Here is a 64,351-nt window from a genome sequence, read left to right as displayed (position 1 = left end):
ATTCATTTTGTGACACAGCAGGATCTAGGTTCAAGGATGAAGACCACTTAAGCACATAAGGGGATATTAATTTATTTATTAACTTTGGATAGTACGGCGACTATTAGGATGACGATCATTTGATTTTAATTTATTTTATCTTTACAAATTTATCAGGTATATGAATCAGCTTGGCACTTTTCTGTTCATGTGGCTTGTGCTATGGTTTGATGCCGAGACTTGCTAGCGGCGTGCAGATGTATGGACTAAATATGCAATGCATGGCTGGATCGATATATAGGTATATGTGCACATATATATATATGCTGGCTAGTCAATCGATGACGCACTCCAGGCACATGCAAGCTAGTTAGTTCACAAAGTATGGCTGTTCTAATATACATCACATGTACATGTAGACGCTGGTTAGCTACTTATGCAATGCAAAGAAGACAACTGTCTAGAGGACTGCATATACACATATACTGCATATGGGCAGCGCTTTGCATGGAGTTTGCATCTATCTCTGTGTCTTTCCGAGCAAAGGTTCCTGTTGATTTGAACCCATGCACAGATTGACTGCAGAAGATGACGATCTTTGCATGTTTGAGGTTTTAGCTCTTGTTCTAGAGAACAATGCTCTTCCCTGTCCGGTTTGCACGACAAATCCGGCATGGGGTCTTGAGACATCTCATAGCAACTTGCCCGATGGAGCCAAGCCGCATCTGAGGTCTTGATCTTGGAGACGATAGCTCTTGTTCACGAGAACAAGGCTCTTCCCTATCCAGTTTGCATAACAAATCTGGCTTGGGGCCTTGGATCATCTCATGGCAACTTGCTCAAGAGAGCAAGGTTGCGCACGAGGTCTTGATCATGGTGTTGATGAAGTTGTTGCCGGACGCCGCCGTGGAGCCGTGAAGATGAAGACGTGGAAGAGGATCAGCAGAACGCCATGAAACGCCGCTCACCTTCTTCGGGATACCGGCGGACGGACGACGCAGCGGCTTCTTGCGAGGGGCCGACGGACGGACGTAGCAGCTCCTTGCGAAGGGGCCGCTGATGTGTGCTTCGACGACGCCGGAGGGCAGCAGCACGACGGTGAACTTCCGGCGGGCGGTTAGCGCAGCCTGACGGCACTATGTGTTGAGTGATGCAGCGAGGCAGCCTGGAGGCGATATGCAGATGGAGCCAGGCTTCTCTCTACTACTGGCCATGTATTTATAGGCCTAAAGCAAGAGCAGTTCCGTGGTGTTTTGGCGCTCTTTCCTTTGATTAACCGGTGCCGGCGCCAAAGTTTGAATCAACGGGAGCGGAGATCGTGCAGTCGTGCGCGAGCGGTGTCGACCAGACGCAGCCCTGTTTGAACGTGTAAGGCGCGCAACTGTGAACTCTTGAACCCCTTGCCTGACAACTGGTTTTTGGGCCGTTTATTTATTCTTTAATCAAAGTAATTATGGAGAACGTACAGTCGACATCTTCTTGTGTGGGCTGGGCCGCATGCACGTACGTGTGTTACGTATATGTGCTGGCTAGCTAGCTTGTCAATTGTGTACAGATACGTATCGTATATACACACGTACGCTCATGGCCATAATTTAATTAACCCAACGTGTGTGCGTGTCCAAACGCATTTGCTTCTATATATATGTTTTTATTTCCTTGGAATGTAGATAAACAATATACATCTCTCCTCCTTTTGTGAATGAACAATATATGGTATACAAATATATACGACGGGTATATATTTGCATAGGCTTTCATCTTTGTCATGCGTCTCTTTTAGATATATTAATTTCATTCTTTTCAATTATGTTTTATTTTATGATTTCTGTATATGGCATATAACCATCTGAATTATTTATTATTTTATCTCTCATGGCATAAATATTCACATGTATTTAGGTAGGCCAAAATTTGTGCCAACAGTCACTCCTGGGAGCACAGGTTCTCAGGGTGTGCAGCTGCAGCTCCCTAAGGGTCTCAATGACCGCATCGAGACTGATGACCTAAGGCGGTGTGGCGGGGCCATTAGCCCGCGCCAGTTCTCCCTTCGTGGAGACGATGAAGTCTAGGCTCCCGAAACACATGTGCGTGCCTGAGACCCAGCTCGCACCGTGGTTAGCCATCCGCAGCCTAGTGGTGTCGACGTGGTGTGTAAAGGACCCCTACCTGACACGCCAACTGTCGGTGTTTCGAGTAAACACCAACGGGTAAATTTGTATAATGCGCGTCTGACCCAGATGGTGTGCTAAGAGGACACAAGGATGGTTTGGGTTGAATGTCCCTATGTCTAGTTTTAGGCTGCTCGTGTTACTAGTACTGAGTTTATAGTAGGGGGTAAAAGGTCCTAATGGCTAGAGGGGGGTGAATAGCCTACTAAAAATTTCTACAACAACACTTAGCAAACCGGTTAGACAATTATGAGGCGAAGCAAATGTTGGCTAGCCTACTAAAAATGCAAGCCACCTACCATAATTCTAGTTGATATAGTTTCTATCCACACAATAGCTATGTCACTACACTAAGTTAATGTGCTCTCAAAGGCTAACTAAAGAGCCACACTAACCAAACTAACAAGCTCTCACAACTAGCTACACTAAAGAGCTTGACAACTAGTTTACGGTAATATAAAGAGAGTGAGCAAGAAGGTTATACCGCCATGTCGAGAAAGGAGTCAATCAATCATAAAAATGAATAACAATGAAGACCAATCACCTCGAAATTAAATAATGAACACAATGATTTTTTATCGAGGTTCACTTGCTTACCGACAAGCTACTCCTCGTTGTGGCGATTCACTCACTTGGAGGTTCACACGCTAATTGGCATCACACGCTAAATCCTCGATAGGGTGCCGCACAACCAACACAAGATGAGGATCACATAAGCCACAAGCAATCCACTAGAGTACCTTTTGGCTCTCCGCCGAAAAAAGGTCAAGAACCCCTCACAATCACCACGATCAGAGCTGGAGACAATCACCACTCCGCTCGACGATCCTCGCTGCTCCAAGCCATCTAGGTGGAAGCAACCACCAAGAGTAACAAGTGAATCCTGCAGTGAAACACGAACACCAAGTGCCTCTAGATGCAAACACTCAAGCAATGCACTTGATCACCCCTCTTAATAGTACGGCTATCAAACATAAATGTGATCACACTCTCTAAGTGTCTTGATCACCAAAACAAAATAACTCCTACCATTTATACCTTTACCTTGAGCCTTTTGTTTTTCTCTTTCTTCTTTTCAAGTCCAAGCGCTTGATCATCACCATATCATCACCATCCTCATGTCATGGTCTTCATTTGCTTCATCACTTGGAATATGCTACCTATCTCATGATCACTTGATAAACTAGGTTAGCACTTAGGGTTTTATCAATTCACCAAAACCAAACTAGAGCTTTCAGGGGGTTACAAACTAGCGAGAGAGGGAGGAGCTCCCAAGTCTCTGTGGTTTGATTGCTGGATGCTGCTACTGTTCAATCTATCGGTCGATTGAACTCTCTTCTGAATGGTGCCCTGCCTTCCCTTTTATAGACCAAGGGGAGCAAACAGGATACCCGAGACCAAGAGAGAGGAAGAGGGAAATCAGAATGAGAAATAAGGCTTCTAGGGGTGTGTCGTCCTCCTCTTTGAGCGGGTCCCGCCGACCTTGTAGATCGTGGTGGCATCGGCGTCGCACCGAGGTCCTATTGGCCGCTGCATCATATGTGCGGGCGTCGTATGCCATTCTTGTCTCCCATCCTATCCTAGCGGACAAAATGGTCAAAGGGTCCCCTGACAGAGGCCATACGGGGGCTGGCGATATGTGCTAGTCAACTAACGTTGGTTGACTGACGTTGGACGGTGGTCAAGCAGGGAGTTGGCAGCACAGTGTTGGCCTATTGACGCGGTGGGCGACGTGAGTCTCCCAGCATGGCCTGATGCAACCGCCAGTCGCAACGAGACGCGCCTGAGACGTGCTCCCGGGTGTGCGCCTCCACGCCGTAGTGGTTGAAGTGGTTTGGGTCCCACCCTAGGGCCACTGCTTTCGTCCAGTAGCAAATCCGAACCCCAGGGAACGAGCGAGGAGAAAAACTCACCCTAAGGGCTGGGAGAGATGGAATACGACCCTTGGGGGTTGGACGAGGCGGAGCCCTCCCCACGGGACCGGACGAGTCAGAGCCCGTGCCCTGAGGTCGGAGGAGTCGCAGCCCACGCCTTGGGGTTGGACGAGGCAAAAACCTTGTCCTCGGAGGAGTTGCAGCCCACGCCTTGTGGTCGAACAAGGCAAAAACCTCATCCAAGGAGTCGCAACCCATGCCTTGGGGTCGGACGAGGCGAAAACCTCGTCCTCGGAGTCACAACCCACGCCTTGGGGTCAAATGAGGCGGAAACCTCATCCTCGGAGTCGGACGAGGCGTGGCCGGCTCCTAGGGGTCGGACGAGGCCACAGTTGCGTCCTTAACCATCGGATGAGCCGACGTGACGCTCATTAATCCTTTGGCTTGGATTCCTAGGCATAGATATCCGACATTATTATTTAAGTTCCAGACGAAAGTATCCTGACCCTCATTTATGTTAATAAAAGCAACTCTCGCAACTAGACTTTGCCATTCCAACAGCTTGTTCCCAAATATTGCCTTTCTAAAAGACACATTGAGAGGGGTGGAATTAAGTACATCAGCCACCGTTGTTTGTTTCTTCCGCACTATATTAAATAAATTTGGGTATTGGATTTTCAAGGCTTGGGAGGCCAACTATTTATTTTCCCAAAATCTAATTTGAGTTTCATTGTCTAGTTTAAACTTCCCAAGACTTAAGAAAATGTCTTTGACTCCCAGCAAACCATTCCAAAATTACGAAAACCTATTTTTCTTTTCAATTTGACCAAGAGTCTTATTCTTTAGGTACTTGTTCCTTATTAACTCCTGCCAAGTGCCCTCCTCATTGTAAAGTTTAAAAAGCCATTTGCTTAAAAGACCTTATTTTGTAAATCTAGATTTTGAATTCCTAAACCACCTTGCTCTTTTGGTTGGCACAAAATATTCCACTTTCCCAGTCTATATTTCCTTTTGTGCTCATCATTTTGCCAAAAAAACCTTGATCTAAAATATTCAATCTTTTTAGAACACCTGTCGGGACTTCAAAGAAACACATCATGAACATAGGTAAGCTTGACAAATCAGAATTGATTAACACTAATCTACCCCATATGATAAATGTTTTCCTTTCCACCCACTTAACTTCCTTTCAATTCTTTCTTCAATTAATTTCCAATCCTTATTATATAACTTCCTATAATGCATAGGAAGGCCCAAATATCGAAAAGGGTATGATCCCATTTTGCAACCAAATAGATATGAGTATTGCTCCTCAAATTCTTTTGCTTGGCCAAAGCAAAATAATTCGCTTTTATGGAAGTTGATTTTCAAACCTGATAATTGTTCAAAAGTACCAAGCAAAAGTTTCAAATTTTTTGCCTGTTCAATATCATGGTCGAAAAATAGAACCGTGTCATCTGCATATTGCAAGATAGACAAGCCATTTTTGCACTAGGTGTGTAACAACCCCTTTTATTTGGCCTTCCTCCTTGGCTCTAGATAAAATGATAGCTAGCATATCTACAACAATATTAAAAAGGATCGGTGACAGAGGATCACCTTGTCTAAGACCTTTCTTGGTCTGGAAATATGAGCCCATTTGGTCATTAACTTTAATGCCCACATTCCCACCTTGAAAAGAAACTTTGACCCAATCACACCACACCAGATGAAAACCCTTCATTCTTAGTGCTTGTTGTAAGAAATTTCAATTCACCTTATCATATGCCTTTTCAAAATCAATCTTATCATATGCCTTTACAACATTGTCTAGAATTAGTTATCTGATCTTTTCAAAAACAATGTTGTAAAGGCATGTACTACCATTGTTACGTATCAAGAGCTATGGCATTAATATATAGCAATGGATTTAGACTTTGCGATAAAAAAAATGTATGCCAAAACCAGTCAGAATATGCACAGAACAAAGATACAAAATAGTTGCAGAAGATCCACATGAAGAGCACCGTCTGTACCTCTCAGGAACCTACTAAAAGGGCAATGTACCTTGTTGTCCATGATACACAGCTTGCAAGAACCTGAATGAAACGTAAGCATAAGCCTCACTTGCAAACACAAACACTTGGCTCAATGAAATTGACACTGACCCAATCCTTTATGCAGCTTCGCCAATAGACACCTAAATTTTGAATGCATTTGAACTTGATGCATACTTTACAAAATATACCAAATGGTAAGGCAAGGTCTGAGTATGTACTGCCCAGCCTATCAAAATCTGAATTAGATCAAAGCAAAAGCTTTTGTATGAAATTTAAACACCTAACCCAGCAAAATTGATTGTAACCTACTTATTTCTGAGTCTCTTCTTAAGAAGAGATCTAATGACTATGCAAAGTCAGTCATGACATTACACACTGATGTCAGAATATTGTACAACATCCATGCATAGACCGATGTCATGTGCCGTAGCCCAGTAGACAGCACGCTGGCCTGAAACAGAAGGAACACGGAAATGACCGATTGAACTGCTGTACATTGGCAAGCTGAAGGTTGGCATAACCATGCTAGCACGGAGAAAAAAAGAGCACATTAGTCTTTTAAACAGGGAAACATGAAATGCATGTCGGAAAAGTAGAACGGTGGAATGAAACGTTACCAATGCAACTGATGCTATCATCAGCAAAACCTAGCTAAAGTTAGGTCTGCACAACATCACATGAAATTAGCAAGGTATCATTATGTTAAGCTTGCACACCTCAGAAATATTCTACAAATTTGACAAACAATAGGCAGTCATTCAGTAATATATTGAGCATGTGTTTGACAACAAATATTTACTGGTGTCTAATAGAAAATCCAAAACTGAAGTACATGATGATGACCTGAACATTGAGAGAACTGCAAAATTCAGCACCACCATCGACATTGTTGAGGAAACTGCCAAATACCTTGCATCATCTATCAGTATTTATCATGAGCGTTTAGCAAGGAAGAAGGTTGGCTCAAATGACGTGCCTGTCACATGGTGCAGGAGGAGGAGGTAGACACTATTAGCGAGAGGGAGTGGCCCTGCAAATGAATTTTCATGTGCATATCAATATAGCATATGGGAAAATTGAGAAAATAAAAAGAGAAAAAAAAAGGATAGCATACCTGCTGCCCCCATCTCCCCGGGCAACGGCGGAGTACGCTTGGTGCCTCCCTGCCCCGGCGGGCGGCAGGCGTGGCCGTCGCTGCTGCAGGAGTGCGCGAGGACGAAGCGCCGCGAGGGATGTTAGATGATATGATAGGTTAGCCCTGGTGTGACCAGGTTCATTGTATTCTAGATGAGATTCTATTAGTTCGGTATAGATGGCAGGTTAGCCTAAATTGAAGGGATCATTGTTGTAACCATATATTGTTGTACTTGCCACCACGGAGGGGCTATTCCTCTGGTATATAACACGCAACCCAGGAGACCGAGAGGCACCTGGTTCCTCCCAAACTTACATGGTACCAGAGCCATCTTCCTAACGGAGTTCGATCATGGCGTTCGCATCAGCGACGCTCGCCGCCATCTCCCTCGGCCTCCTACCGGTCACCGAGAAGCTAACCAGGAGCAACCACGCCATGTGGCAGGTGCAGGTCCTGTTTGCCCTAAGGGGTGCTCAGGCGGAGCACTTCATTGATCCGGCAAGTCAACCGCCAGAGAAGTTTCTTGCAGCCAAGAGCGAGAAGAAAGTTGAAGGCGAGCCGGCCGTTGTGAACCCGGAGTATGAGAAGTGGGTCGCCAAGGACCAGCAGGTCCTCTCCAACCTCCTCACCTCTCTCTCGCGGGAGATCGGATCTCAGGTCACCACGGTGACCACGGCGGCGTCTGCTTGGGCCGCCATCGAGGCGCTCCATGCGTCACAGTCAAGGGCTCGTGTCATCAGCACCAGGATGGCACTGGCCACTACGTCCAAGGGCGCAGCCTCTGTAAGTGATTATTTCACTAAAATGAAATCTTTGGCGGATGAGATGGCCTCAGCAGGGCAAAAACTGGAGGATGAGGAGCTTGTCTCCTACATACTAACCGGGTTGGATTCTAAATTCGACTCGGTTGTGACGGCGGTGCCGACACGTGTGGAGCCCATCACCGTGAACGAGCTTTACGCTCAACTCGTCGCCCACGAGCAGCGTCTGGAGATCCGCGGCGGCGGACAGCAGTACTCCGCAAACATGGTTGCCAAGGGTGGCCGTGGTGACCGCGGTGACCACGGCAACTACTCCTACAACAGCGGTCGCGGCAGCGGCCGTGGCAACCGCGGTGGCTTCAACCGTGGCGGCCAGAAGGGAGGCCGTGGAGGAGGACGCTTTCAGCCTGGTGTCTTTTGCCAACTGTGTGGCAAGGAAGGGCACCCCGTCGTTCGTTGTTTCAAAAGGTTCGATGCGTCTTTCACAGGACCACCGCAGAAGAGTGCATTTGCAGCAACCAGTTCGTACGGTGTGGATACGAACTGGTACATGGACACGGGCGCCACCGACCATATTACTGGAGAACTAGAAAAGTTGACCGTCCATGACAAGTGTCACGGCGGGGAACAAGTACATGCTGCCAATGGGATAGGTATGGAGATCGCTAATGTTGGTCATAGTCGTTTGCATTCCCCTAATCTCCATCTAAGAAATATCCATCATGTCCCACAAGCACACAAAAATATGTGTTCCGTTAATCGTCTCACTCGAGACAATAATGTGTTTCTTGAATTTCATCCCAATTATTTTGCAATCAAGGAGCAGGTGACGAAGAAGGTCATTCACAAAGGCAGATGTGAAGGAGGGCTGTATCCTTTGCAGTCAGCCCAAAATAAGCAAGCACTCAGTGTCATCAAGCCTTCTGCATCCCTATGGAATCATAGGCTAGGCCATGCATCATCCTGTGTTGTGCAGCAAGTTCTGCACCGTCATAAACTTCCTTTCGTTCATGGGTCAAATAAGACTAGGGTTTGCGATGCATGTCAACAAGGCAAAAGTCACCAATTGCCTTACCCTAAGTCGACTAGTTTGTCAAGTCATCCTCTGGATTTAGTTTTTTTCCGATGTATGGGGGCCTGCCCCAAGTTCTGTTGGACACAAAAACTACTATGTGAGTTTCATTGATGATCACACCAAATATGTTTGGGTTTATTTCTTGCGTCACAAATCAGAGGTCTTCCAGTGTTTTCGTGATTTTCAAAACCTCGTTGAATGACAATTTAGTCAAAAAATTTGTACCATACAAACAGACTGGGGTGGAGAATATCAGGCCCTACACTCCTTTTTTAATCACATAGGCATAGATCATCATGTCTCATGCCCTCATGCACATCAACAAAACGGTTCAGCGGAACGCAAACATAGACACATTGTTGAGATGGGTCTCACACTTCTTGCACACTCATCCATGCCATTGAAATTCTAGGATGAAGCCTTTGACACAGCTATGTTCATCATCAACCGTCTTCCCTCTAAAGTCATCGCCGATCACACTCCTTTTGAGCGTCTGTTTGGGAACCAGCCTGACTACAGCTTCTTTTGCACCTTTGGGTGTGCCGTATGGCCCAACCTTAGACCATACAATTCCAAGAAACTCCAATTTAGATCCAAGCAGTGTGTCTTTCTTGGCTATAGCAATATGCACAAAGGCTTCAAATGTCTTGATCCAAAAGAAGGCCGTGTCTACATCTCTTGTGATGTAGTGTTTGATGAAACTATTTTTCCGTTTGCTTCACTTCACCCAAATGTTGGTGCTAGGCTTCACTTAGAGCTTGCCCTTCTTCCCGACATACTCAAAAACCGCTCCTCGGATTTTAGGGATGCAAATCTACATGATCAACATTTGTTATCTCCTGCCTCTACTAATGAGTTACCCAAGTCTGGTGTTGTTGTTGCTGAAACAGGAATAGGAACGATGCCTGCTGATCATCATTTTATGTGTTCCCCATCAGGGAGCTACCCTCCAAACGAAGCTGATCCGGTGGTGGCTGCGTCAGGGAGTTCAGGCAGATCGGCCTCAGGATCAGGAGACCTGGTCCGGTCAAGCGTGTCGCCTTCCTCGCCTCATGACGCGTGGGGGAGCACCTCCGGAGCCTCTGTGGCACCTTCAGACGGGATTGGCGTGGCCACACCAACCCCAGCGCTGCACAGTGATCCCGCCGACCAGGAGACAGCGCCTGGCCAGCTGCATGGCGACACGACGCCGGATTCGGCTGAGATCCTCTCGCCGGGGTCCTCTATGGTGACTAGATCTGTTTCATCTCCTGCGCCGAGACCTACAACTCGCCTACAACATGGAATTCAGCAGCCTAAAATTCATACTGATGGCATAGTACGCTGGTGCATGAGCTCTCAAACATCTACAGAAGAGCCAACCACAGTTGAGGAAGCACTTGGTGACTGAAATTGGGTAGCTGATATGGATAGTGAGCATCAAGCTTTGTTACGCAACAAGACATGGCACCTCATGCCTCCCCCCAAGGGGAAGAATGTCATAGGCTGCAAATGGGTATATAAGGTCAAACGTAGAGCTGATGGCACAATTGACAGATACAAAGCACGCTTGGTTGCAAAGGGGTTCAAACAACGGTATGGGATTGACTATGAAGACACGTTTAGTCTAGTTGTGAAGGCAGCAACCATACGTCTGATCTTGTCCATTGCAGTCTTAAGGGGTTGGTCTCTTCATCAACTCGATGTATAGAATGCTTTCCTTCATGGCATTCTGGAAGAAGTGTATATGCATCAACCACCAGGCTATGCTGATAAAGCTCATCCCAACTATGTTTGCAAGTTGGACAAGGCACTCTACGGGCTTAAACAAGCACCTCGAGCATGGTATGCAAGGCTGTGCAAGAGATTGGAAAGTCTTGGTTTTGTTCCATCTAGAGCTGATACTTCGTTGTTTTACTACAACCGGGGCAAATACTGCATTTTTGTGTTGGTATATGTAGATGATATTATTGTAGCAAGCTCCTCACAAGATGCAACAGAAGCATTGCTAAAAGATTTGCAAATAGAATTTGCACTGAAGGACCTAGGTGACTTGCATTACTTCTTAGGTATTGAAGTTAAAAAGCTATCAGATGGGTTACTGCTCTCGCAGGGAAGATATGCAGCTGATCTGCTTGCTCGATCTGGAATGAACCGAGCCAAGGCTGTTGACACTCCTCTATCTGTTTCAGAGAAACTCAGCTTAACCGATGGTACAAAGCTTAGAGATGAAGATGCAACACGGTATAGAAGTCTTGTTGGGGCATTACAATATTTAACTCTAACAAGACCAGATATATCCTTCTCTGTCAACAAGGTATATCAATACCTCCACTCGCCTACCACTATACACTGGAGTGCAGTAAAAATAATCTTGCGGTATGTTTGTGGTACTCTGAATTATGGGCTTAAGATCAAGAGATCAAAATCAATGATGATAAGTGCTTTCTCTGATGCTGATTGGGCGGGGTGTCCTGATGACCGCAGATCAACTGGTGGCTTCGCTGTGTTTCTAGGTGAAAATCTAGTGTCATGGACAGCCAGAAAGCAGGCGACCGTGTCACGGTCTAGCACCGAAGCTGAGTATAAGGCCTTGGCAAATGCCACGGCTGAGATGATGTGGGTGCAGAAGTTGTTGAGCGAGCTCAAGATTGATCACCCCAGGGCTGCACGATTGTGGTGTGATAATTTGGGGGCAAAATACTTGTTTGCCAATCCAGTGTTTCATGCTAGAACGAAACACATAGAGATTGATTTCCACTTTGTTAGAGAACAAGTGGCGCAAAAATTGTTGGACATCAGATTCATTAACTCAGGCGATCAGTTGGCCGATGGCTTCACCAAAGCAATTCCCGCTACGAAGCCACGACAGTTTAGAGTCAATCTTAACATTGTAAGTGGCTAAGATTGAGGGGGAGTGTTAGATGATATGATAGGTTAGCCCTGGTGTGACCAGGTTGATTGTATTCTAGATGAGATCCTATTAGTTCGGTATAGATGGCAGGTTAGCCTAGATTGAAGGGATCATTGTTGTAACCATATATTGTTGTACTTGCCACCACGGAGGGGCTATTCCTCTGGTATATACCACGCAACCCAGGAGACCGAGAGGCACCTGGTTCCTCCCAAACTTACAAGGGAGATGGTCGGAGCCGGGCCGGCGCCGCTGTGGGGCCGTAGCGCGCTCTAGAGGCGTTGGTGCGGCGTGGCGCAACGGCGCCCTGCGGGCCGCGCCGTGCGGTCGGGGGAGGGCGCAGGCGGGTGGCGCTTCGGCGGGGTGTCGTCGCAGCTGGCCAGAGATGGGGCGGAGCCCCGCGGCGCCCTGCAGGCCGCGTGGCGGTCGGCGGTGGAGCTCGCAGACAGGGGAGAGGAAGAGCAGGCGGAGGCTGCGAGGCGGCGATGCGCCCGGATACGGTGAGACGGATGTGATTTGACGGGTCCACGGGGAGAGGATAAAGGCTGACGATGGTTGGCGTGGTGGTTTCTGGAACAGGAATGCTATACAACACACGTGTGTTTTAACGGAAAAAAACACATGAATTTTTTAGCACATAGAACACACGGCAAGCGCACGCGGCGGCGCAGCACCAGCACTGCGCTTTCTGCGCCTCGACTGGCTCACTGTCGAGTAGTGCACAGCACCAGCAGTCCGCATAGAGAATCACGCCCTGGCTCACTGTGTCGAGCAGTGCACCAGCAGTTCGCATGGAGAATCGCGCCCGGCCAGGGGAACACGACGTGACGATCCATGATGAACGGTGGAGGCTGTAATTTGTTCTTTCATAGAAAAAAATTGTTTTCTATGATATATGATCTATGATTTGTGGAGCTGTGATTGTTTAAAGATAGAAGAAGACTAGAGGTAGAAGAAGGTGGAGGTGTTGAATCTTAATTTTATGGTGAAAAAAAATTTATGTGTTGAAATTATATAAAACACATGGTTGTCCATCAAACAAACTCTTCTGGAAGCGGGCATGGCGGGCATTCGGTCTGTGCAGACTGGATCGAACGGCTAGGGACGGAGAACTGTGAATGAACAGTGGTCTGGGTGAGGGGATCGGGAGGGTACTGTAGCTAAGTCGCCGGATTAGGCATCTTTATCGAAGATAGATAGATGGTCGGCCAAGTGCCCCACTTTTTTTTTGTTTTTTTTTGCCTTTTTTTTAGTTTTCACAAATATGTATGCTTTTAAAATTGTCTTCGGAGATATATTTATGAAAAACTTTATAAAAAAAGGGTCAAAAAATAAAAAATTCGGGCCGAGTGCCCCTGTGATGAACAGAATGACAGAACGGCATGCATTCTTATTCGGCTATGCATGCTCTCGTGAACTTGTGATGCATAGAATGGTCTGCCGAGTATACATAGAAAAAGATACAGGCGTCAGGCGAGGGGTGGCTGTAAACAGCTAGCTGCAGCTTGGCCTTGGCGCAGACGCCTGTTTGTTCAGGTACTCGATCGCCACGGCGGCGTGGAGCGCGGCTCCGATGGGGAGCGCGGCCTCGTCGATGTCGAGGTGCGGCGAGTGCACGTGGTGGATCTTCCCCGTCTCGGCGTTCCTGACGCCGACGCTGAAGAAGGCCGCCGGGATTCGCTGCGAGTAGAAGCCGAAGTCCTCGGCCGCCATGAACTGGGGGCACAGCCTCACGTTGGCCTCCCCAATCATTCTCTCGGCCACCGCCTTGGCGTGGCCGTACACCGCCTCGTCGTTGACGGTGGCTGGGTATGGCTTCATCTTCTCCTCCATGAAGTTGACGGCTGCCGTGCACCGCCCCACGGCGGCCTGCCCTTCTATCACCTGCCATTGCCAACGTACATTCCAAGGAATTTGACTCGTTTCATTCCAAAATCCTACATAATCTTTGAGCAGCCTGTTTGTCTTGGTTTGGTACCTCTCGGATTCTCTTCATGAGGTAGGACAGGCCTTCGGTTGTCATGCTCCGGCAGGTGCCACCCAGGGTCACAGGCTCCGGAATGACGTTGAAAGCCTCGCCGCCTCTGATGAAGGTCACGGACACCACCTGCAAGCCGCAAGCAAGAAGACGCCATGCATTACAACTCACGAGTCACGCACGACGGCGATCGATCTGCTGCACTGCAGATGACGGAACGTACAGCGCCCTGCAGCGGGTCGGTCTCGCGGGCGACGAGCTGCTGGAGGCTCAGCACGGCGGAGGACGCCGCGACGATCGGGTCGACGACGAGCTGGGGCGCCGCCGCGTGGCCGCCTTTCCCGGTGATGGTCGCTGTGAACCGGGCTGACCCTGCGAGGAACGGGCCCGGCCTGGAGCCGACGGTGCCCATCGGCAGGGCGGTGTCCACGTGCACGGCGAAGATGGCCTGCACGTCGTCCAGGACGCCTTCCTTGAGGACATGGTACCCGCCGGCGTGGCCCTCCTCGGCCGGCTGGAACACGAGCTTCACTGTACCCTAGGGTCAAAATCCACAAATTATGCCAAATGACCATTTTTTATAAGAACCGGGAGTGAATCACATTATCCTTTTTCTTTTTCCTTTTTTTTTTGTGAATTGAGTGATTCACATTATGCCCGAATCCTGATTTACCAGAAGAATTTGCTCATTGTTGCAACAAGCAATTTGTTCTCGTCATCTCACAAGTCATAACACGCTTTAGGCTGTGTTTAGTTGGGTGAAATTTGGGAATTTGGCTACTGTAGCACTTTCGTTTTTTATTTGGCATGTTCAATCATGGACTAATTAGTCTCAAAACGTTCGTCTCGTGATTTCCAACCAAACTGTGCAATTAGTTTTTTTCGTCTACATTTAATGTTCTATGCACGTATCGTAAGATTCGATGTGATGGTTACTGTAGCACTTTTTGGAAAAAGTTTTTGGAACTAAGGGCCTGTTTAGTTCCCAAAAATTTTTGCGCAGTACCCATCACATCGAAAATCGAATCTTGCGGCACATGTATAGAGTACTAAATGTAGACGAAAAAAAAACTAATTACATAGTTAGGTGAGAAATCGCGAGACGAAACTTTCAAACCTAATTAGTCCATAATTAGACACTAATTGTCAAATACAAACGAAAGTACTACCGTAGCCAAAACCTAAATTTTTTTTTGCATCTAAACGCGCCCTAAACATGGGCTTAGTGCCTGTAGGCAGTAGGCTGTAGGGAGGGTGGAGTTGGAGAACGGCTGCTCTCCCATGTGCAAGTACATGGTCGATTCAGCAAACTAAATTCATCGCCTGCTCTCCCATGTGCAAAGTGATCTGAATCTGACACGGAAGCTCTGAATCCAGCATCTTGGCACAGCTAGCTGGAACCGGCTTCAGGAACAATGGACGGACCCCTTAGTTCGCCGTGGGTTTGAAAAGCCAACTTGAATTTTATATCACATTTCCTATATCTCAAATGCCTGGCTTCAGAACGTGAACATATGAAATAAAAAGTGAACAAGTACTCAAGGATCAAGGTAGAAGATGAACAACAACCCTCCAATGTAAATCTAATGGTCCCTCGCATTAAAAAAAAAAACCCTTAAAAAACAGGAGCCTATGCTTTAGCAATTCCCCGAAGAATCGATATTTCAAGGAAGAATCGATATTGCACACGATGCTTCGTTGGAAGTCAAATATCGATTCTTTTTTTTTCTCTTAAAAAACGAGCATGCAGAGTAAAAAAATAAACTTTTTTTTTGTGTGTGAAAAAAAATAAAACTGGTGAACGAGTAGTACTAAGTACCTTGAAAAGGTCCCTCCTAGACTGAAGCAGCCTAGCAGCTCCGAGTAGCATTGCCACGTGAGCATCATGGCCACAGGCGTGCATCTTCCCGTCTTCCTTGCTCTTGAACTCCCACTCTACCAATTCCTGCAAAATGCATGCAAATGGAGGAGCAACCGGGAAAACTGGTCATCGAAATATTCGACCGACCGCATAGGACTCCATGCTCAACCACCATAAAGTACAGTGGCAGTAGTAGTAAGCAGCTGAAGCAAATCATTTTCGTGCTTGAGTTGTTGTTAGCAAAAATATGTCCGTTTGTTTTTCTGTGATACGAATGCGACAGCCGACAGGCAAAGCACGCAGCCAACGTGGGCAGTTTTATATTGAAATCATAGTCCAGTTAGTACAAGAGAGATGCATGATAACAAGGAGATAGCATGAGCACGTGAACTTAGCTAGTAGCGACGACACTGGCAAGAATGGCGTGCGGCGGCATACGATCGATCGAGGCACGTACGTACGTAGAAACAGACAATGCAATGCACTATGCAAAGTGATCCTTGCAAAAAAACACCTGGATGGGGAGCGCGTCCATGTCGGCCCGGAGCGCGAACACGGGGCCCGGGGCGGCGCCGGCGCCGGCGATGGTGGCCACGACGCCCGTCCGCGCGACGGGCCAGGCGTACGGGACGCCGAGCTCGCCCAGCTCCGCGCGCACGAGCGCGCTGGTGCGGTGCTCCTGGAACGCCAGCTCCGGGTGCTGGTGGATCCGGCGCCGCACGCCGAGCTGCCACCCCGCGAACTCCGGCGCGCGCGCCGCGTCCAGGAGCTCCCGCGCCAGCGCTGCCGCTGCCATTGTCGATCGGACGGGACACAGGAGGAGGAAACGGCGGTGTTGACTGAGTGGTGAGCGAGGAGTCCTCGCGGAAGCGGAGCCCTTCCTGCTGGACAGCTGGTTATGCAGTTATATGCTGACGCATGATGCCGCAGGAATAATTTATGGGGAAAAAATAGTTGCTTTTACATTGCTGCATCGTATTGTATGAATGGACGCATTAGTAGTTTCAAAAAATTGTAATAATCCTGTGAAGATGGATACGGAGACTTTTTATCAGAGAAATGGCATACGGGCCAGCAAAAGATGTACAACATCTACCTAGTCAGGAATCAGGATGGCCAACGAAACACATTTCAAGCATGGCTAGAATGAGTCGCTATTTCTACATTCGGTCGTATAGGTTGCACCTACTGAACTGACAACTAAAAATACCTTTTGTTTCTCAGATTATTCAAATCCATCTAACCAAAATGAGAGAGATCAGCCAACTAAACACACCTAACGAGACAATCCGCCTGCCGCTGCTGCCCCTTGGTCTCTCAAATCACATCCAGAAACATATCCTGTCCACGGTTCACCTCCATGCTTCCATGCTTTCGCTTAAAAAAAATAAAGCAAACACATAGACATATAAATGATTCAAGGATGCATGTTGATGCATAATTTGTGATTAGACATTTTTTTGGACAAGAGGAAACAAAAAAAAATGGAGAGAAGATCAGCAAGTGCGGGTCTGAGTGACCTGGTCATGCGAACCCCACGACCTGTTCCTATTGCATGCTGTTTTACTCTTTCGCCTAGTTCGGCTCGCTGAAACTTAACTGAAAAACACTGTTCTAGCTAAATTGTTGTGAGAGAAAAATATTGTTCCAGCTGAAAAAACCAGCTGAATAGTGCGGATTATAAGGTAAGCCGAACGGGGCCTTCGTTTTTCCATGCGAAAACTTTGTTCAACCTCAAATTTTGATTAAACCAGCAAATATTTTTGCATTATATATGTGTCCATACTCCATACATGATTTTGCTTAATTTTTCGTACAATTTTTATGTGTTCTTTTAGTTGTCGGAGCATGGGAGCACCTAGCGGAGCATCGGGCGCCGATGGGGGAATGGCAAATGGGCGGTGGCGCGCTGGCAAATGGTTCCTGGTGCAGCTCCTCACGTTTCGTTTTTTTTTTTACCTTTTTTAATTTAGAAGTTGAAGGTCTCGTTTTGATTTTATTCAACTGAGTTGTTTTGATCGATGCATGGAGTATTGGAATGGCCAGATCACGAGATCATGTTCAGGCTATGGTGTTAGAGGCCTAGCTGGGCGCCTGGGCCTCGCTCGCCGCCTGCGAGACGTGTTTGTTCAGGTACTCCATGGCCACGGCGGCGTGGAACGCGGCTCCGATGGGGAGCGCGCCCTCGTCGATCTGGAGGTGCGGCGAGTGCACATGGTGGACCTTCCCCGTCCCCTCGTCGCGGACGCCGACGCTGAAGAAGGCGGCCGGGATCTTCTGCGCGTAGAAGCCGAAGTCCTCCGCCGCCATGACCTGCGGCCGGACCTTCACGTTGGCCTCGCCCAGCATGCTCTCGGCCACCGCCTTGGCGTGGGCGTACATCGCCTCCTCGTTCACGGTGGCCGGGTACGGCCTCATCTTCTCCTCCATGAAGTCCACCGTTGCTGCGCACCGGCACACAGCGGCTTGTCCTTGTATCACCTGCACCATATATGACATCGGCATCGTCATGCAAGGGAATAATGGGGATTATTAGACCATTGTTCATGTGAGTTTCAGATTTGTCAGTGTGAACTACCTCTCTGATTCTCTTCATGAGATAGGATAGGCCATTGTTCGTCATGCTCCTGAAGGTGCCGCCCATGGTGACGGATTCCGGGATGACATTGAAAGCTTCGCCTCCTTTGATGAAGGTCACTGACACAACCTGCGCAATGCAAGCAGAGGCAGCACGACGACGAAATGCAGTTCATCAACTACTTACACTGCATTGCAGTCTTGCAGACACAAGTTGTACTGGTGTACGTACTGCGCCTTGTAGCGGATCGGTTTCGCGAGCAACGAGCTGCTGGAGGCTGAGGACAGCGGAGGACGCCGCGACGATCGGGTCGACAACGTGCTGTGGCCCCGCCGCGTGCCCACCTTTCCCTGTGATGGTCGCCGTGAACCGAGCCGCTCCGGCGAGGACCGGCCCTGGCCTGGAGCCGACGAGGCCTACCGGCAGTCCCGTGTCCACGTGCACGGCGAAGATGGCCTGCACGTCGTCCAGGACGCCTTCTTTGAGGACGTGGTAGCCGCCGGCGTGGCCCTCCTCGGCCGGCTGGAAGACAAGCTTCACTGTACCCTGTGGATGAAATAGTAATAGCGGTAAATGTGGCGGCTAGATCTTTTAACTCTCTTCTATTGTAAAAACAAGGTAATGCATGGTAGATGCTATATAAAACGAGCTATTATTACTTGGAACGGAGAAAGTATGAAGAGCGTATCCGAGAGTTTCCTAAATCTCTTTCTAATATTTGGTTTTTAGTAAGATGAGAAAAAAATCCTCCAACAACTCCTAATCCATCCTCCTAATATTATAGAATTTGGGAAAAATCAACCTGTTCTACATAAAATTACGCGTTTATGATGTAAAATTATTTTCTATATTTTAGGAGTGGATTATTAGAAACTCTTAAAGATGGTCTTCTTTGTTCCTTTGTTTAGGAGTTGTAAAACTTAATGCTTTTAGAAAGAAAATATTGGGTACTCTTGGACATCTGCAATTTTAGTGTGCCAGTTTTCACAAACCAAATCATCTTGTGAGTGAAGCAATTAGAACCAAATTCAGTTTCAGAACTGTATAGTAGAATGGATTACTGAAATATCTCTGACAAAAGCGAGCCAAAAAATATCGCCGAAAGACTACCTTCAAATCGTGCCTCCGAGACTGAAGCAGCTTAGCTGCTCCGAGAAGCATCGCCACGTGGGCGTCATGGCCACACGCATGCATTTTCCCGTCTTCCTTGCTCTTGAACTCCCATTCTACCATTTCCTGCCAACGGGAAGTCATGGTAAAGCCAAATATTTGTCGATTGCATGCGCATAGTGGATCGGAGTAATTATGATAAGATGTTAGTACACCAGTGCTACTTGTTTTTTCGAATTGTTTTTTTGAGATGTTGACAACATTATGTTGTACAGTGGGCTAGTTTGTAGTATGGTTGTTTAGTCATTCAAAAAACACAGTTAACATCTGCTGGTTTGTAGTATGGTTGTCAATCGCTCTCAAGCTTGATGGACAGCTCAAGGAAGTCTTTTTGGCAGTGCTTGTGTCATACTGAGAAATGGCGATTTTGTCGACGTAGAAACAAACGAAATGATCCAAGCATTTCTTTGCGGATTGCCAAGGAAAAAAAAAAACCCGGCAAATTTGATAATTTTTCCTCTTTATTACAGTACTAAGTTTGCTGCAAATTTAAATTCGGCGCTAAAATAAAGTTCTGATGAAGCCATCGCAAGCATGCACTGGGCCGGTGATGACCTCCGAATCAATCAATCAATCAATCGCGAAACGAATAAAAAAGCGAGAAGCACGGACCTGGATGGGGAGCGCGTCCATGTCGGCGCGGAGCGCGAACACGGGGCCCCCGGCCGCGGCGGGGCCGGTGATGGTGGCCACGACGCCCGTCTGCGCGACGGGCCAGGCGTACGGGACGCCGATCGCGTCGAGCTCGTCGCGCACGAGCGCGCTGGTGCGGTGCTCCTGGAAGGCCAGCTCCGGGTGCTGGTGGATCCGGCGCCGCACGCCGCGCTGCCACTCCACGAACCCCGGCGCCCACGCCGCGTCCAGCAGCTCCCGCGCGAGCGCTGGCGGAGCTGCCATCGACGCCGCGCTCCAACAGAGAGGAGGAGGAGGAGTTGACTGAACCGGCCGGCCGGCCAGCAGAGGTGTCGGGAGTGCCGCTCGGCTTGTCTGTTTCCGCGTGGAGCCCTCGGCGGTTTTGATCCGGCGGAAAGCAGAGGAGCATGCTTCGTGCCGCCCGTGGCAAGTGGGGGTGGGCCCGTCTCCTTCCGACTCGGAAAGCCCGGCCCATCATGACCAGCCCAACAGAGTCAGCAACGGAAGACAGGCCCAGCCAGTGTGACACGGCTGCGCGTGGAAATTTTACTTTCTCCGAACAGAAAAAAAGAAAAAAAATCACCATCAAAAGAAGAAGAAGAAGAAAATCTAAGAACTGAAATCAACAGGGGGAATTTCCCTTTGGAACGTCGCCTTCTCCACGGCTGCTGCGAAACTGCAGCCAGCCGAGGAGTGGAGGAGGAGCCCAAGGGAGGAGGGGTAGCGGCAGTCAAAGCGTGGCGGGCGGGCGGGCAAGCTGGAATCCATTGGATTGGAGCTGTCAAGGAATCGGAAGAGGAACCCGCGGCTCTCCCCTCTCTCTCCACCCCGCGTCCCGCGCCGGTTCCCCCTAATCTGCGTCCGCGGGCGTGAGATGAGACGGTGAGATTTCCTTTCCCCCTCGCCCCTTTCCCGGTGAGTTCCTGGCTCGCTTTTGGTCGTCCGTCGTCGACGTTGCAGTCGGATCTCTGAGTCACTCTCGTTCTCTTGTAGAACCGGTACATTCGTCTCGGTTTGTGTTAGGTTTACTACTGGATGATCTGTCGCGCTGTGAAGTTAGGGTTTCTTATTTATGTATGCTGTTTTCTTCTGGTTTAATTAATGATCTCCCCATTTATGTCGTGCTTGTCTTGTCATCTTGTGGATTTTATTGGTATATATGTAAGTTACGGTGCTGGATTTGTATATGTTAGATCATAACGGGAATTCACAACCTTAATTATGATTACTTGAAGCAGCAGCGCTAATTTACCCCCAATGTGTTGTCACAGAGTTCGGTTGTCTAGTAGTACTTCTCTACCTGTGGGTATTTCAGTAGAAAATCCAACAGGGTATCTTTGTCTAGATTAGACAGCTTTCAAGTCCTCAACTATAGCGCTTGAGTGTCTGACATGGCTTCTCGTGAAGTGTTCACACACACACACAAAGAATTTGGTAAGGCCCCGTTTAGTTTCCAAAAAATTTTGCATAGTAACCGTCACATCAAATCTTGCGGCACATGCATGGAGTACTAAATGTAGACGAAAAAAAAAACTAATTACACAGTTGGTCAAGAAATCGCGAGACGAAACTTTTGAACCTAATTAGTTCATAATTAGACACTAATTACCAAATACAAACAAAATGCTACAGTGAGCCAAAATCCAAAATTTTTTGGATCTAAACGCACCCTAAAGCCTAGTACAATAACAGAAAAGGACTACTCAGTCGGATTGTTTGATGGTGATTGAAATGTTCTGTGATTGCTGATCGGCGTGATGAATTCGAGGCCAATAGTTCTTATCTTCCTCCTGCTCGTGCTCATTATCACATCACAGTTTGAGTGGAAGCAGCAGATTGGTGAGGCTGAGGCGAATCCAACAGCTACACGGAGGAGGCAACAGGCGCTTGAAAGGGAAGATGCTGTTAAAGAGAAAGTGAGCACCTGCATTCTTATTTAGCTTTTCTTCACTTTTAGTTGAGTTTGGGCATTTCCAGTTTCCCGCTTGGACATGAGTTGCCATTTTTCTAGCAGAAGCCCAATAATTTATCCACAACATTGTTGCATTGATGTTATTTTGTTTATCCGTTTATCATGTTCTGACTTCTGAATAAATTGATTTAGTTGTATTGTACCTGCACACTGTTAGAGCTGTGAGCACAGATATTAAAACCATCATCAAGTGTAGTTTTCAGAGGTTGATTAAAATCTCTGGCTTTTTAGGTATGCTGGCTTTGTTTGTCAGGCAGTTGATTTAACAGACTTAGCTTTTCTGAAATGGTTACTGCATCACTCCTTTATGAATCTTTTTTGCTTACAGCTTTTCTTCTTGTGTAAATCCTAACTGTATAGATCTAAATTTGTGAAGGGCGGGCCTGGTGCAAGCGGCAGAGTCTTACCACTGTGACCGGAAGGTCCCGAGTTCGAGTCGCGGTCTCCTCGCGTTGCACTGGCGAGGGTAAGGCTTGCCACTAACACCCTTCCCCAGACCCCGTACAGAGCGGGAGCTCTCTGCACTCGGTACGCCCTTTATAGATCTAAATTTGTAACTGACTGAAGTTTTTGCCGAAGGCTGAACATCTTTTAGTTGGAGCAATTGTAGGGTATGACATGACATTTATGTGTCATGAAAATACTCTTAAGTGCTTGTGGCTCAGAATCCTTTAACTCACATTCTTCACCTGCTTTTGAGTTATTACAGTAGGCCCCAAGTTTGATAGTTTGGACGGTACAGTATGCAACATTGTCACCTCCTTTTGCGTTCTCACCCAGCTTGTACAGGGTTTTAGTATGTTGGTCTAGGTTACTTTCCTGATCAAGGTTCCAATGTGCGTGCCAGTCCTTTTTGTGGTTGTTGGTTCTTTTACCTTCTATAAACAAATGCGCTCCAATCTGTATATGATGGATCATTTTTTGTGTTTGTGACACTGGTTTTCATGCTCGCCATGTTGCAGAGCTCTTGATTCTATGCAAATTGTAGATTCAAAAATTTTCCCAGCAAATTTTGTTCTTTGCTCTACTCATGCACTGACTCCCTTTGTCCTCCGTGTGCGTTGGAGTTTGGACAGCGAAGCGAAGAGGAGAGTACAAGAAAGAGATAAAGCAGCATTCTCCAATCTGAAGCAAGGGATTGAGTTCCACTTTGCAGCGATAGAAGCGCGTTGTATGTTTATGTAATATCGAAACATGAGATCTTTTGCTAGGATGGTCCAACTTCAGCTGTGTTAGGTCGACCTCCTTCGGCGCTCGATAAAAGCGCGTTGTATGTTTCTTTAAACTCTTCTCCTTAATACAATGATACGCAAATCTTTTGCGTATTCGAGAAAAAAAAAAGTTCCACTTTGCAGCGATGAAGAGATGTGTAGTGTACCAAGCATTCTCTTCTTCGATGCGCTCGTGTGCTGCTTTTGTAGGTGCATTTGAACGACAAGGCCGTGCTGGTTTTTGGAACACGTGAAAAAACTTGCTCTGTTTTAATTCGAGGATAATTGAACCGGTTGCTGTGAAATTCGTTTGAAATATAATTTGATTTCCGGGTCTCAAACAAGCAAGCACACCCCAAACGTTGCATTACGCATGCATGGCATGCAATACGAAGCAATGATGATCACTCCAACTCTCACGAAGAAAGTGAGAAAAAGAAAAAGAAAAGGAAACAGAGCAGCCAAACAAAGATGCCGCTCGAAGTAAATCGCACTGTTTAACGATCCATCCGATGCATGCAGATGCAGCAAGCGACGAACAGCTCAGCACCCCTTCTGCGATGACCGGAGCACCTCGCAGGTGGTCTTCTGGAAGACGACGGCGCCGCCACCGTCCGGCGACCCGAGCTGCAGGTTGAGCGGGCACTTGGCCTCCAGCCTGCACCACGTGCTGTGCAGCTGGTACTTGACCTGGCCGGAGAGCTTCACCTCGACGTCGAACACCCCCTTGGCGCTCTGCCTCCTGAACGCCCTGACGCCGGCGCTGCCGAGCATGACGTTCACGGCGTCGGCGCCGCTGGCGAGGCGGAACACGGCGGTCTTCCTGGCAGGCAGGACGTAGGTGGGCGAGGCGACGACGTCGACGCGGTCGAAGCACTGGTCCTCGAAGCGGTAGTCGGCCTCGAGGGACCGGAAGGTGGCGCCCATGGCCCAGTTCGGGTTGCGCACGGCGAGCGTGAGCGTGAGGTTGTAGGAGATGGTGGTGGCCGGCGAGGTGGCGACGGTGAAGCGCGTGAGCGAGGCGTCGTCGACCTCGAACCTCGGCTGCGCCACGTGGCCGTAGCCAAGGACGAGGACGACGATGACGGCCACCGCGGCAATGATGGCGAGGCCGATGCAGAAGCCGCACGCGAAGCGTTGGTACGGGGCGAAGCAGGCGCAGCAGCACTCGCAGTCGTCGCACATGATGGAGATGGTCAGATGGAACGGTCGGTATCGGGCGCACTGCACGAACGAAGGTAGCTTGCTTATTGGCTATGGCGAAGTGTACGTCGTGTGTGACAGTTATGAGAGTTTGTTGTAATAACTTGTCAGGCTCAGGCTTGTGTACGGTCTCTCTCCCATCTTATATAGGTGTAGCTATTGTCGGTGTTTCGGACGACCGGTTAGTAAATTTATATTTACGTGTCTAGCCCGGATGGTGTGTTCAGAGAACATAAGGATTTATACTGGTTCGGGTAGAATGTCCCTACGTCCAGTCTGCTGCTACTCGTGTTACCGATACTAGTTTGTAGTAGGGTTACAAACGGGCGAGAGAGGGAGAAGATCCCAAATCTCCAGTGAAAAGATCGAACGGAGTTGAATCTTGTTGAGCTCGTTCAGCCGTGTGCTCGTGCTGTAAGAAAAATGGACTCTAGGCCCATTTACTTTGGATTTTGGTGTTTGATGACTAACACAACCAAATTAGACTAATAGATTTGCAGGTAATTGTTTTGTAGTTCAATAAGATGTAAAACGTGACTTGGACGAAGGCGACATGATGATCCGATGATCAACACCTCAAGAAAGACATGTGAAGATACATAGAACACATACAAGGTCAAGCAAAGTCCAAGCACGAAGATTGGAACAAAGCCGGACGCAAAATCGCGAAGAAACGAGCCCGGTAGAGGTGACCGGACGCGGCCCTATGAGTGACCGGACGCGTCCGATCAGGTGCTAGGCAACAGCAGGCGTCGACAGCTATGACCGGACGCTGAGCGAAGCAATGACCGGACGCACTGGTGACACTGTTCATCGTCACGACAGTGTTTTCAGCGTGACCGGAAGCAGCAGACTGGACGACCGGATGCACGAAGTGCAGCGTCCGATCGAGTCCAGAGAGGTTTCAGAGCGGCGCCAGCGCTGAAAGGATCAAGATGTCTAAGAGGGGGATGAATTGGACTAATTCTAAATTTTAGCAATAATTAAACCCTACACTTAGCCCACTTCACCCCTTGTACCTAGAATGTGTTTCTATTGTTCTACCGTACAAAAGTTTTGTACCGTAGGTTCCAATCCTACTCTAACATGACAATTCTAAGAATGTAAAGACAAAAAATAAATTGCACAAATGTAAATGCTCAAATGAAAGTGAGGGAAAAGAACGCGGTGATGTTTTCCCGATGTATCGGAGAGTCGTCACTCCCCGCTAGTCCTCGTTGGAGCACCCGCGTAAGGGTGTAGCTCTCTCTTGATCCGCGCAAGGATCAAGTGCTCTCTACGGGCTGATTCTTCGACACTCCGTCACGGTGAATCGCCCACAACCACTCACAACTTGAGTTGGGTCATCCACAAGCTCCGTCGGATGATCATTAAACTCTCAATCACCACCGAGTCTTCTAGGTGATGGCGATCATCAAGAGTAACAAGCACAAACTCTCACTTGACCACGACAAGCCTAATGAGAAGGGTGAATGCACACTTGCTACTCTCCTTGCACTACTGAGGACCTTAATCTTGGATTCTCAAATCTCAATCACCTCACTAGGCTCTTGCTCTCCCTTGCACTCTCAAGGTGTTTCTCAGCTGAACAAATGGGCAAGAGACCTCCCTTGGACGATTGAGGTAAGTATTTATACCTCCTCATTTAAAATATAGCGTTACACAACAGATCGTGGATTAAAGACATAGACCTGCGACATGCAGGCTTCACCTCCCAACACTTCGTGGAGTATGTCCAGCTTTGGAGCGCTCTCAACCACATCCAGCTACAATCAGACAGGGAGGATAGCATTAACTGGAGATTTAAGCCGGATGGAAAATTCACAATAGGACCCGCTTACCACGTGCAATTCGTTGGGGCAACGCTGACAAATTTCAAACAACTGATCTAGAAAGTCCGAGCACCGCCAAAATGCAAATTCTTTGGATGGCTTGCAATCCAAAACAGAATCTTGACCGTCCATAGCTACAAGCAAGGAGATGGCCTAATAATGGTGTGTGCCCCCTATGCAGGCGATGCCAAGAGTCTGGCGTTCATCTCTTCCAAGACTGTCGCTATACTAAGCGTATCTGGGAGGGCATTGCAATATGGTTGGGTAATGAGCAGCTCTATCTCGGAGTTAGGAGACTTGGTACAAACTTGGTGGGATAACTTAGATCACACGCCTTCAATGGCGAGATGAGGACTACACTCCATCATCATTCTTGTTTGCTGGGAGGTATGGAAGGAAAGAAATGTAACACCCTAGGTGTTTGGCTTCCACTAAATTGCATTTCATTTCATAAACATGTGCATCATCTATCTCATCATGCCATTGTTACTGAAACATGCATATGCAACATTTTCAACTGTGTGTGTTTCATACTTGATTGTTGTGAATAGTAATGGTGTAACATGTGAATGCAACATAAGTTTCTCATACCTTGAAACATGGCAACATGGTAGGAATGTGGCAAGTTAAAATTGCAACAAAAGTAATGAAACATGTGAAACATGGAATTGCAACATTTGAGTGAATTGATCGTTTTGTTGCTTCATCACAGGTGATCATTAGAAATTTGTATAGCACTTGTGTAGAGTGGTTAATTAGGGTCTATTACGCCTTAACTACACTTAGGGTAATTGTTGGGACATTGTTCATGTAGATCAAAATGACCAAAATGCCCTCAAGTGGAGGTATGACTTTAAATTACCCTAGAGTGGCACTGTTTGACTGATTCAAAAGACCAACTTAGAGACTGCATGGTTGTGCACTCTTTATCAAAGTTGTAGCTAATTTATCAAGGAACAAAAGTTGTTTTATGATCAACTCATGAAAATGTGTGGAACAGCCTCAAACATGGCCCATAAGTCAAAATTGAAGGCTGATTCAAACACTTGAAAATTTTCATTAGAACTGGATTCAGTTTCGTGTACCCAACTTTTTCACCTTGTATCTCCCTAACAAAGCCAAACTAGCTCGAGCTCCAATGATAAGAGTTGTAGTTCACATATAGATGATCAACTTTGTTAACTATGGCATGATCTAAATCATCACGGATTAGAAGCTAATCACCGTCAAACTTGCTCTGTCACTCATCGTCGGTGATCTCTGAATCGCAATTTTCTAAAAATCGTCAGAGCCGCCGTGGCTGACCGGCGCAGGAGCCGCTCGCCGCGTGGCATTCATGCTCTGCCGATGCCACCACGTCGCGCATCCGCGCTCCAGAAGAAGGCCAACGCTTGCCCGACCGAGTCGCCTGCTCCATTTGCCCTTCCTTCGCCTTCCCCGCGCGCAGCGCCAAGCCACAGCCGTCCGCCATTGCCGGCTGAACCTTCGCCCTCGCCTTGCTCACGCATCGTAGCAAAAACGCATTGCCCCGTTCGCCCAGAGCCTCGCCGTGATCCCCTCTACCGCCTCCACCGTTCAGTCGGTCCATTTGAGCCTTGGTAAGGACGAATTCGTCGTTTCTTCCACCGCCGCCATGGCTGACCTCGCCGGAGTTAGCACTCCACATGGCCAGCTATCCTCGTGCCCTTGCCATCCCTCCTCTGCCTTGCGCTAGGTCCAGTGCATGCCACTGATGCTCGTAGGGTCACCCATTCGAGCCGTGGCGCCATAGTCTCGCCGAAGCCGGCCCTGCTGTGGCCGTGCGCCGCCATGCTCGTCGCCACCCCCTGTAGCCGCAACAATAGTTTCAATTGAGGGCATTGCTAGATGCGCGCGGACGAGGTGAACATCGTTGTACTGTTGGACTTGCCGGAGGAGTCACCGGCGACGAGTTGCGCCGCCGTCTCCTTCTCCTCCCCTATCTGTCTCTCTGTTGCGCGGGTCCTGCACGTCAGTCGCCGAGCCGAGGGCGGGAGCCAGACCTGGGCTGCACCGTGTCTGGGCCGCGCCAGCGTTTGCTTCGCGGGCCGCCGTTTCTTCGGGCCGGCCCACCAGTAGTTGAATTGGTTTTCTTAATTTATTTTGTTTTATTATTTTCACAGATTTATGTACATTTTCAAAAATATGTATCTCTTAGATGGTAGATCCAAATGATGTGGTTCCAATTTTGTTGAGTTCATGATAATGTCTAGTTTCTATTAAAAATATAATCCATGTCATGTTCTGTTATGAAAATGGGAGTTTCTATTTATCTCTTTTAATCATGCAAGAAATAGGGGTAATTATATCTTTTTCTAGGTAGCTCCAAATGGCATGAAATTTTTATGGTGTACTGCTCATATCATGAATAGCTTGTAGTTAAATTTTCATAAATTTTGGACACTGTTTGTAGGAGATAGAAAATTATCTTATTTGCATGGATGGATCTTGTGTGAATTTTCATAATTTTTCTATAGATCCAGTTAGGGTAAAAATTGGTGAGTACTGTTATTATGCTAGAATTATGCTAGGAAAAATTAGAAATCTGTTGCTTGACACTTTTCAATTGGGTTTCCTAATTATGCTAAAAATAGACATGCTACCTGTTATTTTGGATACAGCAAGTTCTGCTTACCCAATGGCTTTGAAATTTTTATGGTAGTCTATGCGAAGCATGAGATAGCTACTGTAATTTTTATAGATTTTTCTGAATAGTTTTACTATATATTGGTTTAATCACCTAATTAACTAAAGAAATTAGAAAAGGGCATTAAATAAATTGATTAGAAGTTGGCACTATACTTTCTGATGTTTCTCTAGTATGCAAAACATATTGGTAAACTTTGTTTGGTCCAATTATGCTTTTGCATCATCATTAAATAATTAAGTTAGTAACCCTGTCATTTCTGGACATATTCTAGGTTTACTGGAATTCGATTTGGTTAACATAAGAATCATGCTTTGATGTTTACAATTGATTTGCAGAGAATTTCATAAGCTTTCCAGAATGTCCTCATGCAAGTCATTTGGAATTGTAGAACTCTTGTTGTGATTGAATTAAGGGACTACTTGTGTGCATATGAAACTTTAAATGATAATTTATGTATGCCTTTACTATTTCTAAGTTTGTGGTAATATTCCTAGGTGTTAGGCCTTTAACTGAAGATGAGCATCTTTATCTTAGGTTATGCAAGTTAGGTAAGTGGATCTTGTTCTTTAAGTTAAGTTAGATATATGCTTAAAGTGATTTGAATAGAGCTATTTTACTCGGTAAACAGGTGTCCAGTGATGCTTTCGTAAACACTTACTGTGATTCATTCATCATGAGCATCATGTCATTCCTTATGCATCCATGATATTTATCTCATGCATTGGCATGCAATAGGTGTACCGGAGGGAGTAACACGGCTGGAATTCAAGGAACCGAGCGAGCAGCAGCAGCCGACACCGGAGGTTCAGGAGGTGCAGCATTCAGGAGAACTGCCAGACGAGGTCGCTGTTGAGTGTTCGGATCACCGTCCGTGTAACTTTGTGAAAGGCAAGCCCCGGAGCATATTAAGCCTCCTAATTTCCGAAATGCAGTTAAAGTATTATTATTACATATATATATATTGTTGCATTAAGTTTAGGTGTTGGATGCAAACACTTGCTGCATTGGTTATCCAATCCTTGTCCAGATATTGATACCCCGAATCCTATGTAGCTCAGGCTCGTGTAGTGCTTAGCCCTGCTTTAACACGGTAGAAGTCAGGTGATTTCCTATCACCTGCGAGATATAGGAAGATACATATGGCACGGTTGGCTATATTTGCTATCGTGGAAAAGAACCAGTCTTAATTTGAAATGAAGACCGGACGGAGGCTTGCCGGTTTGCAGTGACTCCGTCTGTGTCGATTAAGGACTGAATCTTGGAGCCTTTCCTGTTCATGTTGAACGCATGCCTCTCTCTAGTTGGCTGTGTCTGAAGACCGACCGCGAAGCCAAGTAGCTCACCTCAGGCCGGGAGTCGATAAGTATAAAGTGCGCCTCGAAAGGGAGCCGTAGGTGTGAGTCCAAGGGCAGGTGATTTAAAAGTCCTGATCGTCCTGACAGAAGGGTAATTCCTAAGAGTGCTGGCGCTGATCGAACCCGCGAATTTGGTTCCTGAGTTGTTCCAAAGGTGACCCACGGCTACCCTTGCTAAGTATGCCAGGGTGAGAGTTAGGAATACCCCCTCAACTGAGTTGTAATTCGATTCGAGTCGCCGTCTCTCCCGGTTAGTGAGAACTTGACGGGCTTATCTCCAAAGTAGATACACTAAATAACCTAATGGTTCGGAAATGATGATATGATGATGATAGCCTTATTATACCTGCTATGGTTAATATTGTTTGCTCCTAATAAGTGAGTGCTCTAGTACAGGTGCTAATCTAGTGGACAGGTAAATGATGATAAGCTTGATGCTAAGTTTAAATTGGTTACTATAATCATAAGCTCTTTTATGCAACTGTGTCAAACTAGCCCACCTCATAAGCCTTGCATGATCCTTGGTGTCTTTTATTTCTGGTCTTGACGGGTAAGTCTAGCTGAGTACCTTCTCGTACTCAGGGTTTATCTCCCACCTGTTGCAGATGACCAGTTCTACTTTGGTTGCTGTAAGTATTGCCTTCTCCCGGCTGGGGATGAAGACTAGACCGTTGGGCATGGTCTCTACTAGTTCTCGTACCTGATGATGCTTTTGTGGGACATGACTCAGATCTGGCAATGTATTTAAAACTATGAAGTTATGTACTAAACTATGTTGCTTCCGCAAAAATTCAAACTTGGTTTGTAATATTTATTTGAACTCTGATGGATGTAATCCGAATGCTACTTATGAAATGTTGTAACGGATGATATGTTGTGTTGAATCACTATGGTCTTGGTTTGTATGTCGAGAGTTGGTTGAAATCCTTCGTGATTTCCGGACTACCGGGATTATGGGAGCTTAAGTATAGGAATTTGATCGCTTCGGTGATTGTTTTTGTACTTACGTTCTTATGATTTGGTCGGTTCTGTTACAGCTAGCATCAGAGCAAGATTCGACACTAAACATGTCATTTGTGTATTTAAAACAAAAGTATTTGCGAAAATCCTAAATTAAATACTAAGTATTGCCAGTGGTCATATCCCTTATGCCCAAATAAGGACTCTTAGGTGGCTTATTAAAGTACTAACTTGGGGGTTCCTGCTTGTTTCTGTTTTGTTGTCCATACGGCGTGCTATTGTATGGATGCCATCCGCTTGGGTGGTAATGTTTGGATCAAATACCTCTACGCTCTGGTAAGTGGGAGTTGTGAGAGCATGACCGTCCAATCGTCGGTCTAGGGGATAGTAGTTGTGGTTGCTCGCATACTTACATGTTCGATCATGTATCTACGAGAGTACTTAAATGTGGGTATCTCTAACGGGTAGCTGTGATACTAGAGTATATGCATCTGGGGATGTATGTATGAAAGTATTTAGTTTACATGCCTTTTTGAGAAATTATTGGGCTGAAATGAAATTTTCTGCAGGTACACTAACAACATATCATTGTAGATCGACTAGCTACCGTATACGAGAGAACGTATGTATGCCACCGTATATTTCGCTAGCCTTTAAATTTTTCTAGGTTTGTGAGGATGTACGGATCGTGCATGCATCATGTTCAAGCATACATAGCATTTTTGTATTACTCCCTCCTTTAAAATTGATGGTCTCGACTAATTAAATTTCGTATCCCTTAAATGATTCTCCCCTTACGTTGCAACTTTTTGCTACAGATGGCGCGCATGAAACTCACTGCTCACAAGTTCACTGGAGGCAGGGCGCCTCGTCACCGGTTAGCTCCTCGTGAGCCCCGTCCTGAGCCTACTGAGGCAGAAAGGCTGAGGGCAGAGCTGGCCTGGGTGACTGCTGAGAGGAATACGGCTCAGCACCGTTTGGAGCAAGTAACACAGGAACAGGACTAAGAGACCCTGGAGGTTTAGAGGTTGACAGTTGCTCACCGCAACTGTGAACATATGTTGATTCACGTGCTAAACCAACGGAATGAAGCCTGGCACGAGGAGAATGTGTTGAGAGCGCGACAGGTAGAACTAGAGCAGCAGTTGGCAGTTGCCGAAGAGTACAATGACCATCTCCATGAGGAGGTTCACCTGTTACATAATCAGCTTCACCCTCTCCTGCCACCTAATGATGAGGATGTGTTGATGCAAAAGTGGATCTGCAAACACAAAGGGCTAATACCTGAATCGATATCCAAAGCGTGCCAGTCGATTTGACCTGTTAATCGACAAGGATGAAGATACGAGCACTTTGGTCCTGACAACAGCGATACGCCCGGAAGTCACGGCCAAGAGGTACTCACGCGGAACTCGAGAATCGCCGAAGGTCGCACTGAAGCGATGCAACTCGTCGAATCAATGAGAACTCGTAAAAAGAAAAAATATGCAAATTGACGAAGTCGCCGAAAAGTAAGTAGATGCAAATAGGAGTAAAAATTGGTTTTGATATTGATTTTTCTATTACATTGCCCCTCAATCTATATTTATACCCTGATCTAAAGAGACATAACCAAATACAACTAGAACACCAAGTCCATATCTAAGGAAACACGTGACCCTTTACATGAATCATATTCTAACAAATATAGAAAAGGAAATCAACTCCTATCTATTTCCCTGTCCGCCTCAATTACGATGGAAATCTCACCGACCTCCTTTCCATCGGCATACTTCCTGTTTCATCGGCAGTAGTCTTCAAGCCTTCCTTCATCGGCATCGACAATAACATCTCCAACCTTATCGGCAACGCCCGAGTCTAAATCAACTTTTCCATCGATCACCACCATTCATCGGCAACCATCTTTACAAGCTGATTTTCATCGGCTGTCAGCGTATACAGTAACTTTCCTCTTGCCGATTAGCCCACTCTGATCATTTTGACACGTGCAAAAAACGGTGTCAACACATGCCCCCCAATTTCGGAGTATAAAACCATTAATGCTCCGAAATTTACTCCATATAACGTTTGCCTTCGCCCAATTACCGTAACTCATCCTCCAAGCCAAAACTTGATCTGTCATCAAATCTAATCAAATCTAGTCCTGATTCACACACCTCAATAAATATCGCACAATTTCCAACCACTCTTGCCCTGATTATGGTTAAGATACCGAAACAATAATCCATCGGCAAGATCCTAACATAATAATGCCGCCATTTTCAGAATTAAAATATCCTGCACCGAGATCTCTTCCAAATCATGATTACTTGCCATCAAATCATCTGTACAATCCCTTGATTATCGTGCGAACAGTTACCATATCCATCTGAACCACCTCGACCTACATGTGCGCGGCATAGAGATAAGTCCAAAATACCCCTACTCCGAGCGGCTTATAAATAGATTTCTCCGGAACGCTCGTCTTCTACCCTTAGACTCCAATCTTTGGCACTCTCTCTTTCCGGCGGTGACTCCGACGAACAACCGCGCGGCCTCAACCAACAAGAACTTTTCTCCAGCGTCAACCTCAAGTCTCCAGCTCGTGCCCCCATCTACCTCAAGATAATGGCAATCAACTTCGACGTCCCTGCGGTTCGTTCCACTTCCGTTACTTTTTACCTTGATTCCTCTGGTCTTTGCGAGTTCATACAGTTGATAATTTTTTCCTCTTTTTCTTTATTCTTCAGATCCTCTAAACTTAGCAACTTCGCAATAAATTAGTTATTTCAACCGATCAGCCGCATGTCCAATGCCTAGGACCAATGGGCAACCCAGATCCAACTGATCTGATTAATGCAGAGGTTAACAGAATCCCTTTTAAAACCCAAAATTTCTCTCTAAATTTATGGAAAGATACATTCCGATCTTGGCCCAAAACCACCAAAGGGTGGAAAGATTGGTACTTGAGGGTCAACAGATCAATGCAAGTACACTGGGCAGAACGGAAGCTAGACCAATGCATTAGGCTATCCATTGCCGATATGCAAAAGAACGAGTCAATGATGATTGTAGCTGCTTACTTCTGGTCAGACACAACAAACACTTTTATGTTTGGACATGGCCCAGCTACTCCCACACTTGTCGATGTCTACATGCTCAGTGGCTTGGACATTTCAACCGCCGATGAAGGCTCCATCTATGGCAGAAAATCTGAATATAGGGTGAATACCCGCAACATCGGCGGTTGGACAGGATATATTCAAGAATGCCAGAGGACTGGGACAGTTAACCAGAGGGAACATGCCATATTCTTGAATATGTGGTTAGAAAAATTTATCTTCTGTGGTCGATCAGTAGGACCAACCAACGCCTTCCTCCCCACGGCTGAACTTTTGGCCAATGGTGTAAGGTTCCCTCTTGGCCGATACCTTCTGAGCTCCACTTATCATCTTCTTCATCAAGTATCTCAAAAACTTTTGCTTGGCGAACCCATCGGCAACTTAGGAGGCCCGTGGTGGTTTATCAACATGTGGCTGAATGCCCATATGCACAAACATTTGCAATGAGACTTCTTTGCCCAATAATTCCCACGAGAAATTGCCGAAGACCACATGCTTGGGGATGAGGAATCGGCAACACGCTCACCCCTCAATTTTGGTGAAGCCATAATTGTTCTCCCTGGAACAGAGGCCAATGAAGACCAGATCGGCAGATTCTTCCAAAGCTTCTACAATGGTCTTTCTCGTGATCACAGGGCCTGGGTACCTTATCTTGACGAAGAAAACAGATTCCCCCTTCTTTTCAATTTTGCCGATGACACTCTGAACCAGGATAATGAACTCATGATGGCCATCATTACTCCCAGGGCAATCCCAGTAAACACATTCGGTAGCGGGAAAAACACCAATATCACGTATGAATTTTACAATCCATCGGCAGTATCCCGTCAATTGGCTTTTGGGCAACTGCCAATCAAACTTTGTTTTGCCGATGTGATCAAACCCAGAGAAACAATCACCTGCGGAATAGATTGGAGTAGGGTAGTGCGACTCTCCCCCGATGCCGATACTACAGATGTCGATCTATCCATCTGGACGCCAGTATCTTTCATCACTGAATCATATAAGTAATGGTGGCGAGAGTGGAGGGAACAACTGTTTGCAACATCTGCTCACATATATCGGCACATGATCGACCCTGAATACGCCATTCCCGATGATGCAGTAAGTTTCTTTTAACTCACTTCCGCTTTTTCCTTTCATATATCGGTAACTAACTTTCTCGTGACAGGTTAACAACGCCCCCACCTTAGCTGCTTTGACTCACCAGAAGACCCGTGCCAAGACCATCACCTCCAAGTCCAAATTGGCTACAGCTAGGGCCACTCCATTGGCTACTGCTACAACCCTTACACTTGTTTTGCAGCAACAAATGGGTACATCGGCAAGCGTACCAGATGTTCAAGCTCCACAACCAACAAGTGCCGATGCCCCCCAGCCAACCGTTGCTGAGGCCCAAGCAAAGCGCAAAGCCTTAACAGATGCCGAGGCACAGCGAAAATGACAAAAGTCCATGCCGATCCCCACATCTGCCCCAACGTCAGCAAGCCGGCCAGAATCAGCCGATGCAACTGAGCAAACAGTCAATCCTCCTGTACAGGACATACCATCGGTCATCATTCCCCAAGGGCCAACCACCGATGAGGCCACAGAGGATATCCCATCGGCAAGCTCAGCCGATCCTCCACACGGCATACTCCAGGCTGCTTCCTCCAGCCAAGTACAGGAAATTGCCTTGAAACAGGTAAGCCAATTGACCTAGTCGATTTATAATATTCATACTTACCCTCAACTGACCTCTTTTTCTTTTTCCCAGGAACAAGACTCCCCAAACAGCCTATTTTCCTTTGCCATCGATGTTTCTGATGATGATGGAGAGGAAGCAAGTTCTTCCCTTGCACTGGGAACAATATCGGCAGAAATTAAGTCTAAGTTGGAAGCTCTCCTGGACTTGTTACAGCAGGATACTGCCCAACTGGTAGATGACTCAGACCCCGCAAAGGCAATTTTCAAAACAATCCGTGGCCAGGTCCTTACCGATGTTGAAGAAGCACTCTTCCTAGCAGCCCATTTAGAAAGCCACCAACTGCAATATCAACGGGCTGCTCAACGCATTACCGATAGAGCAGCTCAGGCTCAACTCAAAGAAGAGATGCTACAACTGAAACAGATTGCCGATGAAAAGCACAAGGGCATCGGCAACTTGCAGACTTCGGGCGCTAAACTTAAGCAGAAAATCTTAGATTTATCGGCAAAGAGGATGGTTCTATTGGCTGAATTGAAAGAAGTCGAGGCAGCCTTAACTCATGCCCAACAAGAAGAAAGCCAGCTACCCAATGCCATCAAGGCCCTTCAGCAAGAAAGAAACATCCAGGCTCGCAAAGCCTTGGCCATGAAGAAAAAACTCAAGCCTGTGGAGGGTGCTGCCGATGAAGACATCAAAGAAATGAAGGAAGCCGACCAGATTCGCCTGCGTGCAATATTGGCTATCCAATCCTTGTTAAACTTGTAAATCTTGTCTATTGCATCGGCACTTTATGAGACATTGACATCCTTGTATAATTTTAGCCGATAGGACCGTTATCGGCACTTATACTTTTATGCATCCATCCAGATACTAGGGTAATATTTCTTTAAATATTTTCCATTTAATGCTCTAGGAAACACAACCCCTTTGAGGGTTTCTAGAATATATGCGTTACCAGGAACAGACTGATTTATCCGATATGGACCTTCCTAATTAGCAGACCACTTTCCAAACTTTGAACTTTTAGTCCCAATCGGTAAAATCAATTTCCAGACCAGATCTCCATCGGCAAACTCCTTTACCTTCACCTTCTTATCATACCATCTGGCTACTCTTTTCTTATTTTCTTCGATGCTAGCTAAAGCCCTTAACCGATGACCCGCCATATCTTCCAACTCATCCTTCATAAGAGTATCATAATCATCGGCTGTCAGCTGATTTTGAGAACGTATTCGCCTAGAGCCAATTTTAATTTCCCAAGGCAATACTGCGTCGTGTCCATATACTAACTGATAAGGCGTTACCTTGGTTGTACCATGACATGACATCCGATATGACCACAAGGCTTCATTTAATACTGTATGCCACCTCTTAGGATTTTCTTTAATTTTGCGCTTAATGAGTTTGATGATCCCTTTGTTAGAAGCCTCAGCCTGACCATTAGCTTGAGCATAATATGGAGAAGAATTTAAAACTTTAATTCCCATACCTACAGCAAACTCATCAAATTCTCCCGATGTAAACATAGTACCCTGATCGGTAGTGATAGTTTGAGGAATACCAAATCGGTAAACAATATGCTCTTTCACAAAATCAATCATATTAGCCGATGTCACCTTTTTTAAAGGAATTGCCTCAACCCATTTTGTGAAATAATCGGTAGCAACCAGAATAAATTTATGTCCTTTGCTCGATGGCGGATAAATCTGACCGATGAGATCGATAGCCCATCCCCGGAATGGCCAAGGTTTAATTATAGGGTTCATAGCTGATGCAGGTGCTCTTTAAATATTACCAAACTTTTGACATCCCTGACATCCTTTAAAATATTTAAAACAATCTTCAAGAATAGTTGGCCAATAGTATCCATTCCTTCTGATCATCCACTTCATCTTGAAAGCCGATTGATGCGCTCCACACACTCCTTCATGAATTTCACCCATCAAAGTTTTCGATTCATCACTGCTAACACATCTGAGTAAAACTCCATCTATAGCTCGATAATATAATTCATCATCAAGGAGCACATACTTGGTAGCTTGGAACCTTATACGTCTTTCAACCTTTTTATATGGATCCTTCAAATAATCGACAATCTCCTTTCTCCAGTCATCGGTATCGACTGCCGATGTTAGCACTTCCTGAATAGGCTGATACCCTGAAGCATGCGGAGCTAGTCGATTAGCCTCCTCATTATGCAGTCAAGAAATATGTTCAAGACGAAAATCTCTAAACCCTTTCAACAATTGCAAGCATCTTTCATAATACGAAATTAAAACTTCACTTTGGCATTCATAAATCCCAGCCAATTGATTTATAACTAGCATAGAATCACCAAAGATTTCAACAGCATCGGCACGTATCTCCTTCAGCAATTCTAACCCTTTTATCAAGGCTTGGTATTCAGCCTGATTGTTTGTCGATGTAGCAACAATCGGCAATGAAAACTCATACTTCCTTCCTTGAGGTGAAATCAATACAATGCCGATACCTGCTCCTTCACCACATGTGGACCCATCGAAGAAAAGTATCCAAGGAGTAACCTCCAGAGAGTCCACTGTATTACAATGCTGAGTGACAAAATCAGCCATAACTTACCCCTTAACTGCCTTAGTCGATTCGTAACGTAGTTCAAATTCTGACAATGCTAAAATCCACTTGCTGATTCTACCACTTAATATCGGCATCGACAGCATATACTTGACTACGTCGTCTTTGCATACGACCGTACATTCGGCAGATAACAAATAATGTCTTAATTTGACACAAGAAAAGTATAAACACAGACATAATTTTTCGATGGCCGGATACCTTGTCTCAGCATCCACTAATCTTCTGCTCAAATAATAAATAACACGTTCTTTCCCTTCAAATTCTTGAATAAGAGCTGAACCGATAACGGTATCATCAGTTGATAAATACAACCTGAAAGGTTTCCCGTGTTGAGGCGGAACTAGCACTGGAGGATTTGTTAAATATTTCTTAATTTCATCTAGGGCTAACTGCTGCTCAGCTCCCCATACAAATTCCTGATCGGCTTTCAACTTAAGTAATGGACTGAAAGCCTTGATCTTACCCGACAGATTAGATATGAATCTTCTAATGAAATTAATCTTACCGATCAAAGATTGCAATTCAGTTTTATTGGCAGGAGCAACCACCTTGTTAATTGCATCAATAGATTTCCTACTGATTTCGATGCCCCGCTGATGCACCATAAAACCCAAGAATTGACCTGCCGATACACCAAATGCACATTTATTAGGATTCATCTTCAATCCATGCTTCCTTGTGCACTCCAGTATCTTTCGTAGATCGGCTAGATGTTTTATGATATCTCCAGACTTAATCACTACATCATCAATGTAGATTTCCACTAATGTGCCGATGTATTCATGAAAAATAAAGTTCATAGCTCTTTGATAAGTAGCGCCGGCATTTTTCAAACCAAACGTCATGACTATCCACTCAAACAACCCTACATGACCTGGACATCTGAAAGCAGTATTGGGAATATCCTCTTCAGCCATGAATATTTGATTGTAACCTGCATTACCATCCATGAAGCTGATAATTTGATGTCCGGCTGCAGCATCAATCAACAAATCAGCAATCGACATTGGATATCCATCTATCGGTGTGGCTTTGTTGAGATTCCTAAAATCAATACAAACATGAAGTTTTCCATTCTTCTTATAAACAGGAACCACATTAGAGATCCACTCTACATATCGACACTGCCGAATAAACTTTGCCTCAATTAATTTAGTTATTTCGGCCTTAATGTCAGGAAGTATATTAGGGTTGCATCGGCGCGCTGGCTGCTGATGTGGCCAAAATCCAGATTTGATAGGTAACCGATGTTCAACTATCGATCGGTCTAATCCAGGCATCTCAGTATAATCCCAAGCAAAACAATCTTTATACTCTTTTAACAAATTAGTTATTTGCTGTTTACACTTGGAATCTAACTTAGCACTAATAAAAGTAGGTCTTGGCCTATCGCCATCACCAATATCTACTTCTACTAAATCATCTGCCGATGTGAACCCTTGACCTAATTTTCCATCATCGGCAAACCTATCCATTAAAACTCTTCTTCAGAACCGACTGCTTGGATCGGTGGAATTTCATAATCAGCAACTCTAAGGAACTCTTTTTCCCAAACTTCTCCTGATATGCATTTAGTTCGCTCATAAGTATCTGATTCTGCCGATGCGATGATATAAGAAGAATCACCAGGGACAACCTCAATCTTATCCCCAATCCACTGTACGAGGCATTGATGCATTGTAGAAGGAACATAACAATTAGCATGAATCCAATCCCTCCCTAGAAGCAGATTATATGCACCCTTGCCATTAATAACAAAGAACGTCGTCGGCAAGGTTTTGCTGCCGATGGTCAATTCAACGCATACTGCCCCTTTAGCCGGTGACACATTGCCTTCAAAATCCTTCAGCATCATATCGGTTTTGGTCAAGTCTTGATCTCCCTTACCAAGTTTCCGATACATCACATAAGGCATAATATTAATTGCAGCCCCTCCATCGATAAGTATCTTAGATACAGGCTGTCCATCAACTCTGCCTTTCACAAACAAAGCCTTAAGATGCTGTCTCTCGTCATCGGTAGGTTTCTCAAAAACAGCCATCATTGGATCTAGTGTCAACTGAGCTACTTGATCAGAGAGAACAACTTTTTCCTCATTATCAGATAGTGCCAAAAACTCCATCGGCAACATGAATACCATATTAACATCCGCCGATGGACCCTTATTTTTGTGTTTTACCTGCCACTGTTGATGACCAGACCTCTCATTGGAGGAATTTTCCTCTCGGTATAAATCCTCCTGATGCTCACGTTGCATCCTCCTTTTCTGTGTCTTTGTCAGACCCTCCGGGCACCATCGAGGAAACTTGGTTTTCCAAACCGGCTGATAACAGGTCCGAGTTGATTCTACACGGCGTATATTAGGGTCCCTGTAGAATATTTCTTCATCGGGAACTCTTGCGTTTGCCATCTCCTCAAGCTCCTCTTGATTCCTTGGAAAATATCCAGCGCGTTTACCAAGTCTCTCATGTACACTAAGTCTACCCCCCAGCCGATCATGCACTGATGCTCTGCCTCTGATCGGCTCATTGATAAATAAACCCTGATTGCCAGGTTGAAACCTCCTTTCTGACCGATTGACCCCATAATAACCATTGCACTCAGGGCAATTTTCAACAGTTGGCAATTTAATACCTTCTTCCCAGCAATGGATGAAAAACGGGCACCTCCAATGATCTTTATGCCGATACCATTCTTCCTGGCGTCTCTCTTCTTGCTGTTGTCGATATCGGTCCTTACGCTAACGCCAACCCTCCTGCTGCCTTCGATGGGTAATCACAATGCCAGGTCGAGGAGGGTTTTTGGAACTACTGCTTTCTCCCAGCAAACCCTTACTTTTTGCATCATCGGTAGTTATCCGATGTTGGGGATCCACTGATGCATTTTTCTCAGCAGCTTCTGACGTCAATACCTTGGTCTTCCCTTTGGCCTCCAACATATTTGCTGGAAAAGGGTGTTGATCAATTTTCATCGGCTTCTGGGCCTTGGAAGTAACAAACTTAATTCTCCCAGATTCAATAGCCGATTGTAACTGTTGCCTGAACACCTTGCACTCATTTGTACTGTGTGAAGTTGCATTGTGCCATTTGCAGTACAAGATCTTCTTCAACTCTTCTGCTGATGGGATCACATGATTAGGTGACAGCTTAATTTGGCCCTCTTGAAGCAGAAGATCAAATATCTTATCGGCCTTGGTGATATCAAAGGTAAACTTTTCTGGCTCTTTTTGACCAAAGAGACAAGATATCGGCTTTTTATTCTTAACCCACTCAGCTAAGCCGATAACTGGTTCTTCATCAGAATCAGAATCTCCTACTTCTTCAACAAATGATACTTTTTTACTCCAATTCTTTTTAGGTTCAAAAACCCTAGTATCTTGATCAGAGATCTTTTGCACAAGATGACTGAGGCTTTCAAACTCCTGAGAAGCATATCTGTCTTTAAGATGTGGCAATAACCCTTGGAAAGCCAGATCGGCAAGCTACCGATCATCCAGCACCAGGCTGTAGCACTTATTTTTTACATCTCGTAGCCTTTGCACAAAGCTTTCTACCGATTCATCATTACGCTGTCTCAATTTTACTAAATCGGTAAGCTTCTTTTCATGGATTCCAGCAAAGAAATATTTATGAAATTGTTTTTCTAGATTAGCCCAAGTAATAATAGAATTTGGTGGTAATGAAATGAACCATGTAAATGCCGATCCAGACAAAGATGATGAAAATAATCGAACTCTTAATTCATCTCTGCTAGCTGCCTCTCCACATTGAATAATGAAGCGATTGACGTGGTCCATTGTTGATGTATCATCTTGCCCAGAGAATTTAGTAAAATCTGGTACCTTGTACCGATTTGGGAGAGGAATTAAATCATATGCAGGAGGGTATGGAGTCCGATAAGAATAAGTATTGACCTTGGGTTTTATCCCAAACTGATCCTTCATAATTTCTGCTATCTTATCGGCCCAAAAAGCATCAGCCTCCTGCTGACGAACTGGCTGAATTTCTACAGGAGGTACTTGCTGATATCCCTCCACATATCTTTGTGGCCCACGATCTCCAGCAATCGGCATATTTGCCATTACTTGTGGTCCATTAACCTGCTGGAAAGGATTCATCGGCTAAGCTACCGATGCTTGATTCTGGAAACCAGCTTGCATATGACCTTGTTGAATCCCTGCAATCTGCTGATTTTGCTGAACTGTATGTTGAACAGGTAACTGTCCTGACCAACCATTATTAGAACTCATCGGTACAAAACTTACCGATGCTGTTAATTTGCTGACATTATTGGATAATTATAACCAGCTTGAGGCATGAACTGAACCCCAGTTTGATTCATAGCAGGGGCTTTCTGCTACATCGGCAGTAAGCTTGCCGATGGACTTGAATTGGGTGTTTGAACCAAAGGCATCTGGAAACCTCCTGGAGTTGGTTGCACAGTAGTTGCTGTGGCATATTGAGGCACTTGAGCCATCGGCGAAACAGCCAATGGTATAGGAGCTTTTCCTACTGCATCAAACACTTGAGGTAACCCAGGATTGAAAGCAGATGACTCCGGAGGCATACCATATCCCCACCAATTAGCAGGAATCTGGCTATTCTGAGACACAGGGCCGGACATAGCTGATGCCAATAGATCTGTATTAAGCTGAACTCGTCCTCCTAGTAATACCGGATCTGATCGTATTGGTGTAGATTGAATATTAGGTAAGCCTGCCGATACTGGAGGAGAAGTAACTTCTGTACCCACAATGGCCGAGGGAGCCGATGGAGTATTGACAGATGCCGGCTCTGGTTGGTGATAGGCAGGCCCAACGTAATGCGGTGACGCTTGTCCTTCTTTGAGAGTTCGAACCACAGCATTATGAACAGTATTGGACAGCACATTGGAATGATTAATCAAAGCATGATTTACTGCAGAATTAACCATCTCTTGAAGTTTACCAGGATTGGAGTCAAAGGTAACCTGCTGAGGCAACGGCAAATCTTGCTTCTGGATAACTTGTCCACTCTTGTTCAGGCTAAATGATTTCAGATAAAGCTGCCTGTATTCTTCTACAGCCTTCTCCATAGCCTGCCTCTGCTCTTCCTTAAGATCTTCTTCTGATACCGCGATAATGTTCCCTGAATCGATCTCAGAATTGAACATATTGATCAGATTGATTGGTCCCACCGAGCGTGCCAAAAGATGTGTTGATGCAAAAGTGGATCTGCAAACACAAAGGGCTAATACCCGAATCGATATCCAAAGCGTGCCAGTCGATTTGACCTGTTAATCGACAAGGATGAAGATACGAGTACTTTGGTCCTGACAACAGCGATACGCCCGGAAGTCACGGCCAAGAGGTACTCATGCGGAACTCGAGAATCGCCAAAGGTCGCACTGAAGCGATGCAACTCGTCGAATCAATGAGAACTCATAAAAAGAAAAAATATGCAAATTGACGAAGTCGCCGAAAAGTAAGTAGATGCAAATAGGAGTAAAAATTAGTTTTGATATTGATTTTTCTATTACATTGCCCCTCAATCTATATTTATACCCTGATCTAAAGAGACATAACCAAATACAACTAGAACACCAAGTCCATATCTAAGGAAACACGTGACCCTTTACATGAATCATATTCTAACAAATATAGAAAAGGAAATCAACTCCTATCTATTTCCCTGTCCACCTCAATTACGATGGAAATCTCACCGACCTCCTTTCTATCGGCATACTTCCTGTTTCATCGGCAGTAGTCTTCAAGCCTTCCTTCATCGGCATCGACAATAACATCTCCAACCTTATCGGCAACGCCCGAGTCTAAATCAACTTTTCCATCGATCACCACCATTCATCGGCAACCATCTTTACAAGCTGATTTTCATCGGCTGTCAGCATATACAGTAACTTTCCTCTTGCCGATTAGCCCACTCTGATCATTTTGACACGTGCAAAAAACAGTGTCAACAGGATGAGATGGGCTCTGGTGTCATCATGGCTGAAGGTGATGATGGCATTGAGGTCAATGGACCTGAGGACGTTCCACCTAATGAGGAGGAAGATGAGGAGTTAGAGCCTGCTAGTGATGAAGATGGAGGAGAGATCTTCGACACTGACTCCGAGGACGATGCGTAGTTTAGCTTACTACTTAGCTAATGCGCTAGAGCTAATCTTTTGTTGATCCTCATGCATGAACGAGTAGCTTTGTAATAAGTTAATCATTGGGATGTAATGTCGAACCCTAAGTTACCCTTGGTGTAAGTTTGGAACCTCTATGGCTTGGATGTAACCTATCGAACGTGTTATGCTCCACGTATGTGAGCTTTTGATGAATTTTGTCTTTACGGTCTATAGATCTCGCTGTTGGTTAAGTTCATCGCATTTATATGTCAATTGATGCGCTTGATGAGTTGTGTGAATGTGATGAATGATTATGCCTCTGTTGATTATATAAATGCATTCTCTCCAATGGACTCGATTTGGCATAATTATACAATTCATCTACAAAAATTTCCACATTGTCAGTGCTCATTGGCTATACATTTTGCAGATGGCTTATAACCTTCGTCGCAGTCGTAGCATGGGAGATGAGGAACAACCACCTCCTCCACCGCCCACACCAGCTGAGCTAATGCAGACAGTTGTTGAAAGTCAGCGCATGCTAGCTGAGGCTATGCGCCATATAGCTAACCGCGATGATCGACATGTCCGCCAGGGACCCGAGCCGAACCAGTATAGCAGCTTTAAGGACTTCATGGACACAAAGCCTCCTATCTTTAGAGAGGCAGAAGAACCATTACAAGCTGATGAATGGTTGAGTACGATAGAGCAAAGGTTTGAATTGCTCCGATTGACAGAAGGTATGAAGGCCACGTATGCAGGACACCAGCTCCAAGGCCCTGCAGGCATCTGGTGGACCCATCATAGGACCACCTTCCCCGCAAACATCAAGATAGTTTGGGACCAGTTCCAGACAGCTTTCCGAGGATATTTTATCCCTCCTGGTCTCATGGCCATTAAGCATACCGAGTTTATGAAGCTAACCCAAGGCAACAAGAGTCTTAATGAATACCTCCGGTCATTTAACAACCTGGCGAGGTATGCTCCCGAGTTCGTGGATACTGACGCCAAAAGAATAGCTAGTTTCAAGAGGGGACTTTCCCCTAAACTGATGAAGTCTATGGGCAACTGCAAGTGTGTCACCTTCAATGAGTTTATCAGTGACACCCTGACTCAGGAGAATAATGATAAGATATATGCTGCTTCCAAGACCCGTAAAAGAAACTTTAAGGCAGGTGCTTCTCAGTCCAAAGCACCAGTGGTATCCAAGACCCAGTATCGTCCACCCAATGCTAATGTCCGGTACCGCTCACCTCAGAAAAAGAATCAAGCTAAAACTGATTTCCGCAAGGGGTACACAATTTCCTTGCCAAAGAATACCTCTAGGCAGGGCAGCTCCAATGCCCCACCAGCTAACAGGCCATGCTGGAACTGTAACCAGCCTGGTCACTGGGCTAATAAGTGTCCCTATCCTTCCAAGCAGAATGCTCAGGGAAACGTCCGTCAGGGGCGTGTTCACTACACTACCGTGGAGGAAATTCCTACGGGTGAAGTGGTCACCGCTGGTAAGTTCCTTGTTAATGATCACCCTACAGTTGTGCTCTTTGATTCAGGTACTTCGCATTCCTTTGTGAGTTTTACTTTTGCATCTAAGCACAAAATGAATGTGATTATAATTGGCAAGGGTGGTTATTGTATTAGTGCCGCTGGAAATAATATCATGACTAACCAAGTAGTTAAAGATGTAAAGATTGAGATTGGGGATCAAGAGTTCCTTACGGATCTTGTAGTTCTACCGGGGGTAGGAATCGATGTAATCCTAGGAATGAAGTGGATGAGTGGGAATGGAGTGTTGATCGATACATCAACCCGTGTGGTAATGTTGAGAGATCCTGTGGATAAGAAGGGTTTTCTAGTGCAGTTACCTCGTGATATCTCCATCCACAATACAGCCAATGCTACCCTAGCCAAAGCCATTGAGGAGATATCAGTTATCTATGAGTTTCCAGATGTCTTTCCTGATGACTTGCCTGGATTACCTCCGGACCGTGATGTAGAATTCAAGATAGAACTCATTCCGGGTACGGCTCCTATTTCTCAAAGGCCCTATAGAATGCCGCCCAATGAGTTGGCTGAGTTGAAGAGTCAGTTAAATGAGCTATTAAAGAAAGGTTTGATTCGGCCTAGTTCTTCTCCTTGGGGTTGTCCGGCTATATTTGTGAAGAAGAAGGATGAGTCTCTACGCATGTGCGTAGATTATCGCCCCCTTAATGTTGTTACCATCAAGAATAAATACCCTCTTCCTCGCATCGATATTCTGTTTGATCAGCTCTCCAAAGCTTAGGTATTCTCCAAGATTGATTTGAGGTCTGGCTACCATCAGATCAAAATTCGTCCAGAAGATATACCTAAGACAATTTTCTCTACTCGTTATGGCTTGTTCGAATACCTTGTCATGTCCTTTGGGTTGACCAATGCTCCAGCACACTTTATGTACCTGATGAATTCAGTATTCATGCTGGAATTGGACAAGTTCATCGTCGTGTTCATTGATGATATCCTTGTATACTCTTAGAATGAAGAAGAGCATGCTGAACATCTGAGAATTGTTTTAACTCGGTTACATGACAACCAGCTTTATGCTAAGTTCAGTAAGTGCGAATTCTGGTTGAACAAGATACCTTTTCTAGGTCATGTGTTATCTGGAGATGGAATTTCGATTGACCCTACTAAGGTGCAAGAAGTCCTAGAGTGGAAGGCACCTACTACGGTCACAGAAGTCCGAAGTTTCCTGGGTTTGGCTGGCTATTATCGTCGCTTTATCCCGGATTTCTCAAAGATTGCCAAGCCCATGACTCGACTACTTTAAAAAGATGAGAAGTTTGTGTGGACTCCGAAGTGTGAAGAGGCTTTCCACACTTTGCGGACCTTACTAACTTCTGCTCCTGTATTGGCACAACCTGACATCGAGAAGCTTTTTGATGTCTACTGTGATGCATGTGGCACCGGTTTGGGGTGTGTTCTTATGCAGGAGGGCCGAGCCATTGCTTATGCTTCACGCTAGCTTTGAAAGCATGAAATCAATTATCCTACCCATGACTTAGAGCTAGCCGCGGTTGTTCATGCCCTAAAGATTTGGAGACATTACTTGCTTGGTAATGTGTGCAACATCTATACGGACCATAAAAGTCTCAAGTACATCTTTACTCAACCCGAGTTGAACATGCGTCAACGACGATGGTTAGAATTAATCAAAGACTACAACCTTCAAGTGCACTACCATCCTGGTAAGGCAAATGTGGTTGCTGATGCCTTAAGCAAAAAGGCCTATTGCAATTCCTTAGTTAGTGAAGACTTTCATCTGGCACACCTCCTTCATCCTATAGTACTCCACAATATCACTGTGGATTGCTCTCTTAGAAGTCGAATTATCGAACTCCAGAAGACTGATGTGGGTGTGTTTCACATCAAGCGGAAGATGAAAGAGAAAGAGACCAAGCACTTTAGGGTCGATGATAAAGGAATTCTCTGGTTTAATGATAGGCTTGTAGTACCCAAAGACAAAGAACTTAGAAATCAAATTATGGCTGAAGCCCATTCTTCTAAATTGTCTATACATCCTGGTAGCAGTAAAATATATCAAGATCTCAAGCTGTATTATTGGTGGACCAAGATGAAGAAAGAAATCGCAGCTTACGTGGCAAGGTGTGATAACTGTTGTAGAGTCAAGGCTATTCACATGAGGCCTGGATTATTGCAGCCACTCTCTATTCCTGGCTGGAAGTGGGAAGAAATTAGCATGGATTTTATTGTTGGATTACCCACTACCAAAAAGGGTTGTGATTCCATCTGGGTTATCGTAGATCGTCTAACTAAATCCGCTCACTTTATTCCGGTCAAGTCTACCTATTACCCTCACAATTATGCTGAGATTTATTTTCAACAAGTGGTATGTCTCCATGGTGTACCCAAATCCATTGTTTCAGATAGAGGACCACAATTCACGGCTCGCTTTTGAGAGTGCTTACATCAGAATCTTGGCACTCATCTAATCCGCAGTTCTGCCTATCATCCGCAAACATCAGGATAGACTAAGCGTGTTAATCAAATTCTTGAAGACATGCTAAGAGCTTGTCTTATCTCTTGCAAACGCTCTTGGGAGGACTGGTTGCCTCTCGCTGAATTCTCTTATAACAACAGTTATCAAGAGAGTATCAAAATGGCTCCTTTTGAAGCTCTTTTATGGCCGCAAGTGTAGAACTCCTTTGAACTGGGTGGAACCCGGAGAAAGAAGATTCTATGGTATTGATTTTGTAAAAGAAGCCGAAGAGCAAGTCCGAACTATACAGAAGAATATGACTGCCGCTCAGGCTAGACAAAAGAGCTATGCTGACAAGAGAAGAAAACCTATTGAGTTTGAAGTAGGTGATCATGTTTATCTGAAGATATCCCCTATGAAAGGAGTAAAACGTTTTGGAATCAAAAGGAAGCTTGAGCCTCAATATGTTGGACCTTACCGCATTATCGAGAAAAGTGGAAGAGTAGCATATAAACTCGATCTACCACGTGAGATGGGAGCTATATTCCTGGTATTCCATGCGTCCCAGCTGAAGAAGTGTCTCCGTATTCCCGAGGAAAGAATAGCAACAAGGAAAGTCAACTTAAAATCTGATCTTTCTTATAAGGAGAAGCCAGTGCAGGTTCTGGATACTCAAGAAAGAGTGACTCGTACGTGAGTAGTTAAGTTATACAAGGTAGTTTGGAGTAATCATAGTGAATGTGATGCAACATGAGCGGGAAGATTATCTAAAGGAAAATTATCCGGCTTTCTATATTAAATGGTACGCTTTCCAAATCTCGGGACGAGATTTTTCTAAGGGGGGAGGGCTGTAACACCCTAGGTGTTTGGCTTTCACTAAATTGTATTTCATTTTATAAACATGTGCACCATGAAAAAAATCGCGCGCTATATAATTTAGCGGCGGCCACTCCTGGGAGCTATGCGCCGCTATAGCGCCGCTATAGCGCCGCTATAGCCGCGCTATAGCACCGCTATAGCACCGCAGCGTGAGATAGCTGCTCACGCTATATCGCCGCTATAGCGCCGCTATAGCGCGCTATTTATATACAGCCAGGCAAAAAAACAATAAACAGTCCAAACAGGCAACATATTCATAGTTTCATACTTCCATACAGTCTAAACATCCATAAGGTTCAAATATTCAATAGCTAACTTGAAACAACAATAACGGAGGGTACTCTGGATTAGGGTTAGAGGGCTCAAGATGGGCCTAAATCTGACTCTGCCTCGTTTTTTTTTTGTCAGCACATGAAACAGCAATAGCGGCGATTTAGCGCGCTATGGCGCTATAGCGGCAATAGCGGCGCTATAGCGCGCTTTAGCGGCAATAGCGCGTATAGCGTGAAAATGCAAGATATCGTCGCGGCGAGCTATCTGGGACGCTATTAGCGCGCTATAGCGGCAAAATAGCGCGCTATTTTTTTCGTGGCATGTGCATCATCTATCTCATCATGCCATTGTTACTGAAACATGCATATGCAATATTTTCAACTGTGTGTGTTTCATACTTGATTGTTGTGAATAGTAATGGTGTAACATGTGAATGCAACATAAGTTTCTCATACCTCGAAACATGGCAACATGGTAGGAATGTGGCAAGTTAAAATTGCAACAAAAGTAATGAAACATGTGAAACATGGAATTGCAACATTTGAGTGAATTGATCGTTTTGTTGCTTCATCACAGGTGATCATTAGAAATTTGTATAGCACTTGTGTAGAGTGGTTAATTAGGGTCTATTACACCTTAACTACACTTAGGGCAATTGTTGGGACATTGTTCATGTAGATCAAAATGACCAAAATGCCCTCAAGTGGAGGTTTGACTTTAAATTACCCTAGAGTGGCACTATTTGACTGATTCAAAAGACCAACTTAGAGACTTTGCATGGCTATGCACTCTTTACCAAAGTTGTAGCTCATTTATCAAGGAACAAAAGTTGTTTTATGATCAACTCATGAAAATGTGTGGAACAGCCTCAAACATGGCCCACAAGTCAAAATTGAAGGCTGATTCAAACACTTAAAAAATTTCTAAGTGTTAGAACTGGATTCAGTTTCGTGTACCCAACTTTTTCACCTAGTATCTCCCTAACAAAGCCAAACCAGCTCGAGCTCCAATGATAAGAGTTGTAGTTCACATATAGATGATCAACTTTGTTAACTATGGCATGATCTAAATCATCACGGATTAGGAGCTAATCATCGTCAAACTTGCTCTGTCAGTCATCGTCGGTGATCTCTGAATCGCAATTTTCTAAAAACCATCAGAGCTGCCGTGGCCGACCGGCGTAGGAGCCGCTCGCCGCGTGGCGTTCATGCTCTGCCGACGCCACCACGTCGCGCATCCACGCTCCAGAAGAAGGCCAGCGCTTGCCCAACCGAGTCGCCTGCTCCATTTGCCCTTCCTTCGCCTTCCCCGCGCGCAGCGCCAAGCCACAGCCGTCCGCCATTGCCGACCGAACCTTCGCCCTCGCCTTGCTCATGCGTCGTAGCAAAAACACGTTGCCCCGTTCGCCCAGAGCCTCGCCATGATCCCCTCTACCGCCTCCACCGTTCAGTCGGTCCATTTGAGCCTTGGTAAGGACGAATTCGTCATTTCTTCCACCGCCGCCATGGTTGACCTCGCCGGAGTTAGCGCTCCACGCGGCCAGCTATCCTCGCGCCCTTGCCATCCCTCCTCTGCCTTGCGCTAGGTCCAGTGCATGCCACTGATGCTCGTAGGGTCACCCATTCGAGCCGTGGCGCCGTAGTCTCGCCGGAGCCGGCCCTACCGTGGTCGTGCGCCGCCATGCTCGTCACCACCCCCTATAGCCGCAACAATAGTTTTGATTGAGGGCACCGCTAGATGCGCGTGGACGAGGTGAACATCGTTGTACTGCTGGACTCGCCGGAGGAGTCACCGACGACGAGTTGCACCGCCGTCTCCTTCTCCTCCCCTATCTGTCTCTCTGTTGCGCGGGCCCCGCACGTCAGTCGCCGAGCCGAGGGCGGGAGCCAGACCTGGGCTGTGCCATGTCTGGGCCGCGCCAGCGTTTGCTTCGCGGGCCGCCGTTTCTTCGGGCCGGCCCACCAGTAGTTGAATTGGTTTTCTTAATTTGTTTTGTTTTATTATTTTCACAGATTTATGTACATTTTCAAAAATATGTATCTCTTAGATGGTAGATCCAAATGATGTGGTTCCAATTTTGTTGAGTTCATGATAATGTCTAGTTTCTATTAAAAATATAATCCATGTCATGTTCTGTTATGAAAATGGGAGTTTCTGTTTATCTCTTTTAATCATGCAAGAAATAGGGGTAATTATATCTTTTTCTAGGTAGCTCCAAATGGCATGAAATTTTTATGGTGTACTGCTCATATCATGAATAGCTTGTAGTTAAAGTTTCATAAATTTTGGACACTGTTTGTAGGAGATAGAAAATTATCTTGTTTGCATGGATGGATCTTGTGTGAATTTTCATAATTTTTCTATAGATCCAGTTAGGGTAAAAATTGGTGAGTACTGTTATTATGCTAGAATTATGCTAGGAAAAATTAGAAATCTGTTGCTTGACACTTTTCAATTGGGTTTCCTAATTATGCTAAAAATAGACATGCTACCTGTTATTTTGGATACAGCAAGTTCTGCTTACCCAATGGCTTTGAAATTTTTATGGTAGTCTATGCGAAGCGTGAGATAGCTACTGTAATTTTTGTAGATTTTTCTGAATAGTTTTACTATATATTGCTTTAATCACCTAATTAACTAAAGAAATTAGAAAAGGACATTAAATAAATTGTTTAGAAGTTGGCACTATACTTTCTGATGTTTCTCTGGTATGCAAAACATGTTGGTAAACTTTGTTTGGTCCAATTATGCTTTTGCATCATCATTAAATAATTAAGTTAGTAACCCTGTCATTTCTGGACAGATTCTAGGTTTACTGGAATTCGATTTGGTTAACGTAAGAATCATGCTTTGATGTTTACAATTGATTTGCAGAGAATTTCATAAGCTTTTCAGAATGTCCTCATGCAAGTCATTTGGAATTGTAGAACTCTTGTTGTGATTGAATTAAGGGACTACTTGTGTGCATATAAAACTTTAAATGATAATTTATGTATGCCTTTACTATTTCTAAGTTTGTGGTAATATTCCTAGGTGTTAGGCCTTTAACTGAAGATGAGCATCTTTATCTTAGGTTATGCAAGTTAGGTAAGTGGATCTTATTCTTTAAGTTAAGTTAGATACATGCTTAAAGTGATTTGAATAGAGCTATTTTACTCGGTAAACGGGTGTCCAGTGATGCTTTCGTAAACACTTACTGTGATTCATTCATCACGAGCATCATGTCATTCCTTATGCATCCATGATATTTATCTCATGCATTGGCATGCAATAGGTGTACCGGAGGGAGTAACACTGCTGGAATTCGAGGAACCGAGCGAGCAGCAGCAGCCGACACCGGAGGTTCAGGAGGTGCAGCATTCAGGAGAACTGCCAAACGAGGTCGCCGTTGAGTGCTCGGATCACCGTCCGTGTAACTTTGTGAAAGGCAAGCCCCGGAGCATATTAAGCCTCCTAATTTCTGAAATGCAGTTAAAGTATTATTATTACATATATATATTGTTGCATTAAGTTTAGGTGTTGGATGCAAACACTTGCTGCCTTGGTTATCCAATCCTTGTCCAGATATTGATACCCCGAATCCTATGTAGCTCAGGCTCGTGTAGTGCTTAGCCCTGCTTTAACACGGTAGAAGTCAGGTGATTTCCTATCACCTACGAGATATAGGAAGATACATATGGCACGGTTGGCTATATTTGCTATCGTGGAAAAGAACCAGTCTTAATTTGAAATGAAGACCGGACGGAGGCTTGCCGGTTTGCAGTGACTCCGTCTGTGTTGATTAAGGACTGAATCTTGGAGCCTTTCCTGTTCATGTTGAACGCATGCCTCTCTCTAGTTGGCCGTGTCTGAAGACCGACCGCGAAGCCGAGTGGCTCACCTCAGGCCGGGAGTCGATAAGTATAAAGTGCGCCTCGGAAGGGAGCCGTAGGCGTGAGTCCAAGGGCAGGTGATTTAAAAGTCCCGATCGTCCTGACAGAAGGGTAATCCCTGAGAGTGCTGGCGCTGATCAAACCCGCGAATTTGGTTCCTGAGTTGTTCCAAAGGTGACCCACGGCTACCCTTGCTAAGTATGCCAGGGTGAGAGTTAGGAATACCCCCTCAACTGAGTTGTAATTCGATTCGAGTCGCCGTCTCTCCCGGTTAGTGAGAACTTGACGGGCTTATCTCCAAAGTAGATACACTAAATAACCTAATGGTTCGGAAATGATGATATGATGATGATAGCCTTATTATACCTGCTATGGTTAATATTGTTTGCTCCTAATAAGTGAGTGCTCTAGTACAGGTGCTAATCTAGTGGACAGGTAAATGATGATAAGCTTGATGCTAAGTTTAAATTGGTTACTATAATCATAAGCTCTTTTACGCAACTGTGTCAAGCTAGCCCACCTCATAAGCCTTGCATGATCCTTGGTGTCTTTTATTTCTGGTTTTGACGGGTAAGTCTAGTTGAGTACCTTCTCGTACTCAGGGTTTATCTCCCACCTGTTGCAGATGACCAGTTCTATTTTGGTTGCTGCAAGTATTGCCTTCTCCCGGCTGGGGATGAAGACTAGACCGTTGGGCGCGGTCTCTACTAGTTCTCGTACATGATGATGCTTTTGTGGGACATGACTCAGATCTGACAATGTATTTAAAACTATGAAGTTATGTACTAAACTATGTTGCTTCCGCAAAAATTCAAACTTGGTTTGTAATATTTATTTGAACTCTGATGGATGTAATCCGAATGCTACTTGTGAAATATTGTAACGGATGATATGTTGTGTTGAATCACTACGGTCTTGGTTTGTATGTCGAGAGTTGGTTGAAATCCTTCGTGATTTCCGGACTACCGGGATTATAGGAGCTTAAGTACAGGAATTTGATCGCTTCGGTGATTGTTTTTGTACTTACGTTCTTATGATTTGGTTGGTTCTGTTACAAGAAATGCCAGAACCTTCGAGCACAAAGAATCCGCACCAATGCAGCTTCTCCAGAAAATCAAAGATGAGGCGAGTCTATGGGCAATGGCGAGCAAAACACGTCTCTAAATTATTATTGCGCGCTTGATGTGCGGTCTCATGAGCCGAGGCGTTCGGACCTTTGCGTCTGCTTGTACTTTCTGTATATATATGTTTGTATAGTGCCTTTCTAGGCTTCCTCTTTTTAATACAACAGGCAACTCTCCTGTTGGTTCCGTTTAAAAAAAAGAATTACTTTGAGGGCCAAAAAATTTTCTTCGGTGCCAAAATAAAACCACCAAACTAATTACTCATTTTCTTAGGTACTATTTGAATCCGCCAAGGTAATTCAGTTTTCCTTGAGTGCCATTCAAAACCGGCAATGAAGTTCTCACGGCTTTGGAATTGAAATTTTTGAATTTCCCAAATGACCTGAGATAATGACCTAATATAATCCAAAATTATAGTACTTGACAAGATGTAAAACTTTTTAGTTCAAGCCTTTTACATTTGAAATTGTTTAGGTTCTCAAATATTCATTACAAGATTCAGTAAAGTGAATACAAAAGAAAAGAATAATTCACTTAATCATAAGTTAATCCTAAGGCGTAGTAGTAAGTGTGCTTTCCTTGAAGGTTGCTGGTTTCAAGGAAACTAATTTTCTTGAGTATCCCCTAAAAGATTGCTGGTCTTTAAAGAAACTAATTTACTTGGTGGTGGGAACATTTTCGATCAATCCTTAGTACTATGCATTTTGCACAAAATCAGGGGAATGTTAAAGGAACCATGGCAACGCCGGCGAACGATGACGAACGAGCTGCACCTGATGCTTAATGTATGCATGTGTATATTATATTATAATATATATATACCTGTAGCTGGCTATAAAATAACTTATTCTGTAGTAATTTTGAGTTACGATAATTACTATGTTAATTTACGAGATTATATTAACTCTTTACTAAGTGATTTACTATAACATTATAGTAAATATCTCCATGTGTTATAGTAACCCAACTATCGTAAATATATATTGACATTATCATAAATTAGTATATAAAATTATCATATATATTATTGCGGCGCGTAAGAGCACGAGGTGCGCACAACACAACGCGTGGGCATCCTTATGAGAAATTAAAGTGCGTGCGTACCGTACGTGGTGGGAGAGAGACGTTACGTACGCACGCCAGAACAAAGAAATGAAAAGAAAAGAGCCTGGACTGGATTACTGGAACAACCACGGCGTGTTCTTCTTCCCAAACTAAAGAAAGAAAGAAAATGGGGAGAATTATTTATTTGGCACTGAAATAAATCAGTGTTTTGTATTTGGCACTCGAAAATTTGAACTTTCTTATCTGGCATCAAGTTGAAATTTCCTTTTGTAAATGGCACTGCCGTCCATTTAGGACATTAACGGTGTCAAGTGACCAGTAAAAAGACATAAATACCCTTGTTTTGCAGCAGAAATCCACGGTGCCAAATAGGAAAGTTCAAGTATTTTTGTATGGACGATATTGCCAGAGCTCTTGCGTAGCCCCGTGCCATCGCCCTGACGACCCGACGCATAGACCACGTACCAACGTCCCCGCATCGCCGCCCTACCGACTGAAGGAGGCAAGACGATGGCGTGTCACTGTCGTGGCCCCGCACGCGAGGTCCGCTCGTGTTGCTTCGCCACTCGCCAGTCGTCGCTGGACCTGTGCGCCGCTTGCCGCCATCCCCGGGCGCCAGCTCGTAGCTCGCTTTGCCGCGTGTTCGGTGCTGACCTGCGCGCGTCGCAGCTCGCCGCTTGTCGCGGCCTCGGGGATGGCGGCGGCTGCATGGGCGGCGTGGCTGGTCGCCGGCTGGCACGCGCCCTGGTACACCACGTACAAGGCTCACTACAGGAAAGCCGAGTGCATGAGGGTGGAGATGGAGGAGCTCCTCTACGCCTACGGCGTCGACGTCGTCTTCACCGGCAGGTACAGCGGCAGGCATACCCAGAGCGCTCTCCTCTCGGCTGCCGCCGCCGCCGACGTCCCGTCCTTGCTCCGGCCGGCAGCCGATCTCCGGGCAGACCAGGCTAGTTGAAGGAGGCGTAGCTGCAGTACGAACGCGATCAGCGTGGGCACCCTCAGCATCGCCTGCTTCAGCTCGTACGGCACTTTCCTCTGCAACGGAGCGTACTCGGTTCCCCTGCTCACGAACAGAGCCTCGGAACTGATCACGAGTGGCGCAACGTAGCCCATGGCCAGGACGACGAGCATGGTGATGGACGTGGATGCGGACGCCTCGGGGCTCCTCTTGGCGTGGAGGATCTGCAGGGCCGTGAAGATGCACGACAACGTCGTGGAGACCACCAGCATGACGCTCTCCAGGTCCATCCGCGAGATCGACGCGGACACCTGCTCGGCGTACATCCCGAACAGAGCAATGTCCATCTTGCTGAAGAAGAGAGGGTCTGTCTTGGCTCTGAGGCTGCTGATCACTCCCCTTCCGTGGCCCTGCACCTTTGCATCGAGCGAGGCGAAGTGAACGGTGATCAAGATCTGGCCACTGCCTGGACCCGGCGTCGACGCCGGACCCCTTCATAGGCGGCCGCCTCTGCGCGACCAACTTCACGACGGGCCCCGCCGCGGGGCGCTTCTGCTGGGACCGCCAGCCGCCCAGACGGACTACAGCGCGTACAGGGAGAGCAGCTTCGGGCACGGCGTGCTGGAGGTGAAGAACGACACGCACGCGCTCTGGCGGTGGCACCGCAACCAGGACCTCAACGCCGACGTCGCCGCCGACGAGGTCTACATCGTCAGTGTCAGTTAAGAAAGGAAATTTTAACTAACAGAGGGGTACATTGGAGAAAGGGAGAAAAAACTGACAGTCAACTAACAGATAAGCAATGAAAATAGACGGCAGTGCCAGTTAAGAAAGGAAATTTTAACTTCGTGCCAAATAGAAAAGTTTAAATTTTTTAGTGTCAAATACGAAACACTGATTTATTTCGATGCCAAATAAATAATTCTCTCAAGAAAATGTGTCTTTCCACGTCAAGCAACGCTAGGGGCAGATATTAGTACTAGTCTAGTGGTAGAGTAGCATCGGAGCTGCGGTGCATCTATTCTCAGGAACGCGTTTTTTTTTTTTTTTTTGGAAGCAAGGAACGCGTTATTTGACATCACTGGCCGTGTTTTTGTGGGCAAAGCCCAAGAAAGATCCGGTGCACCAACCATGATCCACAACATATACGAGCAATACCAGCCCAGCAAGCCTTCCAGCCGTCAAGCCGAGAGTCGAGCCGTGTTAGCTCGAGGCCCATTATCCTCGCCGGCTCGCCGCCGCTTGCTTTGTTTCCCCTTGGTGCTACGCAACCACCGCTCAGTTCAGTTGACTGCACGTCTGCTCATCCGATCTGATAGAGTCAACGCCTCCTGCTTGCCAAGGTTCCTTCCAACACAACACCCAGCTGGACTGGGCTGGAGCTCAAATCGCAACCAGCCAACAGGAATCGCAGAGGATGACAAATAACTGACAATGAATCGATCGTCTCAAATCTCCACAAATTTCTACACATCCAATTTCTCCACTCCTACAAATACTCTTCCAAGCACACACAAGAACAATCTCTAGCTCTTGCCAACAACAAGAAGAAGAAGAAATCTTGTCCTGAAGAATTAATTTTACAGGAAGTTCGGAAAGGAAGCAAGAAACTAGAAAGGCAGACACCAAGCAGAAATGGAGGTAGCCAGGCCACCAAGCAGAAATGGCTAGCTAGCTAGCACCCAGACTTCTTGGCCCGGAGGATGGTGCACTTGGTCCGCTGGAACGCGGTGGCGGCGACGTCAGGGTCGACGAGCTGGAGCTGGAGCGGGCACACAACGACGAGCGGGCACTTGGCAGAGCGGCCCTTGTACTGGAGCACCGTGTCGAGCCGCATCTCCACGCCGAACTTCCCCGTGTCGTTCTCCGCCCGGAACTCGCCCACCCCGGGCTTGCTCAGCTTGATGGGCTTGTCCGCGCCGCCGACCGTCACGCGCACCGTGGCCGTCTTCCGCGGCTTGTGCTCGAACGCGGGCACGGACGCGGAGTCGTCGAAGCGGGTGCCGTTGAAGGAGAAGGTCACGGCGAGCGCGCCGTACTCGATGGCGCGGTACATGTTGGGGTTCCGGAGCGACACCGTGGCCGTCACGTTGTAGGAGACGGTGGAGTTGGACGCCGGGTCCGCGGGGGTCAGAGCGAACCGCTGCAGCACGGCGTCGTCGGCGGTGGCCTTGGGCGGGCGCACCACGCCGAAGGCGAGCACGAGGACGATGATGACGCCGCACACGACGAGGACGACGACGGTCCAGATGGCGATCTGCGTCCAGCTGCAGTCGGAGCAGCAGCCTTCGTCGTTCTTGCCGCTGCACCAGCCCTCATAGAACGCCATGGTCGGGTGGACGCGGATCTTGCGGGGCTGGCTCTCAGAGACTGAGAGAGTTGGGGGGAGAAGGCTTCTTCCAGCTAAAAGAACTCTCTCTGTTGCGACAATCAATCGCCCCGCTCCTCACCGATTGTTATTGTTAAATAAAGAAAGAATAAAGGAGGGAGGGCCAGGGGACGACGAAGACCTGGACGCGCGAGGTCATCGCTGGACGCGGAGGAAGGAGGTCACCGGCCGCCGGACGCCGGTTGGTGGTGCACTTTACTAGAGGGCCACGCCAGCGCCCGTGACTGAAGTGCAATCACTAAAGAATTGAGAATGATAGTTAATTTTTACCTTCAATCCATCCAACATCATCATGTTCGTTTGGGCTGGTTTGGCTTATAAGCCATGACTGTTGGCTGGTTTGGTGTGAGAGAAAAATATTGTTCGTTGGCTGATAAGTCAAATACGACCAAGCGAACAGGCTGTATACATATAGGTATGGTATCCACGCAATCACTAAAGACTATACAACATTCAGAATTGAATGAAACAATAAGAACAAGACATTAAGCAACACAATTTCTTAAATGATAGTTCAAGGTCATCGCTGGACGCGGAGGAAGGAGGTCATGCTGCTGTTCACCGGCCGCCGGCCGCCGGTTGGTGGTGCACTTTACTAGAGGGCCGCGCCAGCGCCCGTGCCAGATAGGCTCGGGCGGCTGTGTGGCCTGTGAGCGGACCACCCGAGGGCTTTATAAAAAAAAGGGGGGGGGGGGGGGGGGGGGGGGGTAGTTGAAGAAGTTGTAAATTCCATATGGGCGGAGATTGTGAATAAAACACTTAAGCCCAATTACCCAACCCTTGTTTAGCTGCACCCTAATCTACCTCATTGATAAACCAGTTAATTTTTACCTTCAATCCATCCAATATACATATAGATTGGAGTGGACTGAAGTGCAATCACTAAAGAATTGAGAATGATAGTTAGTTTTTACCTTCAATCCATCCAACATCGTCCTATTCGTTTGGGCTGGTTTGCTGGTTTGGTGTGAGAGAAAAATACTGTTCGTTGACTGATAAGCCACGGCTTATAAACCAAATACGACCAAGCGAACAGGCTGTATACATATAGGTATGGTATCCACGCAATCACTAAAGACTATACAACATTCAGAATTGAATGAAACAATAAGAACAAGACATTAAGCAATACAATTTCTTAAATGATAGTTCAAGGTAATCATGTCACTGAAGAATCAGATTATCCAGTGATTACTGTTTTGGAGCACATTGATTGCAAAATGTGGAATCCATTATTATTGATTCAAGTGTAGAAACATCTATCAGGTTTTTTATATGAATATTGGCTGACTCTGAGCCATAATACATCTCAATATATTATCAAATAATAAATGGCCACATCTATCAGCTAAAAAGGTTAGCAAATATAAAATCTGCTGTACTGAAACAAGTGCAAAAGGATGGCTGCTTGTACTTTCTTCAACAGCCACATCTATTCTTACCTAGAATGAAGGATCTATTGCTGAATCTTCAAGACAGGAAAGGCAATAACATCCCTTATGCTAGAAGAGTTTGTCAAAAGCATTACTAACCGGTCGATACCAAGGCCCTGAGGTAAGTTCTACAAAAATTAGTCACAGAAGACATAGGTTCTCAATAAATAATTAGCAGTTCCAAGAACATTAGCAAATTAGCAGTCGTGAAAATAAACAATTTAATCAGTCATACCATTCCTGACGCTGGTGGCATTCCGTATTCTAATGAAGTCAAGAAGTCTTCATCTAAAGAAACTTCATAGGAATAATCATCATCTCCTTCACCTTCAGTAGATTTGACCTCCTTAGCCATTGCAGCACGATTAGCATTGTGCTGTTTTATTTGATTTTCAAAACGGTTCCTCTGCAATAAAGATAAAATGCACATATGAAATTAAAATGGCCAAGAAGCATGTATGTGATTTCCATCTATCTTAATGATCACCTAAATAACATATTCCAGGTGCTCTGGGGGAATTTTGAGCTATAATATGGTGCTACATCACAGACAGACTGTTGGAAGTTAACCAACCACCTTGGTTTGCCTTTGTTTTCATTTCAAGTACAGCCCACATTAGATGCCAGTGGAACAAAGAGAATTTTGAAGAAACAGAAAATGTTCGTAATGGTAGACCATTCTATACCACACATCCACAATGTAATTTTACAGATTGGCAACTGAAATAGTGTCAAATGCGTAAAATTCCAAATACTCAATATTTGATACTCTTTACAGAACTTCACAAAGAAATGCTACAAATGATGGCACTTAGGGATGCAGTAAGAAGCAGGACATTCTTACCTGATCAATTGGGTCTGTGAGCTCAGAAAACGCATTGCCAATCTCACGGCCACAAATGAAAAGTTCGAATCTCTCAGTAAGGCCAACATGACTACAGCAAGAGGAAAAAATTACTGAGGTGAATACAAAAGGTCATAACATAATGACATGCACCAAGACTCTAACTAAACAATTAAAATAGAAAAACAGTTCATTTGTACTGAAAGGTCCCTAGCATCCAGTAACATATATTACATAATAAACAGTGTAGCATGTGTCAGAAACCAAAACATTTTTATCTTGTGGCCTTTAGCAGAGTTTGCAGAATAAAGACAACGGTTTCTAAATGTTTGTGCACACAATTTTCCATTCATAGAGTTGCTTGTACCAAAAAAAAAAAGGTTGAAATAATGAACTTTTGACTTCAAAGTGTCCTTAATAAAAAATATTTCAACATTGACTGTTGATTCTTTTATGGCATGGTATCATTAACCACAAAAATGTCATAAAATATTGTCACTAAACCTATATCATTTGAATCTCAAAACATGTGGGTGCCATGCAAAATGAAATAGGAGTATTTACCTCCGATGTGGTTTTGCCAATGGTGATATCTCAACTGGGTAGTCAAGGACAAATGTTGGTTGTACAAGAGTAGATTCAACAAAAGTCTCAAAAACCTGGCCATGAGATGTAAAATTGTTAAATGAGGTTCATGAGCTAAAACAACCAAGTTTCAACCAACCAAATGAAACTTAGAACACTAAGACAATTAAACCTTGCAGTTCAAGATTTTAAGTAGATAATACAAAATGACTGGATGTTCAATGCAATAGATCCAAATAGAGCTAAATTCAAGCACCACTTTGCATTGGTTGTCCATAGAACAAAGAGTAGTTATCTCCCTCTCATGAACCAATGGCTAGAATCCTTGTAATTCTTTGTATTGTTTCTTTGCTTTCCTGTTCCCTAATATTGTAGTAGTGGTAATAATAAAAAAAGCGAAAAACAAGGTAAAAAACCAACAATCATGGGCCTTCGAACCCTTGACCCTTTCCCTTAGAAAGGAGATTCCCACCACCAAGTTGTTGCGGTTTCATTTAGAAACAAAACTTATTCTAAATTATTATTGTAGAACCCGGTTGAGCCAATTAGTTCAACTAATCAAAACGTGAACTGAAGGTCTGAAACCTTGAGTGGTTCGTTGTCCAGTCAAATTACCTTATGGCTTACGCCATGTTTATTGGGCTTGAGCATGCTAGGGGTTTTTCTCCCGTTGCAATGCATGGGCATATTTGCTAGTATACAATAAATAGGCGACCATCATACTGTTTCATAAGAAAACAGAGACCAAGGACACAACATTTCATTGATACTCTAATCTGAACAAAGTTCTCAGGACATAGCCACATACATGTTTATAAGCTGGTGAGGTAAACCAAGAAAGCGCAATTCTCAAGTAGTGGTGTACATATTAACTGAATTACACAATCCATAAATCATTAGTAAACTCATTATGCCAAATCAATAGACTTTCCGTAAGATCCATGAACAAATTTTCGGAAACAACATATTCATATTCATAATAAAGTCAATTGTGGCAGACAAATATGTGAGCCACTAGTCCATCCACATAATTAAAAATTCAAAACAACCCATAATTAAACAGACACATTAACTAATAGCATGTTTACTCAGCATAATAGTGGCTCTGGTTTCCGTAAGCAGGAATGGAACAACCCACAAAATAGGAGACAAAAAGCTACAACATTCATTGCCAGATTCCATCAGTGTGGTCTTTGCAGAATATACTTTACTCTATTTTTGGCTGGCTTCTGTTTCTCTAACAAAAACTTCACCTTCTTTTTATAGGCAATCTATTTAATCCCACTTGTTTAAGTGATCAGGAGAAGACTCATTACCGTCAATAAAAAATAAAACAACAATAACAAAATCTTATAGTCCCAGGCAAGTTGGGGTAGGCTAGAGTTGAAAGCCAAAGTGAGCCACCAACAAAAAAAGAGAACGAAAATGAACACCATCAATAATAAAACAAGTGTACAAAATGAAAGCCTCAAGTTACCTCATTGAGAACATGTCCAACAGATGAACAGGCTTGCAATGAAGTACTTTCATTGTTTCCTACTTCGAAACCTGGCAGCCCCCTCACAGCTCTTTTTGCAGATTCAACGTCTCCGAAGCTGTTAAAGTCAATTCCAGTTGCTTCTTTGACAAGAGAATGCATGGTCTCCCTCCTCCATGGTCTTTCAAGCGAGATTTCAGTTCCCTGTTTGATATTAAACAGCACATTGTTAACTAATGGTAGAAAGACAGAAATGTACAGCTCTGCATTGAAGTGTCAATGCAAGTGCATATGTACTACAAGCTCAGGAAGTAATAATTGATAAGTAATTTGTTGAAATGGCACCAAAAAAGGTTACACAGTAATGTAGCAAATTGGGGATATATACATAAGCGACAAATCGCAGCATGATGTTTGCGTGATAAGGCATTGGTGTCCAAACAATTCAAACAGAATAGCATGCAATATATGCTCAAACTGATATTAGAGTAAAGACCATGATTACCTCATAATCAACCTTAAGCTTGCCATGAGTAGCCATAGCACATCGAGTAACAATTTCTTCAGCCATATTCATCATGCTTTCATAGTCTGAATATGCTTCATACATCTA

The 64,351-nt window shown here is 45.3% G+C and overlaps 5 protein-coding genes and 2 long non-coding RNA genes across 14 annotated transcripts in view; 1 reads left to right on the top strand and 6 right to left on the bottom strand.

Moving 5' to 3' along the window:
• Window positions 1-6,027: 6,027 nt before the first annotated feature.
• On the bottom strand, window positions 6,028-7,296 carry LOC136481708 (uncharacterized). Of its 2 annotated transcripts, XR_010764829.1 has the most exons (4): window positions 7,178-7,296; window positions 6,907-7,093; window positions 6,681-6,791; window positions 6,028-6,588 (listed from the first exon to the last, which is right to left on the bottom strand). It is a non-coding gene; the product is annotated as an uncharacterized lncRNA (long non-coding RNA). The 2 variants fall into 2 exon arrangements; XR_010764825.1 differs by having other exon boundaries at window positions 6,681-7,093.
• A 6,111-nt stretch (window positions 7,297-13,407) lies between these two features.
• LOC136481693 (IAA-amino acid hydrolase ILR1-like 3) lies at window positions 13,408-17,140 on the bottom strand. Of its 2 annotated transcripts, none has more exons than XM_066479017.1 (6): window positions 17,043-17,140; window positions 16,281-16,658; window positions 15,725-15,850; window positions 14,129-14,443; window positions 13,906-14,034; window positions 13,408-13,811 (listed from the first exon to the last, which is right to left on the bottom strand). In XM_066479017.1, the coding sequence occupies exons 2-6, from the start codon at window positions 16,560-16,562 to the stop codon at window positions 13,422-13,424; spliced, it is 1,242 nt and encodes a 413-aa protein (XP_066335114.1). In that variant the 5' UTR covers window positions 16,563-16,658; window positions 17,043-17,140; the 3' UTR covers window positions 13,408-13,421. The 2 variants fall into 2 exon arrangements, with proteins under 2 accessions (XP_066335114.1, XP_066335118.1); XM_066479021.1 differs by having other exon boundaries at window positions 16,281-16,647; window positions 17,043-17,108.
• Window positions 17,141-17,775: 635 nt separating this feature from the next.
• Window positions 17,776-20,525, bottom strand: LOC136481685 (IAA-amino acid hydrolase ILR1-like 3). Its single transcript, XM_066479007.1, has 5 exons — window positions 20,127-20,525; window positions 19,455-19,580; window positions 18,576-18,890; window positions 18,345-18,473; window positions 17,776-18,247 (listed from the first exon to the last, which is right to left on the bottom strand). The coding sequence occupies exons 1-5, from the start codon at window positions 20,409-20,411 to the stop codon at window positions 17,849-17,851; spliced, it is 1,254 nt and encodes a 417-aa protein (XP_066335104.1). The 5' UTR covers window positions 20,412-20,525; the 3' UTR covers window positions 17,776-17,848.
• A 231-nt stretch (window positions 20,526-20,756) lies between these two features.
• LOC136481671 (uncharacterized) lies at window positions 20,757-23,235 on the top strand. 3 transcript variants are annotated; one of them, XR_010764814.1, is made up of 3 exons: window positions 20,757-21,029; window positions 21,965-22,063; window positions 23,187-23,222. It is a non-coding gene; the product is annotated as an uncharacterized lncRNA (long non-coding RNA). The 3 variants fall into 3 exon arrangements; XR_010764811.1 differs by having other exon boundaries at window positions 20,758-21,029; window positions 23,196-23,235; XR_010764809.1 differs by lacking the exon at window positions 23,187-23,222 and adding an exon at window positions 22,496-22,533 and having other exon boundaries at window positions 20,759-21,029.
• A 570-nt stretch (window positions 23,236-23,805) lies between these two features.
• Window positions 23,806-24,596, bottom strand: LOC136481661 (NDR1/HIN1-like protein 10). The gene has a single exon (XM_066478995.1). It carries the CDS (start codon window positions 24,513-24,515, stop codon window positions 23,874-23,876), a length of 642 nt encoding a protein of 213 aa, XP_066335092.1. The 5' UTR covers window positions 24,516-24,596; the 3' UTR covers window positions 23,806-23,873.
• A 33,845-nt stretch (window positions 24,597-58,441) lies between these two features.
• Window positions 58,442-59,539, bottom strand: LOC136503346 (NDR1/HIN1-like protein 10). Its single transcript, XM_066498474.1, has 2 exons — window positions 59,521-59,539; window positions 58,442-59,428 (listed from the first exon to the last, which is right to left on the bottom strand). Exon 2 carries the CDS (start codon window positions 59,337-59,339, stop codon window positions 58,686-58,688), a length of 654 nt encoding a protein of 217 aa, XP_066354571.1. The 5' UTR covers window positions 59,340-59,428; window positions 59,521-59,539; the 3' UTR covers window positions 58,442-58,685.
• Window positions 59,513-64,351, bottom strand: part of LOC136502990 (lysine--tRNA ligase, chloroplastic/mitochondrial-like) — a 10,838-nt gene continuing 5,999 nt past the window's right edge. The window contains exons 9-15 of one of the 4 annotated variants that reach the window (XM_066498271.1): window positions 64,244-64,348; window positions 63,739-63,942; window positions 62,241-62,335; window positions 61,677-61,767; window positions 61,068-61,238; window positions 60,842-60,960; window positions 59,513-59,637 (exon numbers count right to left, since the gene is read on the bottom strand). In XM_066498271.1, coding sequence (XP_066354368.1) covers window positions 60,856-60,960; window positions 61,068-61,238; window positions 61,677-61,767; window positions 62,241-62,335; window positions 63,739-63,942; window positions 64,244-64,348 — 771 coding nt within the window. In that variant the 3' untranslated portion in view covers window positions 59,513-59,637; window positions 60,842-60,855. Of the gene's footprint in view, window positions 59,638-60,147; window positions 60,961-61,067; window positions 61,239-61,676; window positions 61,768-62,240; window positions 62,336-63,738; window positions 63,943-64,243; window positions 64,349-64,351 lie in introns of those variants that run through there. The other 3 variants (XM_066498349.1, XM_066498313.1, XM_066498236.1) reach the window with 3 other exon arrangements.

This window comes from Miscanthus floridulus, chromosome 1 (assembly GCF_019320115.1).
Source record: "Miscanthus floridulus cultivar M001 chromosome 1, ASM1932011v1, whole genome shotgun sequence".
In the NCBI taxonomy this organism is placed as follows: Eukaryota; Viridiplantae; Streptophyta; class Magnoliopsida; order Poales; family Poaceae; genus Miscanthus; species Miscanthus floridulus.
Note: the sequence above shows the minus strand (reverse complement) of the source record. Positions and strands in the feature narration are given on the sequence as shown.

Coding starts and splice junctions, on each gene's coding strand:
- LOC136481693 (XM_066479017.1), bottom strand. CDS start 16,562: ATGGCAGCGGCAGCGCTGGCGCGGGAGCTCCTGGACGCGGCGCGCGCG. Junction 14,035..14,128: donor CCGACCCGCTGCAGGGCGCT/GTACGTTCCGTC, acceptor TGCGGCTTGCAG/GTGGTGTCCGTGACCTTCAT. Junction 13,812..13,905: donor TCATGAAGAGAATCCGAGAG/GTACCAAACCAA, acceptor TGGCAATGGCAG/GTGATAGAAGGGCAGGCCGC.
- LOC136503346 (XM_066498474.1), bottom strand. CDS start 59,339: ATGGCGTTCTATGAGGGCTGGTGCAGCGGCAAGAACGACGAAGGCTGC.
- LOC136481685 (XM_066479007.1), bottom strand. CDS start 20,411: ATGGCAGCTCCGCCAGCGCTCGCGCGGGAGCTGCTGGACGCGGCGTGG. Junction 18,891..19,454: donor CTCGGAGGCACGATTTGAAG/GTAGTCTTTCGG, acceptor TTTCATCCACAG/GGTACAGTGAAGCTTGTCTT. Junction 18,248..18,344: donor TCATGAAGAGAATCAGAGAG/GTAGTTCACACT, acceptor TATATGGTGCAG/GTGATACAAGGACAAGCCGC.
- LOC136481661 (XM_066478995.1), bottom strand. CDS start 24,515: ATGTGCGACGACTGCGAGTGCTGCTGCGCCTGCTTCGCCCCGTACCAA.